At 31.1% G+C, this 72,089-nt stretch overlaps 4 protein-coding genes and 1 pseudogene across 4 annotated transcripts; all 5 read left to right on the top strand.

The window, feature by feature from the left end:
* The first annotated feature begins 17,910 nt into the window (after positions 1 to 17,910).
* On the top strand, positions 17,911 to 19,011 carry LOC109790169 (uncharacterized). Its single transcript, XM_029269612.2, has one exon. The coding sequence runs from the start codon at positions 17,983 to 17,985 to the stop codon at positions 18,727 to 18,729; it is 747 nt and encodes a 248-aa protein (XP_029125445.2). The 5' UTR covers positions 17,911 to 17,982; the 3' UTR covers positions 18,730 to 19,011.
* Positions 19,012 to 31,720: 12,709 nt separating this feature from the next.
* Positions 31,721 to 35,199, top strand: LOC145957023 (uncharacterized). Its single transcript, XM_083073260.1, has 3 exons — positions 31,721 to 32,880; positions 32,954 to 33,044; positions 33,189 to 35,199. Exons 1-3 carry the CDS (start codon positions 32,645 to 32,647, stop codon positions 33,219 to 33,221), a joined length of 360 nt encoding a protein of 119 aa, XP_082929386.1. The 5' UTR covers positions 31,721 to 32,644; the 3' UTR covers positions 33,222 to 35,199.
* A 3,345-nt stretch (positions 35,200 to 38,544) lies between these two features.
* Positions 38,545 to 38,976, top strand: LOC145957170 (uncharacterized). The gene has a single exon (XM_083073386.1). It carries the CDS (start codon positions 38,545 to 38,547, stop codon positions 38,974 to 38,976), a length of 432 nt encoding a protein of 143 aa, XP_082929512.1.
* An 84-nt stretch (positions 38,977 to 39,060) lies between these two features.
* On the top strand, positions 39,061 to 47,550 carry LOC145957169 (uncharacterized). Its single transcript, XM_083073385.1, has 4 exons — positions 39,061 to 40,257; positions 41,027 to 42,198; positions 47,274 to 47,388; positions 47,482 to 47,550. The coding sequence occupies exons 1-4, from the start codon at positions 39,061 to 39,063 to the stop codon at positions 47,548 to 47,550; spliced, it is 2,553 nt and encodes an 850-aa protein (XP_082929511.1).
* Positions 47,551 to 63,693: 16,143 nt separating this feature from the next.
* LOC145957168 (secreted RxLR effector protein 161 pseudogene) lies at positions 63,694 to 64,479 on the top strand (annotated as a pseudogene).
* The last annotated feature ends 7,610 nt before the right edge of the window (positions 64,480 to 72,089 follow it).

Genomic DNA, 72,089 nt, shown 5'->3' with positions numbered 1-72,089 from the left:
GGACTTTTCAATAAAGCTTATTTTAGATTAATAGAAGAAATCACAACCTCCTAAACTAATTGAATAATGATCAATCGATCATGCTGTAGATAGATAAGATACTGGAACAAAAACCTAAAAAAAGTATTTGTAATATATTTTTAACACATGTATTATTATTAATAAAAATTTATAAAATTACAAAATAAAAAAATATTAAATGAAAAGAATAACCCCTCAAAATTTGAACTTTTCAATATACTATAATCAATTAGAAAAAAATGTAACTTAGTTAGTAAACTGGAACGGGGCGTTCCCAGATTGGAACGGACCGTTCCAAACTACTAAAACAAGGGTGATTTAGTAACCTAGAACGGGTCGTTCCCAAACTGGAATGGGCCGTTCCAAACTACTAAATAGGCCTATGAATCTTGGACTGGAACGAGCCGTTCCAAAGTGGTCATTGTGAGTTAAATTCAACTCCAGAACGGGTCGTTCTGGTTTTAGAACGGACCGTTCTAGACGTGCCAGAACGGGCTGTTCCGATTTCAGAATGGGTCGTTCTACATGTGAATTTTACACATGATGAAGGAGCCTAGAACGGGCCGTTCTGGATTTGGAATGGGCCGTTCTGGCCAGTTCAAACTTCTATAAATAGAGGTTGTGCAGTTGAGGAGAATGAGAGGTTTTTAGAGAGAAGTTTTGGAGAGAAGGGCTCTAGACTAGGAAGCTTGCTTTGGGTGGATTGAAGTCCCGGGTTGAGCTTCGGAAAGGAAATTTCACTTCTTCTCAGTTCTTGGCTCTTCTAAGTCAATCTTCAGGTAAGGGAAGCTAGATTGTATGTTGTTTGGTTGTATGTGAGTTTAGGAACTCATATGGAGTTGTATAATTACATTGAGATGTATGATGAGTACAAAGTGAAATGAAGAGATGCAAGTTGAGTATAGTGAAGTTGTTTACAAGTTGTGTGTTGATCTATGATATTATTAAATCATGTTGAAATTAAGTTGATAAAGTTGCTATATGTTATGTGTGGACATGTTTATGTTGTGAAACATGATGAGATGATATAGTTGAAAGTTGTGAAGTGCATGATGATAATATTGTGCGTTGTGAGAAGCATGATGTGAAGTGTGAAGATGTGTGTGATTTATATAGATGTTATTAGTAGACTATGTTGTTAAGTTGTTAGAGAAGAGTTTTATGTTGCTATAAAGTTGTATGTTGTGCCATGTGTTGAAAAGATATTAGTTTATGATGATTGAGTTGATTGTGTTGTTTAAAGTTGAAACGAGATGTTGTGTTGTTAAATAATGTTGATGAGTTGTTGTGCTGATAAACTATGTTGTTCAAGTTGAATGTTGATTGAGATGATGAGTTGAAAAGTTGTATGTTGTTTAAGTTGTTAAGCTGATTAAGCTGTGATGATGAGTTGTTGATCACTAGGACTAGGGGAGATGTTTTCGAAGTTGCTCATCCCATTGTGTGGATTGAGATAGTTGTGGTGCTCTAAGAGCCCAATTTGTTGAAAAACCCTCCTTAGGAAGTTGTCCCTTGGATTGGATGTTGTGTTGTTCTCCTCTAGGACTTAGTTGATCCTGTGTGTGGACAAGGTCGAGGCACACGTGTACAAAGCGACCACGGTATAGGGGTCAGGCCGAGCTATACCGATTACAAGCGGCCAGATGTTTATTGTTGTAAAGTTGTTATGGTGTCTATTGTTGTAAAGTTGAAAAGTTGGGAATGTATGGTGAAGATATATGTCCTATGTTGATTACATAGTACTAAGAAGATAAGTTGAAAGTTTTTTTAAAGTTGAATCCCTTAGTACTGTGTGAGCGACATGGAAGTAGTCGATCCATAGTTGATCCATGTCATGGTTGAATGACCAATTTGAGTAAGGTATCTAGTTAGAGATGTAGTCTTTGACTAGGTACTGGAAGGTGCGTGGTACTTGGAGGACAGTGGGTGGGCTAACTCCATATGTGGATTGGTGATGCTAGCCAAGGCCGTGGTAGGCTCATACCCAAACCTTTCTGTCCTGACAGTAGTACAGGACCTCCGAGTCTAAGTGGCACACTTGAGCAATCGCCTATTGTTGTCTATACCTGGTTCTCTTCGGAGTTCCTAAGGTTGTTCTATACCTAAACTGGTTGAGATAGGTCAAACGCTGGATTCAGTAGGGTTTATGCCACCTAACTGCTCAACCTCAGTTGTTGGAGATCTCCGAGTTGAAATGCGTGACGATGCATAAGTTGTTGATGAGTTGATTTCTTGTTGATAATAGTTGTATTTATGTTGTTATGTTGTTAAGTTGTGATTGTGTTGTATGTTGATCCTGTTGAGGATGATGATAATGTTGTTATGTTGTAAGTTGCGTTGAGGTGTTGATACAGCGTTGATATGTGGAATCAAGTTGAAATGATGTTAAGATGTATAATATATGTGTTGTTTATCTTTTGTGTCGGATGTGAAGATGATTATATAGTTGTGTTTCATATTTGATATTTATGAGTTGTTTATTGTCTCTAGCTTATCCTTACATGTTTCCATGTGGTTTGGATTGCGATGATCATACGGTGTATGGGAGCAGGGCATGGATAAGCTAGGAGATAGCTGCTAGAGGCCATAGGAGGTGCCTGGAGATGGATTAATTTTTTTTTTGTAGGCTACCTTATAGTAGCATATTTTGTTGTATATAATTGATTGTTGATGATTGCTTGATTAACAACTTGTGTTATAATATTTTATTATACTATTTTAGTATATATATTCCAGTAGTGTGTAGTATTATTTCATAGTGTGACGGCCATGGCAAGTTGTTACAAAAAATATGTTTTAGAAAACAAAAATTGTGATGCTAATTATTAGACTTATTTTTTTTTCAATAAAGTCTCAAATTTGACTATTGTAGATAAAACATCATGATTAGAAAAGAGACTTGACTAAAAATAATTAATCAAATTTTTTAGACAAAAATTAGTTATCAATAAAATTAGTGAATACTTCTTATCAATAACATAATTATAAAATAAAAAAATGTTACTAATATTTTTTTTTTGAAAAAGTAAATCAAATACTTTAAACAAAGGAAGCATTTATCCTTATCTCAATAATAAATGAGTATGTATATAAGAAAATTTTAAAAATTAACCATTGAAATTATATAAATCAAGTGTTATTTTAGCTTTCGAGAATTTTAAATTATTTTTATGTTATTCTCTAATATAGTAAAAATAGTTGTCACTTTAACAAAGTGCACTCATACCTTACGTAGTGAAAAAAAAGTCCGTAATTAAAAAGTATTATACTTTATTATCTTTTATTTGGATTTATATATAATCAAAATATTTTATTTTAATAATTATTGTTTAAAATTTAAATTTATATGATTAAACATTTAAAATTTAATTTTTAAATTCACTTATTGCTATTAGTATAATTATGAAGAGTATTTGATTTTTAATTTTATAATCTCCAAACTTTTTGTATGTAAATTTTATTTAAATTTTAATTATGATCTTCAAACTTTTTTATGTTGATTTTTATAACTTTTAGAAGAAAAAAAATTGTTACAAATAATTAAAATATATGATTAAAAATAATAATTCACTTCCTCATTTAACAATCTATAGCATTGGATTTATCCACCGTATCTTGTCATAATACTCATATTAATACATCTTATCTCAAGGTAACTCAACATACAACATCATCAATATTTACACATCAAAATAAATCATTTTAACCAATTCCTTACACATCACTACTCATTACTCTTATTCTCTTAGTTCTTGACCTTAATTCTCATTCTCGGTTCTTCAATTATCAATTAATTCATAAAAATAACATTTGGAAAAGTGGTGTTGCGCCCGACAAGGTCAAACTTGCATTTGGGGTGGGATCACTTGTGCTCAACGTGACGAGGTTTGGGATCTCTTTATCTTAATCTCACCTACTGTGACTATCCCTCTTACCCGGCATGGTTTGGGACAAGCCCAACGTTCCACTCTCCCAAATGCCAAGCACCCAACTCCAATATGTTTGGGACATCTCTGGTAGCCTCATGCCTAGAGTGACCATTCCCAAGCCCTACACGGTCATAGAATCCACACTTTGTGGACATGCGATTTGCATAAGTCATCTTCCCCCAATATATTCATACACATCCTTTTTACTTTAATTTTCAATTCAGTCGGCCAAATACTTTGTCACTCATATATCCATTTATCATAATCAAATCATCAAAACCAAATCAAAAGCTCCAATTTATGCACAAATTACCCTAACCCACACCACTTCAATACAACATCAATATGTCAATACAACATGAATCAACACACGAATTCATACAAAATAGGAGTCAATCATCAATTCATTTATATGCCTTTACACATATTAAATTCATCAATCTAAGAGACTTTCTTTCTACCCTTATCCCTCATATATGTCCATGTATTTGACAATTTCACTCCTCCATACCTAAAGTGATGATCCCACAATTCAATGTGCTTCTCGTAACTTCGGTCGCTATTTTAAACCTTCCTTAGTGGTATCCTCTAAGTTTTCCTCTGTAAGTGCTCAATGGTTAAAGAAGATGCATAATAAGTCTAATTTCGTCTATTTTACTTCTTTTTAATCAACCTCCAAAATGGATCCTTAGGCCAGCTTAATATTCTCTAACTTACCACTCTCTTTATTTTATTTATTAATAAACTATTTCTTTTATATTGTAAGTTAATTAACCTAAAATATTTATTTATTTAATAAGAAAAATAAAATAGGATTTTACTCCTTTTAGTGTCTTTTTAAAATGGCAAAACTATGTTTTATTTTTGTCTTTCTTTTTTTAATTCTAGAAATTTAATGCTATAAAAATAGAATTGATTTTAAAATAAAATGTTTTAAATTGTAGATTACAAAATTATAAAGTAAATAATGAAATGTACAAATATTTTAGTTTTAAATTTGAATAATAACATTTTAGATTTAAATAAATTAGACTTTCTTAAGTGAATTCTTTGTTTATGATTATTTTTATATTTTTTTTTTAATTTGATTCAAAATATTTAAAATGAAACCTGCAAATTAAACACCATAAAATCTATTAAAAAAATAGATTGAAGAAGAAAAAAAAAAAGAATCACTTGGAGTTAAATAAACTCAAGTGAAAAGAATCACATTTTTTGGGCTTTATGAAATAGCCTATCTTTTCTACATAGTTTTATTATTCATATCACTTTTTTTAAAAAAAAGAATTATGTAATAAAGTATTTATTTATTTTATTAATATTATTATTTTTTATTTATGTTCCATCCTATGAAAGTGTTGCATGTACTTCGACATGCTATGAGTTTCACTCAACCCATGTCTTTAAAATGAGAGATCTAACATTATGCATTAAATTTAAAGATTTAACTATCATGGATGGTACCTTCAATTAAATGACATTTGACATATTTCAATTATCTTTTTTCGTTTTTCAAATTAGTGATCCTCTTTTGGTGAGTTTGGATATAGTGAGGCTTGAAGATTCAAGTTTGGGAGCTCAAAATCTAATTAGGTCAAGTCATCGTGCAAAGAGTTCAAAATTCTTGTCTTTTGTTAAGTCCAAAGATGATCTAGATCCTTTAAACTCAAAATTTTAATGCTAATAAACAAAGTGTTTTTATAAAGAAGAAATGTTTGCTAAAACGTCTTTGAAAAGCTTATCAAATGAAGTGTAAGACACAAATCATTCGAGAGATGTTGTAAATCATATGAAGTATACAATCTATCTCATATACATTAAATATCTATTGTTTATTGAATGACAAAGTTTGTATTGAATACTTTTTTCTTTAATAGATCAAACGAGAAAGCCATCTTGTAACTCACAAATTTGTTAAAGAGAAGAATCATGCTTTCTATTAGAAGCAAAATCCTTGAAATCACGGAGAAAAAATATAAAGTCACTACTAAGCCACTCTACATTGACATTACTTCTGCAAGTTCCGTTTGGTATGGAAAGTTGATAAATAGCCTCCTTAATCAAATAAGAGGTACTATTTGGTGAAATATATTTAATGCTTGCATTAAATGAGTTGAATGGTCACCTACCATCACAAGGAAAGACGATGAAGACAAATGAAGTAAATTTGTGAGTTGGACTCAAAGTGTTGTAATGATCACCTTCTCTGAACTACTATATAAAAGGATTAAATGCTTAAGAAAAAAATATAGAATTTACAAAAGAGCACAAATATATAGACACATTTGTACATAAACATACTCTTTGTAAATCTATTTTTTCTTGTAAACACTCATTGTTCTATGTTGGTTGTGTAATGCTTAAGTGAGATGAAAAAAAAACATTTTTGTAACCTTCATAACCATTGTTATAAGGTTGAGCCTAGAGAGGCTTGTATGAAAAAAAAAAAGAATAATTATTTTGAGCCTAGAGAGGCTTTGACTATGAAAGAATACTTGGGTTTTGAGCTTAGAGAGATTTGGTTGTGAAAGAATACTTGGTTGTTAATCCTAGAGAGACTTGTTGTTAAAAGAATATTTGGGTAGTTATTGAAGAAGCAAGTCAAAGAATACTAAGGACTGAGCCAAAAGTGACTTTCTGAAAGAATACAATTATAACTTTGTTTAAAAATAATGAAACTCAATCTGATTGGATTAAGAATTGGACGTAATCTCAGTGATTGAGATGACCAAGCAGTATAAAAATACTCAATGTTCCATCTGACTACTCTTCACACTTCATTTGACTAGCATTACTACTTCACTACACAAAATGTGCAAATTTTTGATACACACTATTCAACCCCCTCCTAGTGTTTATCTTTTTCCACATTTTTTCTTCCTTCCTCTTCTCATTTTGATGTAATTCGAGGTAAGATAAGTTTGTTGATTGATGCTATTGATTTATAATTGCTAAATTCTACTTGTAATTTTCCATTTGATGGCTAAATTGATTGAATCGTGAGATGAGAACTTTTACCTGAAATGTTTCTCTTGAAGAATGTGTCTTTGGAAAAATTTGATGATTTTGATTTTGAATGATTGCATATTGTTCCTTTTGATGAAAATGAAGCATATATGTTGAATATATCTTGAATTTGGGATTGCATGTTGCTTTGGTTTAAATTTTCATGTAAGTTGAGCCAAATCGCGATTCTGCCAAGTACAAAAATCGTCATCTTGCCAGATGCAACTTCATGACACTAGGCATGATGTAGGTCAATGGCTATTTGCCTTACTAACATTGGGTGCGAGATTGGTAGTGCCAAGCATGAGTTATTTAAGAGCTCTTTAACTTTGTCACATTTGGTATGGAATAAGAGGTATCAAGTGTGATTACTCAAGGAGCTCTCTGACTTAGTGACACTGATTGCATGTTTGGTTGGCCCAAACATGTTCAAGTCAGAGGCTCTCTATCTAAACGATGTCGTGTGTGGGTTTTGTGGCTTTGGATGTGGGTCAGGAAGAGGCTCTTTGCTTGAATAACACCAAGTGTGGTTTTTGTAATGTTGGGCGTGTTGTACACAGAGACTCTCTGTCTCACTTACATCAAGCACAAATGGAGTAACCTCATGTGTGGACGAGCCAAAGGCTCTCTACCTCACTAGTGTGGAGCGTAGGTTGAATGGCGTCAGACATGGTTTGTCGAAGGAAAACTTGTTTTTAGTTACCAGAGTGTTTTGATTACTTACATGTAGATGATGTTCTATGACTCTAATCCATTATGTATTGGTCTTTGATGATATACAATGATGTTTAAGTTGCTTAAATTGGAAGTTTCCTATTGTTGGAGGTTGATTAAGTTGTAAGTTTTATGTTGCTTAGGTTGTAAGGAATAAGTTGTTAAGTTGAATGATGATACATAAAATCTATAGGAAAGTAAAGTTGTTTTAGAAATTAAAATATCTCATTGTATGAATATAAATTGTAGTGCTTCAAGAGCCCAATATTGAAAACCCTTTAGTGAGTAATTTGCCTCTTAAATGGGGAAGTTTTTTTTAAGTTGTCTCCTCTAAGTTTAGTATGGAACAATATGGTGGCCAAGTTGTGGAGAAAAGAAAGACAATAGAAAGGGGGTTAAATAGTTTCAATAAAAAAAATTCAACACTTTTTTTGAAATAATGAAGTAGTTACGAAGTCTTATGAGTGAAAACGAGGAGTTAAGAGAAAAGAATACATAATTTTTTATACTTGTTTGTCTCAACCATCGAGACTACGTCTAATATTTTATCATCCCAATCAAGTTCCACTATCTTTTATAAAGATACTAGTATTTTTACAAATATACTTGTTTGTCTCAATGTGCTTTCTGAATTTTAAATATGTGTTTTATGAAGATGATTGTTACAAATCCTTAAGTGTCTCTCATACATTTGTTTTTTCTGTCTCCCTCTTCATTCCTTGTGGAGGGAAGTGTTCGTTGGTGTATTAAATGTGAGTACTAAATATATTTCACTAAATTGTCACTTTTAATCTGATCAAGGAAACTACTTATCACCTTTTTGATATTAAAGGAGAGAAATTGTTGCATGTGTTAATTAGAAACAACTTTTTTTTTCTAAGACTTTATGTGCTTCGAGGGATTTATTTGTCCTTTCTCTAGCACAAAACATGTTTTTATTCCTTTCTTGTAGTTTGAGTACTAAAGAAGTTTTCTATTCTTTTCTATCTATTAAGGAATAACATAAAAAAAGAAAGATGATTTAGTTATCAAACATCATAAATGAAACATATTAAATGTTTTTGTCTTACAAATGAAGTAATTCGTTTGAGAAACTTAATGACAAAATAATGAATCATTTATCATTATTCGTCTTATAGTATGATCTAAAAAAGTTTTTTCTTGAAAAACGTTTATGTTTGTTATCATTAAAACTTATAATCTAAGGGATCCAAGATCGTCTTTTTATCTAACACAAGTTGAGCCATACTTATTAAGAAGTGACCAAATTGAGTAAGGTACGAAGTTGAAAGGTATTATCCCTGATCATTAAAAATGTGTGTAGTATTTGAAGGATAGTTAGCAAACAAATTCTATATTAGGCTTAATTTTGCATACTAAGGTCGTGGTAGACTCACACACAAACTGTTTTAACCCTGATAGTAGTACTAGACTTTCCTAGTTTAAGTGAAAAACCTGAAAAAATCAAAATAAGTTGTTAAATAGATGCTCAGAGAAGCCTGAAGTTGTCTATACTTGTCCTATAAGTGATAGGTCAAACATTATGATTTGGTAAGGTTATGATGGCAAAGGAAGGAGAAGTGATAGTTGTTCCTCTCCTTAGCTTCACCAAAGACAGGATCTCTTCCTTGGAGCTTGATGACCGAATGTATGAACACTTGAAATGGAGGAAGTTTTCGGACAAAGGTGACCTAAGCTATGGATGGAAGCATCCAAGCTTAAGGAACAAAGGAAAGCTCACTTCAAAAGGTAGGAAAACCTAGCTAGGGTTCCTAAAAAGTGAAGGCTCTCTCTCAGTGACTCTTGAGGGAAATTTGGCAGAAAATGCTCTCAAATTTCATATATGTCAAGTGAATACAAGTTAGGAGAAGGTTCAATTAAGTAGGCATCCGAATTGGCACATGTTGGCGCCTAAAACAAAGCCCACATGTGGCGCCTAAAATTTGAATTCAAACTTGAAATTTGAATTCAAATTTTGGCTCCCATGTGCTTGGTCGTGAGTTTAGGTGCTAGGTGCATCTAAGTTTGATTTGAGTGCCATTTACGGTTAATTTGAGTGGCACATGTTCAGCCACTAATGGTGCTAAACATGTGACTCAAATGTAACTTAAATGACTTTCAAATTAAACCTAGTTTTAGTCTAAGTTGCCTAATTAAGTAATCCTTATACAGTCCTATTCTAATGGCCTAAATACAATGGCCAAGCAAATACAATAGAAAGGAAAAATTACAAGAATGAAAATGAGCCCAATATTGGGTACCAAAAGCCCAAAGGCCCATGAAGCCCAAAACTAGGCCCAACAAACCTAAAGCACAAAAATGCTACTATATGTGGTCCAAAATACAAGACCAAAAATATATGGAAGCTATACTAATAAAACATAAGAAAAATGATCATATCAAGATAGGCCCATGAGAAGCTTGACTTGGGCCTTCCAAGCCCATCGGGCTCATTGGGCCTTGACTGACCCAAACCTCCATGCCTAGCCCACTCCTCTTGGATCTTTTAGGTTGTCACCTCTTGCCTTCCTAAGCATGATTCCATCAGGTTAATTCACTTAGATTGCTCACCTTTGTTGTAGGAGATCTCCATAAGTTGTTATGTGTGACGACACATTAGTTGTTGAAAGTTGTTAAGTTGTGTATGAAGTTGCTTGTGTTCAGAATGTTGTAAGTTGTGATGTTTGAAATTGATGTTACCTTTTGAGCTAACTTGTTTATTTAAGTTGTTTATGTTACGTAATTTGTGATCTTATTACTTGTTAGCTATTATGTGATTTCTTTCATAACTTTACCCTTTCTTTTCTTTGTTAGATTGCAATGGTCATATTTGGTATGAGAGCAGGTATGATTAGGTTGGATGACTTACTCTGGTGGAGGATCATGCTAGAGATTACCTATTTTGAGTTGTACTATTTTGATATAGTATTAGTATAGAGACACTTTTACATATATCTCTGTACCCTTTCTTTGATATATATTGTATATATGTACAATATATATATGTAACCCCATAAGAGACTTTATATTTTCTAGTCATATATGCAAGAATAATTTTATGTTTTTTGCACCTTATATATATATATATATATATATATATATATATATATATATATATATATATATATATATATATTTGTTGCATGAATGACCATGTATTGTTGCATGAGAATCCTAGTGTAGTTAATTGTTTTATTTTTTTTATTGCATATTAATTATACTATACTGAGTGTATTGACTTGTTGAATCGTTACAAAAATAAAAGTAATTCTTAATGATAAATATTGAGTTACTATGAATTTTATATCACTATATGACAATTTCTTTTAGTGGACTAATATTACATTTAAGCCATTTTAAATTTTAATATCTATCCAACTAATATGTCTCGCCCCTCTTTCTTTTCCTTATGTATATGTTATAATTAGAGATGTCAAAAAAATTTGTACTCGCTAGTATTTGCAAATAAAATATGCAACAGGTAGAAAATAGATATTGTAAATGACTAACGAGTACAAATATTATTTATACCTGTATATTAATGAGGAGAGTATGGATATCATAGTATTTGTTCCCATGGGTACCCGTACCCGCTAATATTTAATTTATTTGAACTTATATGAATTTGATTTTATTTAAATTTGTATGAATTTGATTTTATTTTAACTTTATTTAGACTTATAATAGTTAAGTATTGTACTTCATTATCTTTTTTTATTTATTTATATGTAATCAAAATAATTTATTTTAACAATTATTGTTTGAACTTTAAACTTATATGATTAAATGTTTAAAATTCAATTTTTAAACCACTTATTACTATTAATATAATTGTGAAGAATATTTGAATTTGAATTTTATAAATATTTACAGGTATCCGTGAATACTTACTGATATTGAAAAGATATACAAGTACCTGGGCTTTTTGGCCCAAATAAATTTAAAAAAAATTTATCGTTTTAGGTGGTTTCTGCCACATGACAGAATTATTAAATGGCACGGGGGACAAGTGTTTTGTAAACGGACAAAACGTGAATGGACGATGCACGAGACCCCCTGCTCCATCTATTTTCTGACATTCTGCCTTACTTGTCACGTCCGTATAAGCTTGACGTAATGTAGGGACATTCTGCCTTACCTGTCACGTCTGTATAGGCTTGACATAATTAATGTAGGGGCCACGCAGGCCCCCCTGCACTTTGGTTGCCTTTTAGATGGTGCATGGGAGTCCCTACTTCATCTATGTAACGTCCTTTCTCTTCCTCCGCGCATCCTGTTTCCCCTTCTCCTCTATAAATTCATTTTCATCCTCCTCGCTCATTCCCAACCTCCTTCCCTTACTCTTATAAGTAAATTTTTTTGTTTATAATTTCTTGTTTATTTATTTATGTTTTGAATAATTTTTTGTGTTATTTTGCAAGTTAGATAACTAAATTTAATTGTTAAAAATTATAAATATATTTTAGATAATTGTAAATAATTGTAGATAATCTATATATATTTTAAACAATTATAACTATTATTTTAAATTAACAGATAATTATTTACATATATTTTAAATACATATATTATATTTCTTAAATTTCCAATATATAGTGAATTTTAAAAAATAAAAATTATATACTTGTAACGAATTTGCAACAACAGATGTAGAATTAAACTTAGTTATCTAACTTGCAAAATAACATAAAAATTTATTCAAAAACATAAATAAATAAACAAGAAGTTATAAGAGAAAAAAAAAATTAACTTACAAGAGTAAGGGAAGAAGGAGGTTGAGAATGAGAGTGGAGGGTGAGAATGAATTTATAAAGGAGAAGGGAGAGCAAGACACGTGGAGGAGGAGAAGAGACGACATATGGTTAGAGCATGGCAGGGGCATAGTTAGCTTAATTTTTATGAGGGGGGGCCAAGTTACATGTAAATATATTTTTAAAATTAATAAATTTAAACTAGCCAATTGATAAAAAAAAATATAAATTAAACAGAAAAAAAGTTAAAAAAAAAAAAGTAATTTACAAACATAAAAAAGTTAAAAAAAAAAAAAAAAAAGGTTTAACTAGTAGTCAATGCAAGTCTTCAACTAAGACTCTAAGAGTAACACAGAGAAGTAGCAAAACAATTCATCAAAATGAATAAATGGATCTCTTAAGTGTAGAATTATCGAATTGCAAAACTGCTGAACTACAAAACTAACAAACTGTGAAACAAGCGAATTGCTAGATTACTGAACTGCGAAACTGAAGATTCATGACTGATTGACTATCACGGACAGTGGACTCGTGGTGACTTGGTGGAAATGTCCGAATGTGGGATTCGAAAATAAACGTAATTACGACTTACGTGGACTAAACAACTGCGGAATGAAGGAGACGTGGTTAATTTCCTTGCTTTCAAGGGACTAGCACACTAGCATTTGTTTACTTAGAGTAAAGTCTAGATGCAATGCATATAATTGCAAATTGCAAAAGTATAATTGTTTGTTTGTTGCAATTCTAGTTCAGTGGAATTGGAAGAGTATATTTTTTTTGCTAATTAATTTAAAAAAATGTTTTAATTTATTAAAGAATTTTATATTAAAAATTGTAATTATAATTTTAATATATCTAGAAGCGTGTTTTCATAATTATAATTCTATTAGCATTTTTTATTATTTCATTTTTATTTTAATTAACTTAAAATATAAGAATAAAATAATAAAATATATAAAAAATTATTCACATTTTTATGGAGTAGCTATAGCCCTGCATTGTATCACAAGCATCCGTCTCTGGAGCATGGCTCCATACGCCATTTAAAAGGCAAGCAAAGTGTAGGAGTCCCTGCGTCACATTAACACAGACTTGACAAATGCGACAAAGCAGTAGAAAATAGATGGAATAAAGGGTCCTATGTGCCATCCATTCACATTTTAATGGAGCCAGTTCTACCTATACTTGCTTCATTCCATTAACATCCCTCGTTATAATTCTTTCATACCCTTGTATGATTTATGTGGTTTTATAGAATATATTGTAGTATGTTTGTTGAAAAAGAAATTAATGTATACTATATCATACTATTATATTGTAAACTTACAACATTTATAGTAATATAATTTAATATCTGTTAATTAACAAAAGCTATACACTCATATAAAATCTTAATTTATATTTTCATTATCAATAAATTCAAATTTTAAATACTTTTTAAATATAAGTTTTTTTTTATACTTTATATTGATTTAAAAATGCTTGTACATATGCACTCCTTCGATCTGAACTTACATATAAATAAAAGCTTAATTTTTGATATTAAAATATAAATATATTTTAATTAAATCAATTTCATTTAATATTCTTAATTTAAAATTATTCCTAAGATAATAATAAATAAGAGTATTATTTATTATAAATATTGTTAAATATATTTTTAAAAATGTAATGTATATTTTATATGAAATTGTAAAAATTAAGTGCATTTATTTGGCTTTTTTAACATATGTGAAATTGATTTCATTTTATTTTATTTACTAATATATAAGTTTAGATGGAGTAATTTTTTTTACTAATATAAATTATTAAACACTGGTTATTCATTTCAATACTTTCTTTCAGGAAAAAAATTCAATCATATTTTATTTAATATAATTTAGTAACTGGTACTTTTTTAAGTGACATAATTAATAAGTAAACCTATTTTATTTTTTAGAAAAAGCAAACCTTGTTAGGTATGAGACATTTGGTCAAAGCCCCACTACGAGGAGTTTCATTTATAATTTTTCGCTAATTAATAATTAGCTAGCCATTGTTTTCCTCAAGAAAGGTAAGCCTATGTTTTTTTTTTTTTTTTTTCACATGCTTCCCAACATGGCTTCGCCTCGTTTAATTTTCTTTCTATTCACTAATTTAATTGAATTAAAATTTAAAGAATATGCTTGAATGTGGTAGAATCCAAACTTTGTAAAACTATAGAAGGAAATATTAACAATTAAATATGATTATTCTTAAAAAAGTGAACTTTAATTTGCTGATAAAAAAGAAGTGAAGACTGTGGAGCTTATCATTGACTTTATGGTTCAAATTGGTTGCACATGGATGAGTAATGATATTCCTTAATACATTATTATATCAAAAGGTAATATATAAGTTAGACTTTTTTTTTTGTTACATATAATTTTTTTATAAATAAATAGTAAATAAGAAAGACACTGCATAAATTACTGGGTAGAGTCAAACTTCATACATACCATTCTAGCCAGACACCCATAACTCATCTCGGAAAATATTGGAAAATTAAAAATGTTTCAGAGTGAATTTAACAAAGTTAATTAATGTAGTAAATACTTTTGTAACTGTCTAGATGAAATTAAAAGAAGGCAAAGCAACATTTTAAAATTAAGTGTATAACTGAAATAAGTTAGCAATTTTCTAAGTTCCTGTCACTTTTTGTGTGTGTGTGTGTGTGTGTGTGTGGGTGAGCATCTAAGAGCAACTCCAATGGGAGTTGCTTGTCCCATGAAACAACTCAAGCCCCGATTTTTTACTATTGGAGGACTCTGACGTGACAACATGAGTTGCTTGAAGAAGAGAGAAAGTTGCTTTCTCAAGCAACCGTTCCTTACCAGATTTCAAGCAGATCTTATTGTTAGGAACGTTTCGGAAATAATAATGATAAAAATTAATTTCGTATAATGTTTATGTATTTACTATTGCTTTATTTTATTTTTAATATCTACTTATTGTGTATTTTTTCTCGTAATTTATTTTCTTTTATTAAAGTTCAATTATCCTTTTTAATAAAAATTTAAAATTGGTTCATAAATGATTAGAAAAAAATTCTAAAAGTTGAATTTCTTAAAGTTTCTTACCATTAGAATAAATTTGTGTTTGAATTGCTTAATACTGACATGGCATACTAGGGACCACTTTTTTCATTTTTCAATGCATAAAGCAACTCAAATGAGTTGCTTCCATTGGAGATGCCTTGCCTATGACTAATTATCTGTTAATTATGATTGGGTCTAAATGGACGTTATAATATAATAATATAAAATAATAAAACATCATAAATTAAATATATCCCCATAGTAAAAGAATATGTAAAAATGTAGATTTACAAAAACAAAAGTAAAATAAGATGTTTATATTCTTAATAATCATTTATTTCACGATTGGGTATATTAAACTTTGTTTGCGTTTTGTAAGACGAAAACGGTTTTTTACTTTCAATAACAAAGACTAACGTACTTGGTAATTGAGATTCACTTGTATGATATATATCGGATATCAACGGTAAGAAGTTTATAATGAAAGCTACTTACTTTTATATAAAATTAAGTTTTCAACCTTAACATAATAACATATATTTATACTTATTTATTTGTGTATATTTGTCATGTAATTATAATATGTTATATATTTTTTATACTTCATTTTAATTATAAAAAAAAAGTCATATAACATGCAGAATATTTCCTAATTTTTCCTTTGCATGATATAAAGAATTTTCTATACATAATTATTAGTTGATCATCGTGCTATTAATTATATATATATATATATATATATATATATATATATATTACGTATAATAAATTAGATATTTTTGATTATTGTCAACTTTGTAACACTATGTAAATGATGTTTATAAATTTTTTTTAAAAAAAAAAGGTACGAACAGAAGCTATAGAGCATGCTTCTGAAGCATGCAGCCAAATGAAGAATAGATTGGGCATAGCACACCCACATAATTACTAATGATAAATACAAGTAGTTTAATTTAAAATATCTTAGGTTATAGGCTAATCATCAAAAAGGACATGGAGCTCCTCCCACCTGTAATGATCATCAGAATGTGCAACTGATCAATTCATATGAACTTTTTTCCTTTCCTCCTTTGGGTTGATAAAAAAATAATGAGAAAGACTTGTAGATAAAAATTTATATGGATTCTATATCTTAATAGATTGTGTGGTGTGTCTATTTGTGATAAGTTCATGTACAATCCCATAATTTGATACAAAGGGTCACATGCAGCAACTTTGGACTATATGGGGTTTATTCCTATGCGTTCTGGACACAATATTATAATCTATTTTTTTTGCTAATTCTAAACAAAGCAGAACTAATTTGATTGGAGAAATAATCATGAAATGGGGTATCTAGGAGAACATGCTTATCATTAGTCATTTGGATTTCTAATTATGCCACCCACTATTAATATAATTCTCTTTTCTGACCCAAAAAAAGAGTACACAATTACATATTAATTATTATTTTTATTACATCCCCATTTTCTCCCATCATTTGAAACTCATTTCTCTCAAAATAGTTTCTTTGGCCAGCAGAGAGATCCTGCATTTTACTAATGACCATTATTAACAAAATTAATTACTTTAAATTGTATACTTTTTCATAAAAAAAAATTAACCCGAATTTTACATAAATAAATTGCAGTTTGTGAATGCTAATTAACACCCCTTTTAGGAGTCAGTGATGGATTCTGTTACCCAGTCCCCTTTCATTGCTCCTTTTTCCCTTTCTGCTAGATTAGATTACTCAATTATGAGACCACTGTATGGCAGATCATGAAAGCTAGAACTTGCATATGTAATATATGTGTGGATAAAGCAATAAAGCTTCAAGGTTAAAAGGAAAAAGCACGTGTTGAGAAGTTTACTCTCAAACACAAACGTTCATCCCATTTTATGCAAAAGAAGCGAGATAAAAATATAAATATAACCATTATACTAAAAGATACAGTACAATGTAATGAGTTAAAAAGATAAAATACATACATGCATTTGTTTTTTTTTTTTTTTTTTTTTTTATACATAAAATAGAATAACATTAACAGAAAAACACTTTCAATTAATACTACATGATAAAATGTCAAATGACATATTGAAATTACCAGCAAAAACTTAGAGAATTACCCTACAAACAAAATACATGTATGCTTATAAGATAAATACTAATATTAAAAATTAAAAATTTATAATTCTATACTAATATAAGATAAAATCATAAAACTTTGTCGCTCTCACAATAATCCTACACGTGGGAACAAAACTATCTATTATATGATATATTTGTGGTTAATAGATTAAAGAAAAAAGAAAAATTCCTCTATAATCTAATTATATTTTGCATTAATGATAGTAGAAGCAAGGGTAAAATAAGAAATAGAGAAGAAAGTGAGGGCAGAAATGAGAATTGGGGCTACCAGGGTGCATCTTATTTAAACCAGTGACTCATGCCCACAACAAAACAAGCCAAAAGAGAAAGGAAAGACTTGGTTTGGTAGAGTACTATTCGAGCACGGGACAACGATGAACCCGCGCGTGACGACGTCGTCTAAGGCGAAGAAGAAGGCGGAAGAGAGCCAAACGGCGTGGGGAGGGAGGTACCTCGGGGTGAGGCGGAGGCCTTGGGGAAGGTACGCGGCGGAGATCCGCGACCCTGCCACCAAGGAGCGCCATTGGCTCGGTACTTTCGACACTGCCGAGGAAGCCGCACTGGCTTACGATAGAGCCGCACGTGCCATGCGCGGCTCACGTGCGCGCACTAACTTTGTCTACGCTGACACCACACCCGGCTCCTCCGTCACACCTATCCTCTCGCCCGACCAACCACCGCTCATCCAACCCGACCCTCTTCTCACGGTCGACCCGTTTTCCCTCCTCGGGATTCCCTCCGGTTCTTGTTCCTACGGTTATGAACATGAACGTGCCTCTGCCAGCGTGGCTAGTTCCCAGTTTAGCCAACAAGTGTTTTTCACGGATAATAATAATATTAATGATAATGATATAAATAATAATAATAATAATAATAATAATAATAATAATAAAGAAAGTGGTAACACGATAGAGCTTCCTCCGTTGCCACCGGATATTACTAGCTCCATGGGTTACGAAACGGAACAGGGTTATGGATTTTATAATAGTGATATTAGTGGGTTTAATTATAATTACGTGGAGGATAATTACTCGCTTAGTCCAATGTTTGGTGCAATGGCAGAGAATGTGGATGCAGGGTCTCAAGTTTATGACTTCGGAAGCTCCTCCTATTTCTTTTGATGCTTCCTATGAAGCGTTTGTGTCTGTGTTCAGTGGGTTTTTTTGTTTTACGAGAATAGACATTTTTTGTTTGTTTGTTTTGTTTGGGTTGTTGAATGTGTGTCAACTCGAATGGGAAAATATTGTGTTATTTTAGAAGTGAGAAGTTTGTTTTTGTGCGTGTGTGTGTGTGTAGTGGGAACTGGGATGTGTAAAGTGTTGTATTGCGACTTGCGAGCTCTCCGTGGAGACGCGCGCAAGGGGTACGTACGGATGAATCATATCATGGTTTAATTTACGTTACTTCTCTTCACTTCTTTTCCCACTCCATTCACCTTATTATTATTTTTCTTTCTTTTTCGTCAAATTATATGAAGGAAAAATATACTTAGATATCCAACACAGAAAAACAAAACTAAAAAATAAAAATATGATAAGTGATATGTTAGGATAGGAAGATGAAATTAAAAAAAAATAGATGTGTTTAACAAATATGTTTATAAGTTGATAATTGAAATTTATAATATTTTTAGCTAAAAAGCTGAAGTATTGACATTGAAAATATTAATTAATGAAAAAAAAATTTCGTTACCAAGAAGTATTCCATGTCAAATGGGACATTTGGGAAGATAAGAATTTGAATTATCCCAAGTTGATATATTAATTAATGTCTTATTTTTGAGTAAAATGATAGATGAGAGATAATAGTAAGAATTAAGGATCCTCAAACTAAATATTGATGTTCACTTAATTATTAGCCAAAATTTAGTAATCTTTAATTTAACTTAAGATTTACTTACCGAATAGACCAACACAAGTCCATTAGAGAAATTCTAGGACCAAATCGTATAAAATTTGTGTCAACTCACAATGGTATATGAGTATTGGAGATGCCACTAATTAATGTCTAAATTATAAGTTAGGAGCTCAAAGTTATAATATTTACATTGAAAACATTAATTAATGTGTAGACATTCAAAACTTTGAAGTTACAAGTTTATAAAAATTAATTTTAATTTATGAAATAATTAATTATGATTTGAATATAAATTTCTATATTCTTTATCTATCAAAGTTACAATTACAACACCAAAATTTGAATCTACGATCATCTGCATACTATTTTAACTTATACACTTCTAAACCAATCCTAGTAGTTCGTATATCTGTATATTTAATACTAATTATGAAATTTTGAATATTAAAATGTTTTTTAAAACAATTTTTGAAAAAATCTTTGATTGGATATTTAATTAAGAAATCTTAATATATTATTTTTCTTTTTTTTTGATAGTTCAAAGTAAATTAAACCTATGTATTTTTTATAACTATGTTATTCATACGAATGATACACTTATCAAAATTACATAAATTTAATTTGTTTGGCTATAAGACCTTGGCCAGGATGTTATACACAACATTACATAACAAGATAGGCCTTAAATCCCTCATAGACTTGGGAACTTTGCATTTAGGAATGATAATGGTGTATTTTGATAATGTATTTTGTTTCAAATTGAACGGACCCAAATGAAGAATAATGTGGTTATTTAACTTTTAAGTAATTAAGAAAATTAAGTGTAATCTAAAAATTTAGTTAAATAGTATTAGTGCCTAGTCAATAATTAAATGAAGAATAATTGTTAATTTTGATATGAAATTTGCTAATTCATTATTTTGACCACCAAAGTGAATAAAATGTGTTTAATAATATATATCAGAAAAATTTATATATTTAAAAGTATTTACAAATACATATAAAATATGAAAAAATATATTTAAAAGTATTTAAAACACTACAAGAAAAAAGATTATTATCTACGGAATATTATCTACGAAATTTTTTCCGTAGATAATGCTTAGTTATCTACGGAAAATTATCTACGGAATTTTTTCCGTAGATAATTTTTAGTTATCTACGGAATATTACCTACGGAATTATTTCCGTAGGTAATATTTAGTTATCTACGGAAATTTCCGTAGATAACTTATCTACGGATTTTTCCGTAGATAATTTATCTACGAAAATTTCCGTAGAAAACTTCACCCATAAATAAAATTCGTAGGTAAAACATTTTATTTGAAATCAATTAACATATTTTATTATCGTTTCATTTTAATTTATTGTAAAATAATTAAAATATTTAATTTAGCATCATTAAAAAAATAATCATTATAAGATTTATTTTTTTAAAAAATTTAATTATTTATTATAATACTTTTAGTCACCGTATCGACCAAAAAATATATTTTTGATTAAAATATATTTTAAAATTTAGTTAATTCATTATAGTATTTTAAATAAATATTTTTAAAATTGTTATTAGATAAGTTATCTACGGAAAAATTCGTAGGTAAGTTATCTACGGAAATTTCCGTAGATAAGTTATCTACGGAAATTTCCGTAGATAACTTATCTACGGAAAAATCCGTAGATAACTTATCTACGGAAAAATCCGTAGATAACTTATCTACGGATTTTTCCGTAGCTAACTTATCTACGGATTTTTCCGTAGATAATTTAGTAAATAAATTTCGTAGATATAATATTTTATTTGAAATATCAATTAACATATTTTATTATCGTTTCATTTTAATTTATTGTAAAATAATTAAAATATTTACTTTAGCATCATTAAAAAAATAATCATTATAAGATTTAATTTTTTTTTAAATTTAATTATTTATTATAATACTTTTAGTCACCATATTGACCAAAAAATATATTTTTGATTAAAATATATTTTAAAATTTAGTTAATTCATTATAGTATTTTAAAATAAATATTTTTAAATTGTTATTAGATAAGTTATCTACGGAATTATCTACGGAAATTTCCGTAGATAAGTTATCTACGGAAATTTCCGTAGATAACTTATCTATGGAAAAATCCGTAGATAACTTATCTACGAATTTTTCCGTAGATAACTTATCTACGGATTTTTCCGTAGATAATTTAGTAAATAAATTTCGTAGATATAATATTTTATTTGAAATATCAATTAACATATTTTATTATCGTTTCATTTTAATTTATTGTAAAATAATTAAAATATTTACTTTAGCATCATTAAAAAAATAATCATTATAAGATTTAATTTTTTTTTCAATTTAATTATTTATTATAATACTTTTAGTCACCGTATCGACCAAAAAATATATTTTTCATTAAAATATATTTTAAAATTTAGTTAATTCATTATAGTATTTTAAAATAAATATTTTTAATATTGTTATTAGATAAGTTATCTACGGAAAAATCCGTAGGTAACTTATCTACGGAAATTTCCATAGATAAGTAGATTGTTAATTATACAAGTATGTATATTTATAAGTAAATATTAATTAAATATAATATAATTATTATTATTATTGGTAATATAATTATTATATATATTTTTATATTTTTATAGCGGTCAGAACATACCAAAATGAGAGAGATCCAAAAATAGTATAAGTATGAGATTGTACTTAAATGAATTAATTTGTACTACTTATACTGATAACATGCATTAGCTCTTCTGTAGCCTATCTCATAAGAACTCCACAGTTAAGCGTGCTTGACCTGGAGTAGTATAGGGATGGGTGACCTTCTGGGAAGTTTCCCAGAAAATGTGCAATAAGAACAAAACATGTTGAAAAGTGAAGTGTAATGAAATAGCATCCTTGAGAGGCCAAATATGAGAGTTATTACATTAATAAATTTATTAAAATTAAAATTCCGTAGATAATGTTCCGTAGATAACGTTATCTACGGAAAATTCCGTAGATAACGTTATCTACGACCATTTTATCTACGGATTTTTTTCCGTAGATAATCCGTAGATAATTGACATTTATCTACGGAATTTTATGTTTATCTACGGATTTTTCCGTAGATAATCTTGATTTTTCTTGTAGTGAAATTTTAGTTTATTGATAAGGCAAATATAAATTAACATATAAAATATGCATTTATGCAAAAAAAAAAAAAAATTACAAAGTCTTTTGATTACCAACATTTGAACCTAGTCCCTCATGATATTGTTTTAGAACATTTTACAACAAGATTTTATTTCGGTACAATCCATCTGACATAGAAAGTGATGTGTTGACAAATTTGTAAATATGATCACAGTTTTTATATCAAGTGTTAATTCACCCATGATAGAAAACTATTTCTATATTAAGTAATATTGGAGAAAAGATACACACTAGAAGGGTCGGGGTTAAATAGTGCATATAAAAAAACTCGCACTTTTTGAAATGTAGTGAAGTAGTAAAAACTTTGACAAACAAAGTATTGGAACGCAATAGACAAAGGAGCACAGATCTTTTATATCGGCTCATCTCAAACATAGAGACTACATCTAGTTCTCAATCCAACCAGATTGAGTTTTACTATCTTTTAAAAGATACAAGTATTCTTTAAATAAGTCATTTCTGGCTCAAACCTAAGTAGTTTTTGAAAATTCTTCACATAAATTTCCATCATAAAATTCTTGGGGACATTTCCGACGAAAATTCTGTCAAAAATTTCTGACGAAAATTGGTATTTTCGACGGATTTTTTTTCCAACAACACTTTTTCCGACGGATTTAAATCCGTCGAAAATCTGTTAAAAATACCAAATTCTGTCAAAAATTTACTTGTTTCCGTCGGAAATTGCCGTCGAAAATTGACATTTTTCTTGTAGTGGTAGAACAGTCTTTTGTAGAACCATTTTCGTGATATCCAAAATTTTGTTTTTTGCTTCTTATGAAAATCTTGTCTTTTTCTTCTTTAATAAACTTAATTTGAGAGTTCTGAAGTATCTTTCTTGTTTGATCTGTTAAGGAATAACGCATTAGATGGAATTTAATCTTAGTCTCATTTGGAAGTATTCAATTTAATGTCCTAAGACAAACTGTATACTTCGTCTGATTTTCTTCATCTTACAAATGATATATATCTTTCACATTTCGTCTAAGATGATATATCTTTGAAGAACGTTGAATTTGTTTAAAGAAAATCTTTTGGCTTTCATCATTAAAACTTAAGGGATCATCTTTTGTCTTAACACAAGATTTTTTTTATTTAACAAGTGACACGACACTTGACATAGAATGTTTTGGGGTGAGTCAACTTTATATCGACCCCAACCTTTCCAAGATAGGTGAAATGACACCCAATATCGAAAGAGTTTTCTATCACAAATGAAACTACACCTAACATAGAAAGTATTTTAAAAGTCACCAAAGATCCCACAAATGTTCATTCGTGTTCATTGTCCTCATTGCACCCACCTCCTCTGTATCTTTTGTATTTCCTCAAGTTTTCATAAAATTAAATAAAATAACAACTTATTCCTTTGAAAAAAAATATAAATGAATTTTATTAATATGAGAATAGGTTTTGAAATTAGTAATTATGTGATATGTTTTATAATTGGGTTGTATATATTTTATTAAAGGAAAAAAAATGTTTGACCTTGGGTTAGTCTCTTTAACCAAAGCATGATGGCTTGGTTAATAAGTTTTAATTAAAGGGTCAGTCTTCAATATTCATTTTACTCTTACACTTCTCAACTTTCACTCTGAATGTCAGAAACACACAGAGAAAACCTTGAGGCTGAAGGAAAAAACCACCCCCAAGGATCCCTTTTTGATGTTAGACTTTTATCTTAGTAAGAAGGAGTATTTTGTATCGCTCATGAGTATGGGGTAAATATTGGATAGCATGATTGGCCCAAATTTAGTTTGCTTATTCTTTGTTTTGAAGAAGACCTCAAGAGCCCCATTGATTCTTGCATTCTAGGAGATACTTGTCTATCTAAATTATATTATTGATGGTTACTGCTAATTGTACATTATATTGCTAAATTTAGTTGTGTAGATGTTGAATTGAATCCCTTTGAGAGCTTTTAGGGTACTATGAGAACCCCTAATTTTATATAGAAGGAGTAGAGATTAATGCTTTGCTTTTTGCATGGGGGGGAGAGGGTTAGGGAAGAATTGAAAGGAAAGTAAGAGGATATGTAAGAATTGATTTGATAGGAAATATGTAGAAAATGGAATGAAAATTATAGTTGATTGGTAAAGTGGAATTAGACGAGAAATAAGGTAAAGTTAGTATTTTAAAATTGTTTTTATGTAGTTATTTTTTTATGTAAAAATAAATTATATATGAAATTACCATTTTACCTTCTTTCTTTATTCACATTTGTTTCTATGTATATGAGCATGATGCATAACCATAATGTATTATCCATTCTACCATATTTGAATATGGTGATTTTCATGTATAATGCATTACCCATTAGCATAATGCATTACTCACAGAGGGGAACTTGTCTTTTGGTAACGCATTACCTATTACCATAATGTATTATCTACGGGAGAGATCTTTGTTTCTTCAATCATGGGCGCATATAATACAACAAAGATTATTTTTGTCTTTTCTACTCAATTTCGTGACAATCCCTTTATTTCAGAGGGCAAATTTTTTACCCATGGAACCCACCATATGCTCCACTCAAATATTCATCAATCCTCTCTCATAAGCATAGATACTTTTTGAATATACCTCTTAATCCATTCCTCTCCTTGACAATCCCTTTTAAATCCACCCTACCATGTGCATTATAAGTAATTGAATTGTTATTTGAGAAATTGGCTTGGTAATTGAATAATTAATTGAACAAAATAGGCATATTAGGCTTTAATTCGTGAATCGATCAATTGGAGAGGAATAGAAGTGAGAAAACCCTCAAGTTGTGCAATTTTTGCAATTTTTGTAAATAATACAAAATAACTATTGCATTGGGCATGGGGATCGTGGTTTTGATTGCCATGATCCATGAGAGTAGTGATGCTCTCTACCTCGATGGTCTCGAACACCAACGAGGCCATGTTTGGCGTGAAAGATTTAGAGGGCATGGATTGCTCTTTGTGGCTTAGGAACTAAGCGTATAGGTTGCCACACTAGGCATGAAAGCTTTAAGGAGCTTTCTGTGGCTATTATGCCAAGCATGAGTCTAGCCACATTAGGTGAGAAACCTCTAAAGAGAAAAAGGTTACTTTTTGTGAGGGTGACGTTGGGCGTGACTCCTTGAATGTGAATGTTGTGTAATTTTACAAGATGAGTCAAGTTAGTGGGTTTCTAATGTTGTCTTGAGTTATCTACGCTTAAGGAACTAATATATGATATTAAAAGTATTGTGATGACAATTACATTGAGATTCTTATGACATTAATGTTTTCTAAAGTATAAGTTAATGGCTTAGCCATTTAAGAAGTCTGGGCATGTCTTCCTAGCAAGTGATATAGTGAAATTATGAATATTGTGAATGTGTAACAAATGATATGTGTGTGTATCTTGCATGGAGTCATTATTTTGTGACATGCACCATGTGCATAAAATGGTTTTATTACAAAATATTGGTGTGAGTTACGCTATCATGGAAGGTCCCTTAGTGGTTTTGGAGATCCAAACCCTAGAGACAATGGGGTTCGAGAGCCTTAGTCTTGATTGTTAAGTGTATGGGGTGAAACCTGCTACGACAACATTGTCTCGATGTGCTCTAGCGTATCTTCCTCTTAGTGACTGTTGGGTGTTAGACATCTTTGATCAAATTTCTACTATCGACATGTGCTCTTAAGTTGCTTTATGAGCCTTCAAACAATACTTTTGACACTTAAAGCAAACAAAAGTATTTGTGAGAACATTGCCCCACATAGTGAGGTCCTCCACATCTAAAGAACTTGACACCTTAGTTGTTTACTTTCACTGCCATAGAGTCATATTGAGTAATTGAACCCCTCCATGATGTTGTTGAGGTCTACCATATGGCTTTTTTAGATGGTTTCATTTCTTGGATCTAAAAGATCCATCTTTATGATTCATCACAATATGGTTGCCACTCTCCAATTGCTCAATAGTCCTCAACTTCTCTACAAGGGCCAAAACCTCTCAAAAATGGCCATAAAAATGATCATTCACTTTAGCTTATACTTCAAGGCTTCTTCAAATGTTCTACATCTCCATGTTTCTAAAGTAGCCTAAGAGTGAAAACAATATTGATGTTTATTTAAGCCTCTTGGTTGAAGACTTGGGGATGTTGTGGGAGAAAGATATTGGTGTGTTTGACGAGTTTTATGGAGAGACCTTAAGATGTGTGTCATATTATTTTACACAATCAACGACTTTTCTTGCATATGTCACTAGTGCAAAAAAGGATATTTACGTCACCCAATTTACGTCGCAAACCACAAACATCGACGTTGTAAAAACGCGGTGGCAGTTTCGTAAATAAGTGGAGACTAATTTACGTCGGACCCCCCCTAGTCCGACGTAAATTATGGAATTAACGTCGCAGTAATATAGTTCGACGTAAATTTACGTTGGGCCCCCCTTAGTCCGACGTAAATTTACATCGGACCCCCCCTAGGCCGACGTAAATTTACGTTTGAGCAACATAATCCGACGTAAAAATTCCACTATATTCCCCAACTTATCATTTTCCATTCCCGCGTTCATAGTTTATACGAAATCCCCAACATATCTCTGATTTTCTCTGAATTTCTGAGTCTCCCACTACGTTTATTGCTACATTCAACGTATCCAAGTTTCTAAGTGTCTGCACGTTGGTCGTTTGAGGTTAGTTTGTTGTCCATGTAATTTTTTTGTTTTTTTTTGCTATTTGTTCCTCTGGAACGGGCCGTTCTCCTTGCAGAATGACCTATTCTCCTTAAATTGTTGGCTTTGTAAATTGTTGATCTGGAACAGCCCGTTCTGATTTCAGTACGGGATGTTCCAGATGCATTAAATATTGACTTTTTTAGGATTGACCTTTAGTTTACCATCGTATTAGTAGAAATATTTATGGATTTTATCCGAAATTATTATCGATTTTTTAGGTTTGTAGTTTAGGTTAGAAAAATTATGAATAACTGAGTCAACAGTTAATTTGTGTTAATATATAGATAATGAATCGAAGTTGGATGAATGCAAGTCGCATTAGTCAAGAGTACAAAAATGGAGTTGAAGAGTTCTTACAATTTGCAAGAGAAAATGGGAAACCCATCAAAGGGGCATATTATTGTCCATGTGTTCGATGTTTGAATCAGATACGACAAGAAGTTGGAGAAATACGTGATCACCTGTTTATATATGGTATTGTGAAGAGTTATACAGTATGGACATGGCACGGAGAAATATTAGACATTCCAACAGTGTCAACAACTGAAAATTTTGAAGGGATGGACGATAACTTAGAAGAGATGATACGTGATGTTGGTGAAGAAAATTTTGAAAGAGCACATGTGTATGATACCTTAAAGTCTGATTTTGAGCAACCATTGTACCTAGGATGCAGTATGTTTACAAGATTATCAGCAACTTTAAAATTGTTTAGTTTAAAAGCAAGAAATGGTTGGACTGATAAAAGTTTCACAAAATTGTTGGAGTTATTGAAGGAGATGCTTCCAGAAGATAACACGTTACCTAATCGCAACTATGAGGCAAAAAAGATACTATGTCCAATGGGTTTGGAGTATAAGAAGATACACGCGTGCCCTAATGATTGCATATTGTATACAAATGATTTTGCTACACTGAAAGTGTTTCCCACATGTGGATTATCGCGGTTCAAAAAGAAAACTGATGGAAGTAGTGGTGAGGAAGAAATAGAGGGTCCCCCTGCTAAGGTCTTATGGTATTTGTCAATAATACCTAGGTTTAAAAGATTGTTTGTCATTAAAAAGGATGCTAAAAACCTCACATGGCATGAAAATGGTAGAAAATGTGACAACTTTCTTCGACACCCAGCTGATTCTCCGCAATGGAAGAGGATTGATGAAACATTTCCAGAATTTGGTGTAGAGTCAAGAAACTTGAGAATTGGTTTAGCTACCGATGGCATGAATCCTTATGGGAACTTAAGTAGTAAACACAGTTCATGGCCAATTTTGTTGGTCATTTATAATTTGCCTCCTTGGCTATGCATGAAGAGAAAATATATTATGTTGTCTATGATGATATCAGGTCCCCAACAACCAGGAAATGACATTGATGTGTATCTTAGTCCATTGATTGATGACTTGAAAATGTTGTGGGACACAGGAGTGGAGGTCTTTGATGCATATCGTGAAGAAAAATTTACCATGCGTGCAATGTTATTTTGCACAATAAATGATTTTCCAGCATATGGTAACTTGAGTGGGTATAGTGTGAAGGGTCATTATGCATGTCCTATATGTGAAGAAAACACAAGTTATACCCAATTGAAACATGGGCAAAAGACTGCGTACACTAGGCATCGTAAGTTTCCTGTTCGTAGTCATCCATACCATAGATTGAAGAAAGCATTCAATGGATGTCAGGAGGATGAAATTGCCTCGACACCGCGCAATGGTGAAGAAGTATATCAACGGGTGAAGAACATTAACATTGTGTTCGGAAAGACGCAAAAGAAGTCAACTGAGAGAAATATCTGGAAGAAACGATCAATATTCTTTAATCTTTCTTACTGGTGCAAGCTAGATTTTAGACACTGTATAGATGTGATGCATGTGGAGAAAAATGTTTGTGATAGTGTAATTGGGACATTGTTAAACATCAAAGGAAAGACTAAAGATGGAGTGAAAGCATGACAAGATTTGGTGGACATGGGTATACGTTCTGAGTTACATCCTCTGTCTATTGGAAGACGCACTTACTTGCCTCCAGCTTGTCATACTCTATCAAAGAAAGAAAAAAAAGTTTTTGTGAGTGCTTAAGCAGTGTGAAAGTTTCACAAGGGTACTCCTCAAATGTTAAGAGTCTGGTGTCTATGCAAGATTTGAAGTTGATTGGTTTAGGGTTTCACGATTGTCATGTGTTAATGCAACAACTTTTTCTTGTGGCTATTCGTAACATTTTACCATCTTCTGTTAGAGTTGCTATTACTCGATTGTGTTTATTCTTCAATGCCATTTGCAACAAAGTAATTGACCCTGTAAAGTTAGATGAGTTAGAAAATGAAGGAATCACAATCTTGTGTCAATTGGAAATGTATTTTCCACCTTCATTTTTTGATATCATGGTGCATTTGATAGTTCATTTGGTTAGGGAGATTCGATTGTGTGGCCCAGTTTATCTTAGATGGATGTACCCTGTTGAGAGATACATGAAGATCTTAAAAGGATATGTCAAGAATCAATACCGCCCAGAAGCCTCTATTGTGGAGAGATACATTGCAGAAGAAGCCATTGAGTTTTGTTCAGGGTACATGTCGAAATCAGAACCAATAGGAATTCCCAAGACTCGACATGATGGGAAACAATTTGGTAAGGGTACTCAAAGTTTAAAGATTAGAACTGTGAGTCGAACAGAAGTTGACCAAGCACATTTGTACATATTGAACAACACTGATGAAGTAATTCCTTACATATCTGAACACATAGATGAAATCAAGATAGCACACCCCCGGATGAATGAGAAATGGGTATTGAATGAACATAACAAGAGTTTCTTAGCTTGGTTTAAGAAAAAGGTTTATGGTGAGGTTAATGCTTCTGATACACTTTTGAGACTCGCGCGTGGGCCTAACAACGATGTCATTACATTTGGTAGGTATGACATTAACAAATATTGTTTCTATACAAAGACAGAAGATGACAAAAGTAGAGTACAAAATAGTGGGGTTACAATTCAGGTTGAGGCTGTGCACTTTGCTAGTTCAAAAGATAAAAATCCCATTACAGCATCCATGAGTTATTTCGGAGTCATAGAAGACATATGGAAAATTGATTATGTTATGTTTAGAGTGCCTGTGTTCAAGTGTAAATGGGTTGATGGCAATACGGGTGTGCGGACAGATGATTTAGGATTTACTTTGGTTGATTTGAATAAGGTCGGCTATAAGGATGAACCTTTTATTATGGCATATCAAGCAAGACAAGTTTTTTATGTCAGGGATCCATGTAATGAGAAATGGTCAGTGGTCCTCGAAGGAAGAACCATGCATGGAACTCACGAAGATGAGTCTCTAGATATGCATGAGACACCGTCTTTCTCAAGCAGATCATTTGGTCCTACTGCGGACCATGAAGTGGACGAAATACATGCTATTCGAAGTGATCATGATGAAGGAATATGGAAAAAAATTCCAACCTAATAGGTTTCTGTTTGTGTATTATTTGTTTTTTTATTAGTTATTATGTTGCTATATTGTTATTATGTTTTTTTATTTTATTTGTCTATTCAGTTAATTCATTGTTTTAATAATGAGAGTTTAATTTTTTCAGGATTATGGAGGATTCTGGGTCTGGCAGTGGAAGGAGGGAAGATAGATCTGTCACCCGATTGTCTAGGTTGACAGCTGGGCACATTGCCAAGGAGAGGACACCGGTTGAGGTGGATCCTCGTTCTGGCAAGGCATCAGGCCCAAATGCTGCCAAGTTTAAAAGCTATTTGGGAGTCCTAGCTCGACGACATGTTTCTATTATCATTCCATCATGGGATGACGTTCAAGAGGTTGACAAGAACCTCATGTGGCAGGATATTCAGGTATATACTTTCACATCCCTTGAATATCATATAACTTAAATACATTATTTATTAATTGTTGTTATTTTCATAGAAAAATTTTGACATTCCCAATACTGAGGTCATGAGGAGGAAGATGTTATTTGCCCTGGCCACCAGGTGGAGAGACTTCAAGACTTTCTTGACACGGGAGTATGTATTTGGAGAGCGACAAAATGAGACTCCCTGTCTAAAGTACCAGATCATTGATGAGGAGTGGATGCAAATTCATGCCACTCGATTGGACCCTTCGTGGCAGGTTAGTTATTGATAACTCTTACATTGACACAAATACTTAAGGTATATTTTAATTAATCTCATTTTCTTATTTGTATTATTGCAGGCTAAAAGAATAGCTGCCCAAGAACGACAGGCCAAGAATGATGCACCCCATCTATTGTCAAGAGGGGGATATGAAAGAAAAAAAAAGGAAATGAAGAAGGCTAGGGCAGAGGCAGCAAGGGTTGAGTCTGCTGACCGTGTGGAGTCACCTCCCTGCCATGAGATGTGGATAGCAGCCCTGACAAAATCAGATGGGCAAATGACTTCTGAGTCTGCAAGGGTCGTTGCTGATAAAATAGTAAGTAAAAATATACAAACTAAGACTCTTCATTTCAACTCATTTAATTCATAAGTGTAGTTTAGGGTATACTTATTGTTAATATGTTGTAGGAGGGTTTAGTTGAGCAGAGCACCCAGGGCTCATTTGTTTCCGATGGTCGGAATGATATCCTCACAACGGCCATAGGAAGGCTAGAGCACGGAGGCCGTGTGCGTGGTGTTGGTGGTTCTTGGAGCCACCGAGATTTCTTTGGTTCCTGATCATCGAGGAGCACTATTGACTCTTGCAGTCAAGAGGTTATGCAGAGAATGGAGCAGAGATTGGAGAGTCAGTTTGAAGAGAGATTGAAGAATATTCAAAAAGAGTTTGAACAGAAGTTTGAACTTTTGGCTCGTTCTCAGCAACAGACTGCAGTTGCTCATGATGGTGTTCAAGTCAGCACTAAAGGGAGTTGTGATGCTCCAAATCCCTCACCGGATCAGACTCACTGATGTACCAAACCAGTGTGAGTTATATGTTGAGGATGACCCCCCACGGTTAGTAGCTATTGGCCGAGTATTTGAGGGTGGCTCAACCATCCATGGTGTCCCTCTACAGCCAGACTGGACACAGGTTGTGGTTGACCAAGTTCAAGATGCTGCTGCTCCAGTGCCTTTGCCCAATACAGAGGTTCAACTAGTGGGGCAAGCAACCGGCACATTCTTAGCTTGGCCAAAACGTTTGGTCATGCCGCTTTCAGCACGGACAAAGGTAATTATATTGTTGCTCTTTTATATTCTTATAATTCTATTATTGTTTAACTAATTTTGATTATTTCTTTAGTATTTTATCAATCGTGGTAAGGAGGTCATGAGAGAACCTCATGTTGATGATGCTAATATCGCAGAAGCTGAGGGTGATCCCATATCTAAGCTTCTAATCATATTACCACGATTAAAGAAGAAGCCAATTCAATTGCAGTGGGACATTAGAGTTTTTGGAGTTGATAGCTTTGATGTTCCACTATACATATCTCTGCCTGATGCATTAGAGATTGTTGGGGGAAACTCCATGTTAAATATATCTATCATACAACTGTGGGCCATGTAAGTCATATTTTCTTTTATCAGTCTAAATTTACAATAATTACATTTAACTTATAATAATTATTTGTATTAGGTACATGGACAAATTGAGTGTGGAGCAAGCACAAGCAGAAGTATATGGATTTATTGAGCCTCAATCAATCCAAAAATCAGGAAACACTCAGGTCCAGATCCAGCAATATATGCAAACATGGATGAGTGACTCAAAAAGAGATATATACATGGCTCCATACATTGACGGGTTAGTTTTTTAATTGGTTTTTTAATCATGGTAATTTTATAACTAATTTGCTTGTCATACAATGTAGGTCCCATTGGCAGTTAATGGTAATCATTCCTAAGGAATACACCGTGGTGTGGTTTTGTTCACTACATCGAAAACCAAGCCACGAAATTAAATGTCAATTACAAGGGTAACTAAATTTTTTCATTATGTTTTAAAACTATAATTATATATATTGGCTAACATTGTTTTTATTTCAATTAATTAGAATCGTGTCTAGAGCTAATATTTTAAGTGGAAGAGCCAGATCATCAAAGTCATTGCATTTCATATACCCTAAGGTTAGCAAATTAATTCATACAGTCAATAATATTTAAATTTATTGACTTTGGAAATAATAGTTATTTGTTTCTCATTTTAGTGTAATAAGCAACAAGACTCGTTTGAATGTGGCTATTACATCATGTATTGGATGAGAGCCATAGTTTCTGCGGGTATTATTGATTCTTGGGCGCAGGTAATTCATATCAAAATTTATTTAACTATATTTACCTTTAGGATAATTAACATTGCATATTAATGACACTTAAATTAATGTTTCAGGTCTTTCAAGATCCATCTCCATTGCCCGAAGATGAGTTGCTCAAGATAAGAGAACAATGGGCAACTTTTTTTTCTAAGTTTAGTTAGTTAGATATTATGTTTATAGTTTGATAGTTAGTTAGTTTAGTTAGTTAGATAGCATTGACAAACATATGTTTTATAGCTTTTTTAGGATAATAGGATTTACATTGTCATAATTTATGTTTTTTAAGATTTATATATTATTTTTTTTTGTCATTCAATTTTGAAATATAATTTGAATTTCTATTCTGGACTGCCTGATTTAGATTTGGTATTCTGGACTATATTTATATGCAGGTGTTGGGTATATCAAAAATTTATAAACGTTTTAAAAAAAAAACTCCCACAATTTACGTCGGACATGGCGTTGTTCGACGTAAATTTACGTCGGGCCATGTCCGACGTAAAATTGTGGCATGTTTTTTGTCCCTTTTTACGTCGGTCTGAGAGAATCCCCGACGTAAATTTACGTCGTCTTTCAGAGGCGACGTAAATTGACGTCTCCCGTATTAACGTCGGAACCTTTTCCGACGTAAAAGACTCAAAATACGCGACGTAAAAGACCCTTTGTGTACTAGTGTGTCAACCTTGAGTGTCTATAATGCTAAAGGACACAAAGTTTGTCCTATATGTGAAAAAGACAAATGTCACAATCAATTGCAACATGTAAGGAAAATAATTTATCTTAGGCATCAAAGATTTTTTAATCGTAATTATTTGTGGAGTAGAATGAAGAAAACATTTAATGTGTTAAGAAAATGAAGTAGTTCTAAATTCTTAATTGGTGACCAAATTTATAAATGAGTGAAGAACTTAAAGGTGGTACATATAAAAAACAACTCATGAAGAAAAACATATAAAAAAATGTCAATAAAAAAAAAATGCAAGACATTGTATAGATATTTAGGGTTTATGTAAAAATAATAATAAAAATGCAAGATATTGTATGGAAGATCCACAATTATGCATGTAGAGGTTAATGACTCTTTTCTATTGCATAAAGCTTGGTTGAGACACAGATTTTAGGTAAGTTTTGTGCTTTTATGATTCCATGCAAGTGGTGGAAATGGTGTTCATATACAACATCATTATGCTAACCAGATTCAACATATGATGTAATTAAACCGGAATATTCGAGTACAACATACGTTTCAGGAAGGAAATTTAATTTAGTGTTGATGCCTTGGCTAGGTTAGGTGCTCTTAGTAATCATACGTTGGTTGATCCAATATAAAAATATTTTCATATAAAAATATAAAAATCGTAAAATAAGAAAAGAAAAAAAAGTCTTTTTCAATTTATCAAACTTCTATTACTGATTTTGTTCACTAATTCTGTTTAATAATTTTTTTTTATTTTATAATTTGATATATTTGTCTACTACATATGTTAGTGGAGGTTCTTTTCAAGACTAATCGTTATGTACATAAATTTAAATTCAAGTAATTTATAGTAGGAGAAACTATGTTTTCAGTCTCTTTAAAAAAAATTTAATTCAATTTTAATTCCTTTAAAAAAGAATTTAAACTATTTTGATCTCTATAATTTAAAAATATATCAATTTTAGTCTTCAAGATGATTTAATGACCCAAAATAATTATAAAACTTTATCTAAATCACTTTTAGGACTAAAAGAGCTATAGTTTCATATTAGAGAGACTAAAATAATACAAATTCTTTTGAAAAACTAAAACTAAACTTAAAAAATTTTAGAGAGATAAAAAAAATATTTAATCCTCTACAGTAATTTTTAATGTAAAGTTTATAGCTATTCAAATTGTTTACAGTATTATTATTTTAATAGATATACTTTTATAGTGCATATAAATAATTGTTACCAGCATTGGAATGAATTCTTTTATTTTGTATCGTCATACTACCATTAGAAAAAGATGAATTATTATTAACGAAAATTAGAGACAAAAATAATTCCATCCCTAACATATATGGAAGTAGAGAGGCAAACATTACATATTAAAGACGAAAATCAAATTTTACAATTTATAGACAAATATTGTCTCTAAATGTATTTCTAACAAGTCAATTTAGTATAAATAAAAGTCAAATTATATATTTAGACGCATAATTGTCCTTACACGTCAAGTTAATAATTCTATTTTTAATTTTGTCTTTAAATGTTCATGTTTATATAAACCAAAATCAAAATTTTATTAGAGATGGAAAAATCCATCTCGAACTATGGAAAATAGATTTAATTACAATATATTTGTAAAATATGTTGTTTATAATGAGTTAATTTATAATAAAGATGTTTTGGATTTTATAAAAATAAGTTTTGCATTGAAGTGTAATATATTTATCGTATATTTCTCTAGTTAGAAGCTTATTCAAGAAAATCACCGTGTGTTTTTTTTATAACGTCAAAGCATGCTGAAAATTAATTTGTATGAATTTTTTAATCTTTCTGAAGTGGGAATCGATATTTATGTGGCTTTACATAACAGTTTGTGAAGTATAATGACAAAGTGGAAGAATACGAATTAGGTTGATGTTAAACACACCTCCACTCTTGTATAAATACACCCCCATTTTTAAAAAAAATATATAAAATGTCTAAATTACCCTTTTAAAAAAAATTTAAATTCCTAAATTTACACCTCTCTTCTCCGCACCCGCCTTCCCCGCACCCCCACACCCCACACCCCTCTTCTTCCCAAAGTCTCTTTCCGCTCAATGTCACTAAGAGTAATATGAATATACTTTTACAGTCATTTTGAATAGAAAAAAAGGACTAGCCCCACCATAACTAGCATAAGAAAGGCTCTTTGCCGGTGAAGGATTTGACTCTGGTAAGTACCCTTTTTCACACACTTTTTTTTTTCTCTTTTAGTTTTCACATGCTACCAAAATAGGTGTAGTGAAAGAAAGATAGGGGGGTGCATGTAAAAATTAAAAAAAAGATGAAAGTATGTGAAAAAAAGTACTAAATTAAATATTATGGATGTAAAATTTAAAATAAAAAAATTAAGAATATTTTAAAATTTATTATTTTTTTTAAAAAAAGAGGTGTACTTATAGAAAAAAGGAGGTGCATATATCACGAACCTTTTACTATTCCGGAAAGTACTTTCCGGAATGCTAAAAAACTTATTTTACATTCCGGAAAGTACTTTCCATAATATTAAAGTTACTATTACGGAAAGTTCTTTCTGAAATTATATGAACAATAATTTTACTATTCTGGAAAGTACTTTCCGGAATGCTAAAAAACTTATTTTACATTCTGGAAAGTACTTTCCATAATATTAAAGTTACTATTACGGAAAGATCTTTCCAGAATTATATGAACAATAATTTTACTATTCCGAAAAGTACTTTCCTGAATGCTAAAAAACTTATTTTACATTGTGGAAAGTACTTTCCATAATATTAAAGTTACTGTTACGGAAAGCTCTTTCCGGAATTATATGAACAATAATTTTACTATTCCGGAAAGTACTTTCCGGAATGCTAAAAAACTTATTTTATAAGCGCATGACATATTTAACTTACCAGTTTCTTTATCTCTTCATCCACCACCAGCGTCTGCGATCGAACCTGTTGTGCATAAGTAATGTTAAATAAGTTTAAAAAAAATTGTAAATATGAAATGTAATTTAATATATTAATTTTGTACCTTGTATTGAATGTAGAGGATAATGATGATTGAATGAAAAATTAAGGTTTAAGAAAGAATAGAGTGGAAAGTGAAAAATAGAATTTAAAAGATAGAAAGATAAAATATGATTATGTTGATTGTAAAAGAAGAAAAATCAAGAATGAAAAACGAAAAAGAATAAAATCATCAAAAAATGACTAGAGTGATAAAAAAGGAGAATAAGAAAAAGAAGAAGAAAGAAGAAGAAGAATGATAAAAGAAGGGGGTGAATAAAATAATTTTAAAAATAAAAATTTAATTAAAAAGATATTTTAGGATTTTTTTAAAAAAAAAAAAGAGATTGGAGGTGTATTTATAAATGATAGGAGGTGTATATATCATCAGCCTACGAATTAAAGTCTGTTACAGGAAGGCCCATTTGAACTGATGGGCTCATAGGCCCATCTAACGAAGTTGAAACGTGGGTGCTTATATTCCTATCCTATTGTATTGATATTCCCACCTCCTCTGTATGTGCTTTGTTGTTTTTCTTTATTAATTTGAATTTGGTCTGAATTCTGATTTTCTATATTTAAATTAATTTGTGAAATTCTCTTCATATTTTTCATTATTATATTCTTCACAATTAAAAATATTTTGGAGTACCAAAAGTTTTTAATTATAAATTATTTTATTCTTGTTTAACCGAATAGGTTAGTATAATAGACTTAATAGTTAAACACTAGATATTCACGCGTTAGTGAGATCATCTATATGACAGAATCTATGTTTAATTTTTACCGTATGCAAAAATTCATCGAGTTAACGACAACTACAATATCAAAAGTATTAGTGATAGAATGATTTCTTCATTATGTTTTCTTATTCAGTTAGGTTATTTTTAATTAATTAACTAAGATTTAGTTACTTTTAACAATTAGATTAGTTTGTTATTATGTTTTTCTTTTCTTGATACAATCAGTTTCTTAAGTTGTATATATAAGACTCTTAGCCTTGTATCATTTACGTCAATCAATATAATTATTGATATTTATAAATCTTTTTCTTTCTCTGTTGTTTAACACTCACATGGTATCATCGCTAGTCTTCCGCCATTGCATTCTCTAAAAGCTTGCTTCTTTTCTGCAAACTTGAAATTCTCTCCATTGTTCTTGTTGTTTCTCCTTGATTGCACTTTACAATCTTTCTTTGATTTCTCATGGCGAACAGTGAAAATACAAACCCCACAAATACAAATCTGACCAACGCAAACCCTAACAGTCTCTCAGATCACCTTGTAAATCCAGCAAATCCTTTGTTTCTTCATCCAGCAGAAAATCCTTCTCTTGTTCTCGTCACTCCTCTACTCGAAGATAACAACTATCATCAATGGAAACACGACATGTTCGTTGCTCTCGAGACAAAGAACAAAGAACAATTTGTGCTAGGTACCCTGCCTTGTCCAACTTCAACTGATCCTCTTCATGAAACTTGGAAAAGATGTAACAAAATGGTGATGTCTTGGCTCACACGCTCCATGACGCCTTTGATTAAACAATCGGTTATGTGGATGGATACCGCTTTTGACATATGGACTGATCTTCTTGAACGTTTCTCGCATGGTGACAAGTTCCGAATTGCTAATTTGTAAGAGGAACTTCAAAATTGCAAGCAAGGTGATTCTACAGTGTCACAATATTATACTCGTCTTAAGGTTTTGTGGAAAGAGCTATCAATGTATTGTACTATTCTGGTTTGTACGTGTTCTACTCCATGTAATTGTGGTTTAATCTCAAAAATTCAAAAAGAACATGATAATGATTGCGTTATCAAGTTTCTTCGTGACCTCAACGATGGTTTTTCTCAGGTTCGTTCCCAAGTCATGCTCATGGAACCCATGCCTAATCTTGTGAAAACCTTCTCCTTAGTTCTTCAACAAGAACGTGAATTCAGTGGTTCTTTCTCCAATATTTCACAAGAATCTGTTGCCAATGTGAATTTTCAAGATAATTCTCACAATAGCTATTTCCCAAATCGTGGTGGTTTTTCTAATTCTCGAGGAAGAGGTCGTATCAATAAATCTTCTGGACAAAATAACAAGTATTGTGATCATTGCCAAAGGACCAATCATACATCTGAAAATTGCTGGCTTAAACATGGACTTCCATCAGGTTATAAAAACAACAAAAATTATGCTGGTCCTTCTAAACCTTCTGCCAGCATTGCTGCTGCTGAACCTTTTGTCGTCTCTGACTCTTCTATTCTAGAGGTAAATAAGTCAGGTGCTCCTTTTGGTTTTTCCAAGGAACAATATCAAGCCATACTTGCTTTGCTACAACAGTCACAGAAAGCCTCCCTTCTAGAGCCAAGTGTTCATCAATGTACTATCAATCCATCAGGTTTTGTACCTTCCTCTTCTACTTGGATATTGGATAGTGGTGCTACTGGCCACATTTGCCCCTTTAAATCTACCTTTACCACTCTTACACCAATTTCTCCTATCTCAATTCGATTGCCTAATCAACAATTTGTTACTGCTAAATTTTCTGGCACAATTGTTTTGGGAAATCTTATTCTTCACAACACTCTCTTTGTTCCTGACTTGTCTGTTCAATTAATTTCTATTCCAAAATTAATTAATTTCAATGATTGTCTTGTCATTTTCTGTAAAAACCATTGTGTTATTGTGCATATAACTACCTTCCAAATGATTAGAGTAGCTAAAAAGTATCAAGGCCTGTTTCATCTCTTAGGAAATAACAACTTGAATGTATCTGATTCCAGTACTCTTTCTTATCAATCTTCATTACAACATACTGCTCTTGTTAATAATACAAATATTTGTACTTTGTGGCACATGAAACTGGGTCATCCCTCTAATAAAATTCTACAAGTTTTAGCTTCTCAATATTCTGCTATTTCCTTTAACCCTGTGAATGCTTGTGATGCCTGCTCTTTTGCTAAACAAAAGAAATTACCCTACTCGACTAGTACTAACAGAACCACGTCCTTTTTAAAATTAATTCATGTTGATATTTGGGGTCCCATTGCTATCACTTCTATTGAAGGTTACAAATATTTTTTAACAATAGTTGATGATTATAACAGATTCACTTGGATTCTTCTTCTTAAAAACAAAAGTGATGTCAAAACCATTCTTCCAAACTTCATTATACTAACTGAAAACCAGTTTTCATGCAAACTAAAAAAATTACATTCTGACAATGGAAAAGAGTTCTTCATAAATGATTTCTTTAATGCAAAAGGCATTTTTCACGAAACTTCTTGTGTTGAGACAAAATGGCATTGTTGAAAGGAAACATCAACACCTTCTCAATGTTTGTAGAGCCTTGTTGTTTCAAGCTAAAGTTCCTAATAATTTTTGCTCTCATGCTCTCAAACTTGTTGTTTATATTATTAACAGATTGCCTACCCCTTTTCTCAATCATAAATCTCCTTATGAACTAGTTCACTTAATTAAACCTGATTTATCCACCCTTAAAGTGTTTGGATGTCTATCATATGCTAGTTCACTCACTTCAGGCAGAACCAAACTTGCTCCTAAAAGTCTAAAATGTATTTTTCTTGGTTATAAACCTGGAACTAAAGGTTATATTTTGTATGACTTACATTCTAAGTCCATTTTTACTTCCAAAAATTTTGTATTTCATGAGAACATATTTCCTTATCATACTTCACAGTCAGATACTTCTCAACTTCCTATTGATCATACACATTCTACAACTGACATCATTCCTTTTGATTTCCCACCTACTTTGCCAATTTCACCTGCCACAACTGTTGCAATTAATGATAATGGTTCTAATGTTGTTAATGATTCTATTGTTTCTAATGATAATCAAAATACTCAAATTGTTATTCCTCCTAATAGAGTATCTCTCAGAGTTAAATACAGGCCTCGATACTTGCATCAATACTATTGTGGTGCAGCCTTTGCATCTCAATCTCATTCTACTCCTTATCCTATGCATTTATTCCTTTCTTATGATAAATGCTCACTTGATCATGTTTCTTTTTGTCACAACATTTCTGCACAAGTTGAACCTATGTCATTCAAAGAAGCAATTCAAAGTGACTGTTGGCAGCAGGCTATGGCATCTGAACTTATTGCTTTGGACAAAAAACATACTTGGACCCTGACTCATCTTCCTCCTGGCAAGAAATTAGTTGGCTACAAATGGGTTTACAGAATCAAATACAAAACAGATGGCTCAATTGAAAGATTTAAAGCCAGACTAGGGGCCAAGGGCTTCACTCAAACAGATGGGGTTGATTACTTTGAAACTTTCTCACCAGTTGTGAAACTCACTACAGTTAGAGTTCTTTTGGTTGTTGCTACTGCTAACAATTGGTTCTTACATCAATTGGATGTTGACAATGCATTTATTCATGGGGACTTGCATGAAGAAGTCTACATGAAACCACCTCCTGGTCTTTCTCTTCCTCATCCAAAGCTTGTTTGTAAACTTCAAAAGTCTCTATATGGCTTGAAGCAGGCAAGCCGTAATTGGAACCAGAAATTAACTTCCGAACTTCTCTTCTTGGGTTATAAGCAAAGCTTTGCAGACAATTCTCTTTTTGTCAAGACTCAAGGTTCAATGATCACAGTTTTATTGGTTTATGTTGATGATATTGTCCTTAGTGACAATAGTTTTTTTGAAATCCAGTCTGTGAAAAACCATCTTCATTCCAAATTTCATATTAAAGATCTTGGTCCTCTCAAATATTTCTTAGGTCTTGAAATTGCTCGATCCAAGACAGGTCTGATTTTAAATCAAAGAAAATATTGCTTGGAATTACTTTCTGAATCAGGAATGCTTGGCTGCAAGCCTTCTTCTACTCCTGCAAATCTGTTGAGATTTTCGTTGAAACACTTTTGTTATAATTGTAAATCAGTTTAATTCTATCAACGGTCTCAAACACAGCAAGTATACCGGCCGTTCAAGTAGTAAAATTATCGTATCCACAGGGATTAGAAGGTAACATAAGCATTTATTGACTATCTGTGACTAAAGAATAATTTCAATTTGTAGTTTGTCATATGAATGTGAATTGAAGAGCATGACTACTGGAATGTTAAAACTATAAAATATTGGTTTTAGTGTGGAAAAGGGTAGAAATGGTATTATGGTTTGTGTGAGATTGTGGGGTCAGATTTCACCAAACGTCAAACTAATGAATCCTTAATCTCTTGTTACATACATTGCTTAGTCAACCCATAAGTTTACTCAAACCTAATCCCTTAGAGCAAGAGCCTAGGTGTGGATATTTGAATATCAATTCCTTGAGTACCCAATATCTACACCCGCATTACGGGCTAGGATTTAAGACTACTAATGGGCCAAGCTCTATTCCTAGATACATTTCCCACTAGGCATTTGTTTCAGAGCTAGTTTCAATGGTTATTTTTCAATACCCAATGGAACCTATATCATGCAAGGAGAATCAATCCAAAACAAGCATTAAGAATAGAAACATACACAACAATGAATGAACAACATATATATATATATATATATATATATATATATATATATCATTAAAACGTAAGGATTACAATAGAGTACGTTGGTTACATCTAACCCCACAAAAAATGGGTAGAACCACTCAAAATAATGAGGGTAAATACAAAATAGAGATGAAGAGAGAAATGAAGAACCGAAGGAAAGACCCACACACGAACGACTCCAAGCTCCGGGAATCCCTTCCACAGCTCCTAAAATGCGCCCAATGTGTGAATGAGGAGAGAAACCCCCGAAAATGTCTTCAAATACGAGTTTGGGGAGTCAGATTAGGGTTACGCGCCCGATGCATAAGTCTTCGCGCCCGGCGCAAGCCTTCCAGGGAAGTTAAGCACTTCCTGCCTTAGTACATGCCCGGCGCAATTCCTTTTGCGCCCGGCGCAATGTCTTCTAGAGAGTTTCAGGTACTCTCTGTCTCGATCACGCCCGGCGCGGGTAATGTGGCACCCGGCGCAGTCACTCTTCTCTGCTCCTTAGCTTCTTAGATTTCCAATCCAAAGGATCTTCTATCCTCAATTCTCTAGCTTAATACCTGCACAAAAATGAGGTGTATTAAGGTATTGTTAGCTACATTCTGGGTTAGCTATATCTGCACAAAAAATGAATCAAAAAGAGAACAATTATCTTGCAATGGTGCAAAGGATGAGTGGAATTGTTGAATAAGTCTTGTCCAAAAAGAAGCATCATTGAGACTTAACAACTCCCCCAAACTTAGAACCTTGCTTGTCCTCAAGCAACAGGTAATTAATCTAGCAGATAACAAGTAATGCATGTGTGTCAAATTCTATATCATAGTTCACTTGTATTTTTCTTTCGCAAGCATGAACCTCAGATGAACTTCCAGTCACAATTATTGCAATGGAACATGACAAGGTGCAAACAAAGGTTTCAAAAGAGATCAAAGAGCTGAGAGAAGTTAATGACTATCTATGAATGCATCCTCACTAGGAAAGTGTTTCTCTCTATGCACACTAGTGTATCAGGGTGAGTGTTACTCTCTAGTCTACTACTCACGCCACATGATTCAACTTTGCTCTTCGTTTCCAAAAACCAGTGGTAAAACAAATGCAGGCACTCATCACAAGGTCTTTATTAGGGCAATCTGGGTCAAGCAATAGCTATTTTATGGTTTTTCAAGGATTGAAGGTGCTATAGCTTAAGAGAACAATTGAGATTTTACAATGATGTCCCTCTCCATACCCCAATACAACATTTTGGCACATGCCCTTTACCAGATCCAAGCCATTAGCCTTTATGTGATGCATATTTACACTCTTGCAACTTAATATTTTTGCTTTTGTTTTGCTTTTTTTTTAATATAATTTTGAATGGCTGACCACATACTTTCTTCTTCCCAAATTCCTCATTCTTCAACTCCCCCAAACTTGTTTGATGTCATCAATTTGCTTTCTTAACCAAAGCAGAGGTTATGGTTAATTTTTCACGGTTTGGAATAATTGGAAGGTGTGGTGTTTAGGCTTAGGAAACTATGGGTCAAGTGAAAAATGGAGATGACTTTTTGGCTTAGAAGGTTAGCAAAATAAGGAAATATGAATGCCTTGATCATATAAGTGCACAACATAAGCAAACCACCAGGGAAACTCAAGCAAAGTCTATCATCCAACTTAAGCGTAGTTCACTCATCAGTGTTTAGGCTCAAACCTCACCCGGCTATGCATCCACAAATTATCAAACTCAGCTCAGTTCTATGATCAACATTAAAACCCGTATGCAACTAATCATGGACTAAAGCTCTAACGTGACTTAAAAATTTCTAAAGTACACACACCCTAAACATCAAGCAAACCACAATCCAGAATCGACCACAAGCAAAACAAGTATCAACGAGATTAAAAATCGTGCTAAAGCAGAATATTCACAAAAAGAACCAACAGAGTAATCACCAAAAAGAAACTAGATATAAAAACAGTTAAAATACTGAAAATAAAAGACAGAAAAATAAATTGCAATAAACAGAGGTAAACTAAGGTAAGCTCCATCTGCTTCCATCTATGGAGTCTGGTCATCATCATCAGCAGCTGCTCCACCATCATTAACTCCATCAGCATCAGCAGCTCCACTCCCCCAAACTTAGGAGCCTGGTCCCCAGGCCAACTAGTATATGCCTGAAAGTCCTGGTAACCAGAAGTGGTTGCAGAGTGTAATCATGAAAGAACATGGTGAGCACAAAAATTATACACAGTGATGACCAATCAAATATAGCAAAAATGGAGAATATCCTTAGACCATACTGACAGAGTGACAATACAACAGAACCATAAAAATAGGCTAAAATAAACTAAGAAAAACACAAAACAAAAAATTGAGTTCCAGAGGTGTTCTGCGCCGGGCGTGAAACATGTACGCCTGGCGCGGAGAGAGTAAATAGCTCTCTGGAAGCAAATGCGCCGGGTGCAAAACATAATTGCGCCGGGCGCAAAGAGTAGAGAGGATTCTCTGGAACCAATTGCGCCGGGCGTAATAAGGAATTACGCCGGGCGCAAGTAAACTTTTTGAAAATTGGCCCAGAACGGGCTGTTCCAAGATCAGAACGGTCGTTCTTAAGTTCAAAACGGGCCGTTCTGGAATTGGAACGGGCCGTTCTGGAATTGGAACGGGCCGTTTCGAAGCTTTAACAGTAGGCTCGTGCCCGGCTTATTTTCAACCTGAAATTTCAAATCACATTTGTGCCATGCGTGATTCTTCGCGCCTGGCGTGACTGCACCCAGGGGTTGCATTTTGTTAAGGCATTTTAGCCCTAAACCCCAATGTGGGTTAACAGAAACCCTCAAGGAGACCCAGAAACCAAAATGAACGAAAAATAGGGTAAAAATGAAAAGAAAAAAATATTGAGTTTTGAAATCCTACTTGAGTTGAGAGTTGTTGAAGGAAGTGGACTCTAGGGTGGTGCCTTGGAAGTCCTGACGGAGGTTGTCGCGTGAGAGAATAAGGGAGTTGAGATTGGAGAGGGATTTGAGAGAGTAGAGTGAGCGAGGGAGAATGAGAGATGAGGGGTTGGAAGAAGAGAGTGGGGCGTGAGGGACGTGAGAATGAGAGGAGTGGAGGTAGAGAAACGGTGGTTTGAGGAAGAGTGGGCGTTTTGAGAGTGAGTGGGAGATGAGAGGGAGTTGAGAAGTTGAAAAAAATGAGAGTGGGAACGTGGGAGAGGAAGTTGAGAGGTTAAGGCATCTGAAGGGGCGCGCCGGGCGTGCAATACCCCACGCCGGGCGCCATATCAATAGAAGCCCAAAGGTTACCCTAATCTGGTGTGGCACCGAGCGCATTCATGAGCGCGCCGGGCTTGCCAACCCCTGGAGCCTCTAGCTGTTAATGCGCCCAGCTCCCCAATAAATGCGCCGGGCTTGGTCGTTCCAGGGGCTCTTTTGAATGATGAGCCAGGTGCAATAGAAATTGCGCCCGGCGTGGGTCTTGTCAGAGGCCAATTGGCTCTAGGCGCGCTGGGCGTGGCTATGTCGTGCCCGGCGTGGTCAAGTCTATGAAGATTCAACCTAGATCACAAAAAATGGGTAGAACCACTCAAAATAATGAGGGTAAATACAAAATAGAGATGAAGAGAGAAATGAAGAACCGAAGGAAAGACCCACACACGAACGACTCCAAGCTCCTGGAATCCCTTCCACAACTCCTAAAACGCGCCCAATGTGTGAATTAATGAGGAGAGAAACCCCCGAAAATGTCTTCAAATACGAGCTTGGGGAGTCAGATTAGGGTTACGCGCCCGGCGTAGGCCTTCCAGGGAAGTTAAGCACTTCCTGCCTCAGTACATGCCCGGCGCAATTCCTTTTGCGCCCGACGCAATTCCTTTTGCGCCCGGCGCAATGTCTTCGAGAGAGTTTCAGGTACTCTCTGTCTCGATCACGCCCGACGCGGGTAATGTGGCGCCCGGTGCAGTCACTCTTCTCTGCTCCTTAGTTTCTTAGATTTCCAATCCAAAGGATCTTCTATCCTCAATTCTCTAGCTCAATACCTACACAAAAATGAGGTGTATTAAGGTATTGTTAGCTACATTCTGGGTTAGCTATATCTGCACAAAAAATGATTAAAAAAGAGAACAATTATCTTGCAATGGTGCAAAGGATGAGTGGAATTGTTGAATAAGTCTTGTCCAAAAAGAAGCATAATTGAGACTTAACAAAATCCTTGTGTCAAGCTTCTTGTTGATCAAGGTACTATAATTTCATATCCTTCTCCATTCAGAAGAGTTATTGGCAGAGTACTATATCTGACCAATACTAGGCCTGACATTGGCTTTGCTGTTCAATAGCTCAGTCAATTTGTTTCCTGCCCAAGAGAACCGCATATGCAGCAAGCTATGAGAATTCTTAAGTACTTGAAGAATGCACCTAGTTCTGGTCTCTTTTATCCATCCAATATTCCTATTAAGATATAGGCTTTCTCAAATTCTGATTGGGCAACTTGTGCCACAACCAGAAGATCCGTTAATTGTGTCTCTTTTGGGAAAATCATCAGTTACTTGGAAGTCAAAGAAACAGTCTACCGTTTCTAGGTCTTCTTCTAAGGCTGAGTATAGGGCCCTGGCTTCACTGACTTGTGAACTACAATGGCTCTAATACTTGTTTAATGATCTGCAGATTTCTGTTCCAGTTCCTTATTTTGCATTCTATGATAGTCAATCAGCAATTCAAATTGCCAAAAACTAACATTTCATGAAAGAATCAAGCATATAGAGGCTGATTGTTACCTCATTAGACAACAAATTCAAGAAGGCCTTGTTACATTGCTTCACGTTCCTTTTACAAATCAATTGGCTGATGTGTTCACAAAATCTCTTATTATCCTAATTCCTTCAAGTTTTCTGTTTCCAAGTTGGGTCTGCATAATATACATGCCCATCTTGAGAGGGGGTATTAGAGATAGAATGATTTCTTCATTCTGTTTTCTTATTCAGTTAGGTTATTTTTAATTAATTAGATAAGATTTAGTTACTTTCGACAATTAGATTAGTTTGTTATTTTATTTTTCATTTTTTGATACAATCAGTTTCTTGAGTTGTATATATAAGACTCTTAGCCTTGTATCATTCACGTCAATCAATATAATCATTGATATTCATAAATCTTTTTCTCTCTCTGTTCTTTAACACTCACAAAAAGTGAGATTAGTCTTTAACTTAATAGATTGAGAAAAATTCGTGACAGGATAAAATAAAAATTACCCCTTTTTTTATTATATGAGGTCACTTGATTAACATATATTTAATTTCTTAAAAAAAACACGTTTTAATTAGTAGTACCAATAGTTTTTCATTAATAATTTGAATTTGATCATAATTCTAATTTTCTATATTCAAATAAATTTAAGAAATTCTCTTCATCTCTTTCTCCATTATATTCTTCACGATTAAAGGGATTAATTTTAGAGTGAGAAATTTTTTAATAACTCAATTCACCTTTCCTAGAGTTATCGAGACCAATTGATCAATTCACGCTTAGGGATTAGGGTTTATCGATTGTTATTGATTATTTGAAAAGTATTGTTCCTAATTATTTGTTGTTCCTTCACTTTCATTATAGCTCAAAAGTCAAAAGCGTGGGAGATTATATACAATTTGCATACAATTAAGACACAATTTTAATGTTTTCTTACGTGAATGTGCCTATCCAAAAATTCCTTCATTTCCTTTTTGCGGATATCTTGTACAGTAATTCTTTATGAGAAGAGCATTTGTAATAAGTATGGCTTGTACACTTTTCTGTTAAATCGTTAGATAATTTAATGTAAGAAAAGAATCCAATAACAGTGCTTGTTTTCAAAGCTTATCCAAACACTTCTTGAATAAATGACATCAATTTTGGACAGTGATAGAATTGAAGTATTAATGGGTTTCTTATCATACAAATTGACGTATTGTAGCCAACGCATCGTTATTGTATAACGGAATAATGGGAGAAGGAAGCAAATATGCATGTATTGGGTCATTTTGAGTATAACACTATTTGTTCTGATTGTGATCTCTCCGACCTAGCTTATAACTAGTTCATAATGAGCAGGATTATTATTACTCCTATTGATTTTTATCATAAAATATTTATAACAATTAAATATATCATTTTTTTTTCACATCAAATATATCAATATAAATTTAAGGTTTATGATTTTAGTATTTTTTTTAAAATAAAAGTTCGGTGTGCAAAGTATCATTATAAGAGAGATATATCAACAATGTTGACACCTTAAAGTCTACCAATCATATGTAACATGCACATTATATATATATATATATATATATATATATATATATATATATATATATATATATATATATATATATAGAGAGAGAGAGAGAGAGAGAGAGAGAGATAGATAGATAGATAGAGAGAGAGAGAGAGGGATAGGAGAGATTCATTTACCTTGGTATGTTTGGATGAGGAATTTTACAAATTCAAGGAATTTTAAATTCTTGGTATTTGAATTACTTTGATTTCAATTTCTATCATTCTTAAAATATTTTGTTTGGATAAGTCAATTCAAATTTCTCAAATTTTAAATTGTTGGGTTGGATATGATAATTTGATTCCACCATGGTAAAATTGATTTTAAAAATATATTTATATGTTGATATTTTTAAATTAAATTTTATAAAAATAAATATTAGCTAATTTTTAAATATTTATAATAATTTTTAAAATTAATATTAGATAATATTTAATAATTTTAAAAATATTTTTGAATATTCAATAATTAAAAACTTGAAGAAATAAGAGATAAGATAAAATATATAAGTGAAATAAGAAAGAAAATATGAGGAATTTCAAATTCTTACTTTTTTGGGAGAATTTGAAATTCTATTATTTCAAGGAATTTTACAAATGCTTGAATTTCAAATTCCTTATAAATTCTCCATCCAAACAAGGTATTTCACCTCAAAGAATTTGAAATTATTCAAATAAATGAATTACTCCATTTAAATTCTCCATCCAAACACACTAAATAGTGTGTTTGGATGAGGAATTTTACAAATTTAAGGAATTTTAAATTCTTGGTATTTGAATTACTTTGATTTCAATTTCTATCATTCTTAAAATATTTTGTTTGGATGAGTCAATTCAAATTTCTTAAATTTTAAATTGTTAGGTTGAATATGATAATTTGATTCCATCATAGTAAAATTGATTTTAAAAATATATATATATATGTTGAGATTTTTAAATTAAATTTTATAAAAATAAATATTAATCCATTTTTAAATATTTAAAAATTTTAAAAATTAATATTAGATAATATTTAATAATTTTAAAAATTAATATAAGATAATATTTAATAATTTTAAAAATATTTTTAAATATCAAATAATCAAAAGAATGAAGAGATAAGATAAAATATATAGGTGAAATAAGAAAAATAAATATGAGAAATTTCAAATTCTCCCATTTTTGGGAGAATTTGAAATTATACTATTTTAAGGAATTTTACAAATACTTGAATTTCAAATTCTTTGTAAATTCCTCATCCAAACAAAGCATTTCACCTCAAAAAATTTGAAATTCTTCAAATAAATGAATTACCCTATATAAATTCCTCATCCAAACACACCATAAAAGTAAGTTTACATAGACTTATTCCATTTAATAACTCATGTTCTATATCAAACTTTAACAAGTCAAATGTTGAATTAAAAATTTTTAATGCATAAATTAAGTCTGTAAATTTTTTAAAATTTAAAAATTATTTGATATTTCGTTTCATTAATTCAAATCAACGTATAAAATGATTTTCTAATTATCTGCCCATTTGAATTAATGAAATAAAGCATCAAATGATTATCAAATATTTTTAAAAATTATAAACTTGATCAATGCATTAAAAACTTTAAATTCAACGGTTTGATTATTAAAATTTAATATATATATATATATATATATATATATATATATATATATATATATATATATATATATATATGCAATATCAACAAAAACAAAATGATGGTAACCCACATCGCTTATGAAAAAAAAATCCTCTAATAAAATTAGGATGTACATCCCACCAAACTAATGCCTCCTTATGTTCTATACCATAACCTATAAGCTTGTTAGCACAATTATTTCATTCCTTATATATAGATGTGTGAAGAAAAAATTGCATGTGTGAACAAAGTTTCAAATAGTGCTTCCGTCTTCTATATTTGTTCTAAGGAACGGTCTGGACATCCACTATAGCCGTCAAAGCTAGTTTTGAATCACATTCAAACCAAAGATTATGTCATCCTATATCATATGCATATTCTACGTACTACCGTCACAATTATCGTCAACTCTGCAAAGAGAGCATCTATGACACCAAGAAAAGATGAAAAACCACCAAGAAAGGCACCACTATGATCCCATAAAATACCACCACCAATAGTTAAACCCGATAATCCCCTAGCTCCACCATTTTTATTACATTTTACAAAATCACAAGTTAGAGTATACCAATCAACCTATTTTATAATCAAGTGTTTTGTTTATTGAATGTTGACGAGAAAATTTTTCATGATACAAATATCACTCTACAAGTGAGATACAACATGTGGTAAGTGAGATAGAAAGTAAGGGTGTAAGTGGGGTACAGGTAACATGCAAACTCGAATTGACTCAAATCAAACCAACGAGTTCGGATCGGATTTTTTCAGTGTTCGGATCCGATCCAACCCAACTTAGTCAAAATCCGATACTATATAGGTTGGGTAACGGATTTTATGTTTTCAACCCGTTATCAACTCGACCCAACTCGGTCATATATAATAATAATAATAATAATAATAATAATAATAATAATAATAATAATAATAATAATAATAATAATAATAATAATAATAATGTTTGAATAGTCATTTGTCCAAGATAATACTCACTAACACTCTTACTTAGTAACAAGTTTTATATTTTAGATTGATAGTATTGTAACAATATAATATATTTATTTTAAATTTTATTTTAATTAATGTTGGGTTTTTGAGTTAATAATAATGTAACAAATTAATAAATTTATTTTATAATTTAATTTATATCATTATTTGTTTTATAGGTTGATAATATTGAATTTGCAACAATATATCAAATGATTTACATTTATTTTGAAATATTTAAATTTTTACAAAATAAATAAATACATATAATTATGTTGACCCGATTAATCCAACCCAACCAAATCTATTCGTAATTGAGTTGAGTTGGATTAGATTTTTAAAATAAATTAGACAGATCTAATGTAATTCAACCTGTAAAATTTTAATTAGATCGAGTAATAGGTTTATCCAAACCCGATCTACTCAACCCGTTTATACCTCTAATAGAAAGACCTACTATTGAGATAATTAGTTACTAGGATTTCTAAAACTAAAATCATTGTTTTTAAAACGTACATATTTGCATCTAAACTAAATGAACCAAATAACATGCACTCAAGCAGAAACCACAACTCCCTAACTTGAGTGCTCTAGCTATGATCCAGGAAGCTCAGCAAGCTATTCAGGGTAGTCAAGTCAATCGATTTTTGAGTAATAACTATTGGGAAAAAAACTAAAGTCCCACATCGACTAGAGATTAGGCAATTAAATAGTATACAAGTGGAATGCAACCCTCACCTTACAAGCCGGTTTTGTAAGGTTGAGTTAGGCTAAAATTCACTATTCTAAGATGGTATCAAAGCTATCCTAGATTCTTAAAAATGGGTCACCCACCATTCATTGATACATGCATGAGGGGGTGTATTCAAATCCCGTCAATCCTAGATCATTAAAAAAAAAGGTCACCTGCCATATATCCATGTACCAAGCCCAATAGTGTTGGACGTGAGGGAGTGTATTGGGAAAAAAAATCCAAGTCCTACATCGACTAGAGATTAGGCAATTAAATAGTATATAAGTGGAATACAACTCTCACCTTACAAGCCGATTTTGTAGGGTTGAGTTAGGTTAAAATCCATTATTCTAAGAATAACCCATAACCAAGAGGTCCAAGACCATAAGGATGTCACAAATGAGCATATCGAAGAAACAGATGATCAGAAGATTCATCTGACCTGCCACACAGGTTGCACATTGAAACCAAAATCACTCCACGAAATCTCAGGTTTTCATCAGCAGGTAATCCATTACAAAGTAGCCTCCAAATAATGCAAGACCAGGATGGTGGTATAAACTTGGTCCAGATAGTTTTGGCCTAGGTACATTAAGGCAATGGTGTTTTAACATGAAGAAGAGCGTCTTTAAAAGAAAGGGAACCTCTGCTTGAATAGATCTCCAAACTGGCTAATCAGTACCCCATCCATCTGGAGTGCTAATTAACACTAATTAAAGTTGTTCACAATTCAAGAAGTTTTTGCTGCAACTAATTCGGAATAATCCAAGATCCATTTTCCATGAAACAACTGATATTAGTAGGGTTTCTCTGAATTGTTTGAGAGCCCAAGAGCATGTGCAATTGAAATATCAAAGCACCAAGAATCTTTCCAGAAATTAATAGTACATCCATCCTCAATAATCCAACCAGTGTTCATTTTAACTTCATGCCAATAATAAAAGATAGATGGCCATATAGATGAAGATTTATAGTTGACCAAAGGCACATTATTACGTAAAAATTAGGCTCTCATAAACAACGCTTGTTGCTCATTTGAATATAGAAAATTCCACACCAATTTCAAAGTAGCAGCCTCATTAAGTGTAGAGATTGACACTAAGCCAAGACCTCTTTCTCTCAAAGGTCTACACAATTTCTTCCATGCAACTCTTACAACCTTGGAAGTATTAGAATCTCTTAATCAAACAAAGTTTCTAATCAATAGATTCACTTGCTTGATTTTATTGATTTGTTTTTAAAAAAATATTATGATGTTCCAATTTTATTCTTATTATTTATCATTAAATTATTACGAGAGATGAAATAAGACAATTACACACTAGTACAAATAGCATGTCATTAGTATAAGATACTTAGAATTACAAAATCAATATATGTAATTTTTTTAGGGAAACTAAATAGTTATTTTAGATGATTTTATTGTATTTTAAAAATATTTGGATGTACCAATTTTACCCACATACATATATATACCAATGTTAATAATATAATTGACTTTATTGTTTTCTTGAAAGGAAAAAAGAAATGTTTTTATGGGTAAGGTGCGAGAGAAAATGTTTATTTGTCATGTTCTCTTCTCATTATTCAAATAACAAGAAATATAGATAGTAACAATCTTTAATAAAGACAAATAATAAAAATAAATACATTATAAACATTATAAAATATTGTATAAAGAAATCATGAATCCTTTTTAAACTATATCTTACAATAAAGAACGAATAAAGAATTGTGTACAATGCCACAATTTGAAGTTTGTGGCTTCTAGAACCGTGACTTACATACCTTCAAGCTAGAACTAGCTAAAAACATGTAAAGGTTTGTAGTCTTGAAAATCCTAGTAAATCAAATTACAATATTTTTGTAATCTTTTTACTTCTTGCTTATGCTTTTCCCCCAAAAAGTGATAACCAGTTGCATAATAAAGTATGAGACAACGGAAAATGAGAATTATTTTCGAAACGGGTATTGTTACAGATATAGAATTACACAGCTAGCTTCCACCTACCTTTATACAATTGATATATATGGAAGATGCAATGCAATATATTCATGTTGCTTAAAATATATTCGGATTATATTCTTCAGTCCTCTATTCAAAAAAAAAAAAAAAAACACTAACTAACAGTAAACTTTTGTTCACATTATATTCTGTAACAATTGCATTTCCACTATTTGAAGCAGTATGGTATTCATTTGATAATTCGTTGTGATGGATTTGTATAGGTTAGAGAAGATATTGAAGAGAATTCAGGCCTATGCCCAATCCGTAACAAAAGCTTATGAAAGAACAATTAATAGAATTTAGAAACTAAAATAATATACATAATATATAATACTAAATTTTCGCAGAAAATAGAGATCAAATATTACGATGCAATATCTTTTAATATAACAATTTACTGTTTGAATATGTTATGCAAGCATATACGTATGTTAATTTTTACGAATTTGAGAAGAGCAGGTATTAAAAGGCCTTTTTATTCGACTTTTAGTAACGAATGTAGTAAACGGGAAAACCGGCATGCATTTTTTTAAAGGATGTTTTAAGATTTTGGGTTTAGAATTTAAATATTAGTTGAAAGCTTGATGATTCAATGATAGTTAAGTTATAGTTAAATAAGTATAAATAGAATAATAATAATAATAATAATAATAATAATAATAATAATAATAATAATAATAATAATATAAAAATTAATATTAAATAAATATAATATTATAATTTTATAATATTAAAAATTAAAATAAAACGTTATTCTTAGAGTTTCATTATTTATTGTGTATGAAAAGTTTAAATTTAATATAATATAATATTTAAGTTAAAATTTTAATAAAATATAATAATGTTCATTAAAAATAACAAATTTGCATCTAGAATAAAAAAATATGAAATTAATATAATATAAATTATAAAGAAATGTTAAAAATTACAATTAAGATAAATAATTAAATTATATTTTTATAAGAAAAGTATTAAAAATAATTTATTTCAATTTATATTTTCTTTTATCAAATATACGTTTTATTTCTATTAAATTATTTTAAATTGAATTTCAAAATATATATATATATATATATATATATATATATATATATATATATATATGACCAATTCAAACTGATTTTTTAACATCAATTTCAGGCTATTTCAACCAATTTTTGACCGATTCTCATTGGTTTGGATAATATTTCATTTTTTTTATTAACTTTCAGACTAATTGAACAGGCCGATCTAATCTAATTTTCAAAATGATGATTATTAATTAAGGACCTATTATCAAGCATATCATATTCTTATAATTCATTTTCACTGTATTTTTTCTTTTTTCTTTTTTTATTCTATCATATATTATATTTGCCAATTTTTCTCTCTGTCTTTCTTTTCTGTCCATCCCAATTTATCTTAAATGGAGTGAAAATTTATAATTTTTCTTCTTAATTACCATTAGTGTTGCACCCATTCCATAGTTGAGAAGACATTCTCCATCTAGTATGTACACTATAGTGTGTGATTGGATTATAATTAAAAACTTAAGTTGAATCGAACTTCACTTTCTAATCTAATGTTAAAGGAAAAGCAACAAGTATTTTGCTCTTGATTCATCGGAAATTTTCTTGTAATTCACACTTAGCATAACAAGGAAAAAGCAGCCAAATATGTAGCTGTCGCGTTCAAGGATTAGTTAACTGTGATTATAAGATTAGTGCGTGGATGAATTGAATGAATTTTTTTATTTTAAAAATATCAAATAAATTGAATTATCCTCGTTTCATACCCTTAAAATCAAGGAACGTTTCAAAATAAATACAGCACTAATTAGTGGTAGTATCGATCACTAAAGAAATTATCAAACAACATGTGTAATAAGGGGATGTTTAATTTGCTATGGCGAATGAATAAATTATAATTCTACAGTTCTTCATATTTGGGTGATTTAACCAATAAATTTCAACGTGTATAAGTAATATTTATTATTGAATTGATCATATGGTTCAATCGCAGACAAATAGAACCGTGTCTTTGAAATGTCAGATGTGGTTGCATGACTTACGTAATTGTTCTCCCCCTTAACCCCCCACCACACCAAGTATACAGACGAATCCCTAAAAATAAGAATGAAAATGAAAACTCATGGAGGTGTAGAGCTCCACAAACTTGCCAACAAAAGCACCGCCAAAATTGCCATGGAGAAAGACATGATGAATAGAGATATTTCTGGTCTACTATTCCTGATGCAAATAACTATATAAATGTCCACAAATGATAATTGTTAAATATATTAATATTTTTTATTTAATTTAAGTAGTAATTAAATATATCTTATTCTTTAAAGTCTTGTTGTTGTAATATGAAAATTTAGTTTTGCTTATTATTTTATTCTTTCAATTTTAAGTATATTTGATGTTTTTGTTAGTGTCCTAAATAATAAAAGAAAATAAGGAAGAAGATGATATTAGTTAAAGATCCATAGAAAAGAAAGTGCACCTATCAATTTTCACATAAGTGGACCATTTTTTGTTACTTGAACAAGCCAAGAACAAAAATAGTTAAGAAGCTTTTGAACATTTTACTTGAAGCGAGAATGAAATATCATCTAGAGCGAGAATGAAACATCACCAAAAGCGACTACTTACTCACTTAAGTGAATCACTTAAGTCAATTAACACCACAAACACTTATCAAGTCTATCAACAAGCTTATTTAAGCAAATCATTTGAGTCACTTAAGCGAGGTTCTGCAAAAGAAAAGTCATTTGGACTACTTAAGCAATATTACCTGAAAGAAATCTCATTTAAAACATATACAGTTAGGATTTGAGAAAAAGGAAATTGACTCTACATATTGTATATTTAATAGAGATTTGAGAAAATAAAGGGTATATATTATTGGAGATTGACGTAGTTGAATCATGTAATTTTTCATATTTTTATTTAATAAAAGTTTTTATTTAGTTAATTATTTTTTATTTCTGCTTTTAATGTGTATTTTGTCTTGATCATCCATTGCATGATTTCAAAGATTTAATTGAGGTTGCAAAACCCTTTTAAAACTATAATATGGAGAACAACACTAATAATGTCTATTAATAGGAATTCCGTATTAGTCAAATTTCAAGCCTTTTGATCTTAATACATGTTGTTTAACAAACACTTCAAAGAATTTAGATTTTTCTTAAAGAACCTAAAATTTCTCATATGAGAGATTAGGATTAAAATATTTTTGTTAACTATTAAATTAATTTAATAATTACTAAAATTGAATAATAATTGTGAAAGATACATAAGAAAGGATAGTTAAATCAATCTCTAGTATCTTTTATTATAAATTTTGAATTATCTTTTGAATCTATTTTTTTTTTATTTTAAATTTCTAAAAACACGTTTGTTACCTTTATCATGTTTTTAAATAAATATTTCTTTTTAATTTTTTAATTAATACTAAATTAGATTAATTAATCATAACACAAATCTATATGAATTTGATACTTAAATTTGTGTCCATTTTATTACTTATGATAATTAATATACTTACTTAAAAATCTAATAAGTTGATGGACAACTGCAATTTCAGCATAATATCAAGATTTTTGGATTTAATTTGCAACTTGCAAGCATACCCACAACTCCACGTGCTTATTTATAATTTCATGTAAATGCTACTCTTAAAATATGAGTTTTGATCCAACTCAAACTTATAAAAACTAGATTATAAAAAAAATATTAAAAAAAAACTTGTTTATATTTATATATTTTATTTTGGCTTAGAGTTGAGTTTTGGTCGATAATCAATGCGACCACAAATTAAAAACATTTGATAAGAAGTATTCAAAAGAAAGGGCATGCACATGTAGGCATGAGTAGTCACTCACTTTTTGATGTTCCATTATGTCGAGGGCTTCTTAGCCTCCAAAGAGCCCTATGCATATGACATATCTGAGACCAATTGTCTTAGCACAACTCAATTCTAGGATTAATGGCATGGACAAAAGCCAGCATGTAGATTGTTTGTGCTCCCCAACAAAAGCGGAGAAACCACTAACCTAACCCTTCACTACCCACACTCGTGAAAGCTTCCAAGGGATTTTGCCGCAAAAAGCGACGAGTCTCACTCCAAGAAAGACGCTAGTGATTGGCCTAATGCTTTACATGATTTCCTAATTTGATCATAGGCCAATATCAACCGGGCCCACTAATGACAGTAATATAAAACAAGTTTTTTTCATGTATTACAACATAATATTTATGGATCATACCTAATAATAATGTTATTATTATTAAATAGTTAAAATTAGGAATTTTAGAAAGGGTATATATATGGCAACGGGGCGGGACGGGGGCGGGTTTTACGTTCTCCGCCCCCGCCCCCGCAAATTTAAACCGCCCCCACCCCGCCCCCGATATCTGTCGAGGATAAAATCTAGGTCCCCATCCTCGCTCCCCGGCGGGGTTCGGGTTTTCCCGCCCGCCCCCGCCCCCGCTCCTATTTTTTTTTTTATAAATAAATATGAATAATTTTTAAAAAAATAAAATAAAAGAAAAGTAAAATAATATAAATTTTTACATGTAAATATTTATAATTTTGGTTTATATACAAATAATTTTTTAATTATATTATTAAGCGGGGCGGGGACGGGACAGGTATGGGGGCGGGGGCGTGGTGGGTATTAACATCCCCGCCCCCCGCCCCCGATCTTATCAATCGGGGAAAACCCGAACCCGAACCCGATAAACACGGGTTTTTCCCATCCAAATCGGGACAGGTTCGGGCGGGTACCCACGGGGGCGGGTTAGATTGTCATGCCTAGTATATATCAAAAGTATTTTTATTTTCAATAATTAGGAATTATTATTTTTTATTAGTATGAAGATTACAAATATGACAATAAAATTCAAATTTAAAACTTTATACATATTACTTCAATTTTTCATTATTTGATCGTTTCTAACAATTTTAATAGTTAGTTACAAACAAGTTTTTGAAATGGAAAAAAAATTATGTTTATTACTTTATAATATTTTCATATGTTTATGTTATTACTTTATAAAATTATATAAAATATGTATTAGAATGTGTTTGAAAATTACTAAAATATGTAGTTTTTCACGTCAAATGAGAAGCAGCGTGTAATAGCTTCTACATTTTTAAACTTTGGACGTTGAAAGTACAAATGTGTTTTGAGGTAGTTTCAAATTGAAACTTAATCTCTGCATAACAAGTATCCATTAACACCGACGAAAATGTTGATATTAAGGTATACCAAATAAACAGTAACAATAAAACCAATGTCATTTTGATTCTTAAATAGTTAAATGAACATTTCTTAATTTCTTTCCAAAATCATGGATGCTGTTTTAGTCTCTTAATGAACTTTTCTCTCTTCCCAAACCACTGACTACCTTTTCCTTCGCTATAAATTTCTTGTCTGAAACTATATATATCTCCGCCACAAATAACAAAATACCTACTTTTCCCATAGAAATATATCATTGAAAAAAAGATAAAAATCTTAAAATGATAAGGATTAATAGTTGCTAGGTTTAGAGTCATAATGTAAGGGTGTGGGCATACAAGTCTAGTAGCACGAGTGCACAACAATTGTTGCAGTGTGGAAAGAAACGCTTATTATGGCAATATGGCATGACTACTTATGATTAGGTGTGCATGCTTGATGCAAGTTTAGGGAAGTTGTGGTTCAAAGTTATTTTCCTGTGGTAAGTGTGTTATATTTATATATTTATTTATATAATTATTCTCTATTTTATTATTATTATTATTATTATAGATTAACATTAATTAATAAATTATATTTATATGTTAATATCAATTATATTGCACATTATTATTAATTTATGGGTAATGCATATTGGACTTCTGATGAATGGTCCATGATGGGTTGGACTGTTTAGTAACCCGTTGAGAGGTCCCTGGTCTCTACTAGGGATGGCAATGAGGCTCCGTGGGGGCGGGTAATAGTAAACCCGCCCTCGCCCTGCCAGATGAAAATTGGCCCCATACCCACCCCATATCCGTGCGGGTATCCATTAAGCGGGTATCCATGAATTTCTTAAATACCCACGAATATCCATGGATATCCATGGATAATTATAAATCTTTTAATAAATTAAAAAAATATTATAAATAATTTTAAGTTTATATTTAATGTTATTAAAATATTAAAAAATAAAAATTCATTGTTAATTTAGAACTTGTATTTAACGTTAATTTTGTTGAAATAATAATAAAAATGCAAGATAATTAATAACTTAATATACATTAATCTCACAAGTAAGTTAAAATCTCATCACAAAGCTACAATAATTCAATCTCATAATTTCAAATGAAAGTAAATAACTTACAATACATAAATTTTATTGGTCCAATCAAAGCTAGAAAATCAATCAAATTACATCCAATATAATTCTATAACATGCTTAACACATGTTGGTAACTTCATCAACATCACTTTTGTAAGAAAATAAGATGAGAGAGTATAGTTTTAGGGTTATGTGGTACAAGGATAATTAGAATATTTAAGAAATATTATTAAATGGATACCCGTGGGTATGGATATCATCATACCCACCCCGCCCCGTTTATAAACAGGTAAAAAATTATCCGTCCCCATTATCTGCGGGTACCCAATTAGCCTATCCATTTATTATCCGTAACGGGTTTTACCCGCAGATACCCGCGAGTGCGGGTATTTTTGCCATCCCTAGTCTCTACTGGTAAGGATATAGAACTGATACCTCATTAGTCAGTTTATATGATGAAATACATTTTGTCTTCTACCTTTTCGTCTCTTACCAGGAATAGAACAGTCTTGATCTCTCACGTTGTTCAAGACCGACAAGAATGGATCTTTTATTGATTCCGGGTACGCAATTATTTCTAAACCTTACTCAGACATACTATAATATTGTATCTTATATTGTTCATTATTTGAGTTATCACTATGAATTTCTTTCAATTGGTATCAGGGCTATTAGGATACAGATTATGGTTGTTCTGAGTTATAGAATCAGTATCCTAAGTATGAATTATTCACAAATTATATATGAAAAAAATTAGGAATTTTTATTGTAGGATATTTATCCTAATGTGTAAATATTGTACGGGTATTGCAAATGTCATTTATCAGGTTCGATTCTAATTTCAAATAACAGAAACTATTTTCTTCTTCGTTCGAAAATGGAAACTCAGATTATATTATTTAATTGAACAAATTGTCATAGGGGTTTTCTTTCTGCATGTATTTCGAACCTTGTGCAAATTTTTTTCTGAACTTTCTATTCGGTGAGCAATTTAGATTCTTTTTTCCTCATTTCTCAATGATTATTCATTGCAATTGATTGGGGACTTTTGTTTACCTCTGGACTTTGAATAAATATGCACATTTTGAGAAAGAATTGATTGAAAAGTTTGACGAATTTTTTGTCTCTTTTCGTCGCGAGTATCTTCAGAACCCCAATTTCTTATATTTGAAATTGTCTTCATTTGAATCGATTATTCCCGAAATTGATAGGGATTTTGGATTGTCATGAAGGGGTAGTTATTTGGTCAAAAAAAATTGCATCGTGTTTTTGTCATTGGTCGAACGACTTGTTTCCATTTTTTGAGTGAAGGAGAAGATGAACAAAAACACACATGCCTACCCACTTGCAGGGCCAAGCACCTGGAGGCACATGAGACCCCTATTTTGGCAAGAAAATATTTATTTTTTATTTTAAATAATTTAAATAATTAATTTTCTGATTATTTGATATAGTTTTTTGTAATTTTTTTAGATACCTATAAGTATTTGATTTTAATTATTCCAAGAATAAACTTAATTTTATCTTAATTTTAAATATTGTACTCTTGGGATTTGGGTCTGAATTTTTTTTATATATATGTTTCTTGTTATCTCAGTGACATGTTAGTATGTTGTATTCTCCCTGGTATATATATATATATATATATATATATATATATATATATATATATATACTTGAGTTTTAAAAAAAATTGACCCTTAATTGTATTAATAGTTGTTTGTTTTGTATTTATTTCATATGTTGTTCATGCATAATATAATTATATATTTTATTAAGCATGAGTAATATAATTTTATATGATTGTGAGCTCATCTATCGTGGGTACAATTATATGAAATTTATGTGAATGTAATAATTTAATTATTTCTCTAATTAATTTTATATTACATTAACAATAATTGTGCCTTATCGGTATTTTGTTGTTAATGTATTTTGGTATTATGATACAATATTTTTTTTTAATTTTATCTTATGTCAATTATTTGTCAAGTACCCTATCGGTATTAGTTTTTTTTTCTGACATAAGTTATGCATTGTATTTTGTATTTCTTATTCTATATTTCTTATTTATTATGGTTCAGGACCCTTAGGCGGGATCATAATGAATGAGAAATTTTATATTATAGGCATGTTTGGTTGTGTATTTAGAAATATTTAATTTTTTTTATTGCACAATAATTGTGCATATTAAATGTTTCTTTGTTGTTTTGATACTAGCTTCTTTGCCTATGCAATTAACTTCAGTAAAAACTTTGAATGGGACAAATTTTGAGGACCGAAAATAATCTCTAGATTCATATCTGGCAATTACTAATATATGGACCTTTCTTTGAGAGAGGAAGAGCCTCCAGCTCTTACTCCTGAGTCCACTATTGTCCAGAGAACTTCTCATGAGAAATGGGAACACTCAAACAGGGTGTGTCTGATGGTGATGAAATACACCATGGAGAAGTCTATTCGACAGAGCATTCTAGAAAATGATAAGGCTAAGGATTTTTTGAGGTTAGTTGGCGAGAAATTTAAGACTTTTGACAAAATTCAAAAGGGTTAGTATTTGTCTCTTCATGAGAAGACCAAATATAATGGTATTTGAAATTTGATCAGGTGTTCACTTCTTTTGGCTTTAAGGAAAATGCCTCAGATCAGTGCATTTACTTGAAGACTAGTGGGAGTCATTTCATCCTTCTTGTCTTATAAGTTGATGATATTCTTCTTGCTAGTAGCAGTGTTAAACTTTTGACTAAAGCAAAATTTATGTTAAATAGCCACTTTTATATGAAGGACCTTGGTGATGCCTCTGTTGTTATAGGCATTTAGATTTTTCATGATAGGTCATGTGGCATTCTTGGATTGTCTCAGAGAGGGTATATCGATAAAGTCCTCAAATAGTTTAACATGCAATTTTTCTCCCCATGTGCTGCACTTGTTCAAAAAGGTGACAAAATTTCTAAATCTCAATGTCCTCAAAATGATAATGATAGAGTTGAAATGGAAAAGATCTCATATGCTTTCGCTGTTGGTAGTTTGATGTATGCTCAAGTTTGTACTTGTCCCGATATTGCTTTTTCTGTTAATGCTTTAGGGAGATACTTGAGCAACCCAGGTTTGGGTCATTGGAAATTTGTTAAAAAGGTCTTTAGATATTTACAGGGAACCAAGGATCATATGTTGACCTATAAGAAGTCTGATCAACTTCAAGTCATTAGTTATTCTGATTTTGTTGATTGTCCTGACGACCGAAAATCTACTTCCGATTTTGTTTTTATGATGGCAGGAGGAGCTATTTCTTGGAAGAGTGTTAAACAAACTCTTACAGCTTCTTCTACCATAGAGGCAGAGTATGTCTCTTGTTATGAGGCTACTTGTCAAGTTGTGTGGCTTAAAAATTTGATTTCTGGCTTTCATATTGTTGAAAGTATTTCTAGGCCACTTGTGATATATTGCGAAAATACTGTTGCTATGCATTTCTCTCAAAACAACAGAAGTTCTACTCGCTCAAAGCATTTTGATATAAAATTTCTGTTTGTTAGAGAGAAGGTTTTGGATTTTCATACTCGAATTGAGCATATTGCTACAGAAAATATGTTAGCAGATCCACTGACTAAAGACTTAGCTATTGGAGTTTTTCAAAAACATGTAACTCATATGGGTGTGGTTAAGTTTTTTGATGTGTTGGGTTAGTGGGAGTCTGAAATTTACATTTTTATTATTATGGTTTTCATGAGATGTAAATTTATCAATGACGTCGTTTTCATTACATCTCTTTTAGCATATAAAATTGTTTGAACCATTTTTGGGATCACATATTTATTATATTTTTCATTAACCATTATTTATGAAATATAAACATAAGGTATGTATCCCTATCAGATACTATATTTGTGGTTCATGTTTATATTTCTTATATTGTTAATTGATATATGTACTTGTGTTATAATTTATATATTTAATTTATTGATTAATGTTATCCAAGTGGGAGAATATTATATTTATATATTTATTTATATAATTATTCTCTATTTTATTATTATTATTATGGATTAACATTAATTAATAAACTATATTTATATGTTAATATCAATTATATTGCACATTATTATTAATTTATGGATAATGCATATTGGGCTTCTGATGAATGGTCCATGATGGGTTGGACTGTTTAGTAGCCCATTGAGAGGTCCCTGATCTTTACTAGTAAGGATATAGAACTGATACCCCATTAGTCAGTAAACCCACCCCTACTATTGAGTCCAAACCCTTAATGTTTTAATTATGACAAACCTTATGAACAAATGTCATAAGTATTTAGAATACTTATGTTACTAATGAGTTTAGTTAGTGTATTTAGAATATTAATTAAAGTAAACTCAAGATTGCTTCATAATGATTATATAAAGATGTCTTAGAATCAATATGTCATAAAGATCATAATGAGACTTTAGAAGCAAGAACTCAAAATGTCTCAAAGGAAAGACTATGAAGATTATCTGTATAATATCCAGACTTCTATGAATTCATTTGAGGAGATCTTGGAGGCTATGAAAAGCCTCAATAAGCATATACATTCTTCAAGAAGAAGCCAAGAACTTATATGGAGTAGATCATGTACAAAATTAAAAAAAAAATAGTTGTAGATATTGTTGGGCTTGACTATAGAATACAACTAATGTATTTTGCACATATATTAAGTTGTAAATATGATATTGAGACAAACTTTGTGGCTATGAAAAGCTAGAACATTTATCTACAACCTTTATGAAGAAGTTGTCATTAAAAAAGCCTACATCATGGACAAATATGGCAATCAAGATGAAAATGTCATCTTAAGTTGCAGCACAAACACAATGTAGTATGTTGAGCATATCTAGAGCTATAGACATGTGTTTTAGCCAAACTTGGTGGCTATGAAAGATAAAAGAATTGTGTACAACTTTGATGCAGAAATTGTGGGCAAAAAAGATCTCTATCATGGACAAATTATCTCTGCAAGATGGAAATGTTTATCTTTCCACAACAACATGGTGTTGCTATAATATTTTGGGAATAATGATCAATGACATATTTATCTTCAATTCCTAATGATCAATGACATTTATCTACAAGTTTCATGAAGACATCCTTGTGACAACTTAAAATAAGATTCAATATTAGTCAAGGTTTGTTATTAGCCCAAGAGACAATGTTTATCCTAAGCTAGAAGATAAGCATCTTGTGTTGATGATTCAAGGGAGTTCAAGATGTACATATTCACTTAGGGAAGAAGCCTTGAAGACCTTGTACAAAAGTCACTCTAATGGAACCTTTACATCAGAAAGCTTCGGTTTAAACTCAGTTTCTTAGAAGAGTGGTACTAAATACCTTTCTTAGAAGGTTGCACAAAAATAGACTAAGAAGCATACTTAGAAGATTAGAAAACTTTAGTTCAAGCTTAACTTCTCAAAAGACTAGCATTATAGACCCTACTCAAAAGGAAGCTTTAGAAGCAGATTGCTTCTAAAAGATATGTTGACTACACTAAAGTGAAAGTACAAGTTGATGTCAACACTACTTAAAATTTAAGCTAGCTCCAATGGACATATTTTAAAATGCTATAAAAAGAATACATTAGGTTCATTTTCAAGTGGGAAAAACTAAAGAGAAAAACTAGTTATCAAAGTTGTAAACCTTGCTCCATACTTTGATATATTCAAAGATGTCCACTTCAAAATTTGTATCAGTTCTATAATAGAAAAATGAAGTGTGAAACTTTCCTAGTGGAAGCTCCTAGTCTAAGAGAGATTGTTGTAACCTTAGTAGTTGCTAGGATACACAAATCCATTACTTGTAAAAACCCTTCCCTACCCATATCTGATGTGTAGAGGTATAGGAAGGAGAGAAAAAAGGCCATCTAGTTGGTTAAGCAAGCTCATAGAAGGTAGCTATGAGGGTTGAAATCTCAATACGTGTTGAGGAAGAAACTTAACAGGTGGCTAAAGTGTAGAACACAAACAATAGGTGATTGTGTTGTAAAAGGAAATCTGGAAAGTGGCTAGTAATGTAATCTCAACTAGTGTTGAGGGAGTAACTTGTTAGAAAAGATGCCCTAACCAAGGGGGGTGAATTGGTAGCAAAAAAATTATTTCTTATGCAACTATCTTGGTTTTGAAAAACTTTTCTAATTCTTTCCGAAGAAGTGTATTGATCTAAAGTTGTATATAAGATACTAAGTTCATATTCAATGCAAGTCTAAAATCACTCAATTCTACATGCAACGTTTATGCCTCACAACACATAACATCAAGAATAGAAATTGAATTGCAAGAATGTAAAATCAAGTATAATGCAAGAGAAAAATGCACAATCAATTTATACTGGTTTACCCACATCCACTTATAACCTACGATCAGTCCCCAATCAACTCGATTGAGATTTTTCACTAATCTTTAATATCAGAAGTTTTACAATCACAATACTACATGCAATACATTTCTACACTATTAAAGAAATCACTTCTTACACCCTAAACATTCACTTGTAGCACCCTACTACAAGATTCTCCCTTTTTAAGAAACCTTCTTAAGAAAAATAATTAATGCAGAAGAAGTTAAGGAACAAATTCACCTGATGTACATAACATATCATAGTAGGTGAATCAACCAATAGTAACTTATCCTTTCACTCCATGAATATGATGATCAATTCAATTCTTGAAAGCTTTCTTGAGGTTACCACAAAGGTTAGAGAACATCTTCTTGCAAAGAAAAATGTTTCTTAAAGAGTATTTTTGAAAAAGATATCACAAAGATTCAAGTCTCTCTGTTCTAAGTGTGAAAAATGATATATATATATATATATATATATATATATATATATATATAAGTTTTCTTATTGAAATAATCGATTATTTATATGGATAATCGATTATTTTGTTCTTAAAAGATCTAGAAATCAATTAATAATAGTTTAATTGATTATTTTATGTAATAATTGATTATTCCATAATATGTTTATGAAATAATCGATTATTTTGTTGAATAATCGATTATTATAGTAACTACTCCTTAGGTTTTTGAAAAACAGAGCAAATAATCGACTATTACTTAAGATAATCAATTATTTTAAGTGAAAACTTAATATCTCGATTTTTATACAATTTCTCTTTACAAATCAATTCTTACACTTATCTTAATCATCAATCATCATCTAGATAGAGATAAAAGGCTAAATTACTTACCAAGCACAAAGCACAAAAGCAACAAAGCTTTAAACACACAAAACAAGATACAACTTGCACTCTTTTCTTTCAAGAGGCTTAAAACACAAAATAAAATACAAGTTGCACGCTTATCTTTTAATAGGCTTATTTGTAATCATCAAAATCAACTAAGACCATGTCTTCATTCTAAGCTTGATTAACATAACTTAGTAGGTGGCTAAGAGTTCTATACAAACAGTAGGTGGCTGGTTTGTGTAGGATAAATCTAGCATGCGACTGGTTTGTGTAGGGTAAATCTAGCATGCGACTAGTTTGTGTAGGGTAAATCCAGTAGGTGGGGAGGAATGTAATCAGAACAATTGTTGATAATTTAGTGGAAAATCCCACAAGGTTGTGTGGGGACTGAATGTAACTCGAGGTGGGGTGAACTAGTATAAAGCTCATTATGCAATTTCTCTAACTTTATCTCTTTTACTTGTTGCAGTTATTTTAATGCCTTATATATATTTGTTGCATAATTTGTCATTGTTTTTAACTGATTAGAAGAAAGAATCATGAGAAAACTAAGTTTTTGAACACCTAGAAACAGTAGCTTCTAAGCAAGATATTTTTATAAAGAACAATTTTTTTTCCAATAAAACATGTTTATTTAATGCTACTACATTCATTGTCATCCTATTACATAATTAGTTTTACAAATAACTAAATTTAGAAATCATTTTAGAAAAATTTAAACTCTAAAATTCAAAAGTATCAACTTCTAAAGTTATCTTTAAAAGATATAATCAACACCAACACTCAAAAATAATAACTTCTGAGCAACAAAATTTTATAAAGCAATTGATTTTTAAAGGACATAACAATTTAACTCATTTCTTGTATGCTACGACTCACTTCACTTGCATCATAAAATACAAAAAGTTTCAATTATACACTCATACTTATCAAATCAACCATATGCAATCTAACCATCTCATTCAAAATCAATCATAATTTTCCTTATTAGAACTAAAATTTGTCCACCACTACAAAAATGCTAATTGTACGGATAGTGTTACACGTTTCAATCAGTATCATATATCTTTTAAAACATTTTAAAGATATAGTTTTTTTAATCGTATGATTAAAAGAGCATTTATGAAAATCATTTAATTGTTTTACAAGTCCGACAAAGTATAGTGTTTCAAAAAGATTTTAAAGCACAGTTCAACTTCATTCTTATATTTTTCTTATTTAATAGAATTAAAAAACATTATTACTAATACACATCAGATAATATATTTATATAATTAAAAATATTAAACAAATCAAATAAGATTTGATAAAAAAATGATTAAGTTGATTAATTTATAGAGTAAAACATATTATATTCAAATACAATCACGTATATACTAAATTATTTTGATTTTAATATTTAAAAAAAATAATTCAGCTTTCCAAAAAATTTAATCACTTTATCGTCATAAAATTTAAAACCAATTTAAATTAACTACGAAAAAGTTAATATATATTATTGAAAATGATTTGTGTTTAATAAATTTTTTTATGTTCATAATAAAACATTTATTATCAAATGTTTTGTGTAAAAATATAACATTATTCAATAATTCTATCAAATACGATATACATCAGTTACATAAACTGATTTTTTTATATATTAATTAATAAATAGTATATAATCAAATTTTTATATTATTATAAAATAAAAATAGTAATAATTTTTAAGATATAAATAAAAAGAATGAAATAATTCTGTGCATGCACGGCTAACATACTAATATATTTCAAACTTGAAAACTAGTATAAATATTAATTAAGCTTAAGAGAAACGCAAAGTGACAAAAGATATAAAATATAAATAGTGAACTAATTAATATATATATATATATATATAATTAAAGATAAAAAATAATTCATAGTAATTTACTTAAAACTATGGTTAAGAGTAAAAATTAAAAAATAAATTATTATACATATTTAAAAATTCTTTGAATATATATATTTTATCAATATATATTTAAATTTTTCTATTTTTAAATATATTTTATAAACTTTTTATTAATTAATATTAAGAATAATATTTTTAATATATAATTTTATTCAATAATTTTTAGCATCCAAAATTGTTTAAATAATTAAAAAAATATTAAATTTTTATTTAATTTGCTAACATTTCTAAATAGGTATTGAATAATTGACTATTTTATTTTCTAAATTTTTATAATAATTATGGACGAATTTTTCAAATTTTCAACGGAAATTGTTTTCCATTGATAATCCGTTGTCAAAAATTTTACGGACAGATAGTTGAATACAATTTTAGAATTTTATTTTTGCTCAAAGAACTTTTTAAATTAAGTATTCATATCATCAAATTAAACACACAACGTTACATTCATTCTTTCTTATCATGGATGCATGATGAGAAGTATGGAAAAACGTGAAAAATTAAAAATAGTGGATATACGTATTGTGATACATGATTAAGCGCACTACAAAGGGTCCTTTACACGGATTTTCGATCACCCAATCATTCCAACACTGTTGCATTGCACCAATACAACCCAGATCTCAATCTCAATCTAGCTTCTTTAATTTTTCAATCTTCGACTCATATGGTAACTGAAAAAAGAAAAAGATGAACATTAACATAGCACATAGCACATAGCACATAGCACATAGCACCCTTTGTTTTAGTGTTTGAAAAGATAGAAAGGTGTTCAAGTTCAATCCATGGATTTGATGAGTTATTATTTTTCCTTTTTGTTTGTATTATTTTTGTCTGGTTGCAGCTTGTGTCATCATCTACTCATTATGTTATTTGGGTAACATTGAGTGGTCTGAAATGCAGAGTAATCCACGCGCTCGTGTGTTAGGGCACTGTGGTGTGGGGTACCCAACAAAGTCAGCACTTACTCCCCGCAATCGCGACAACCATGTCGAAGTCTCTTCATTTATTCTATGCATCAATAATGTTCCCATATGTTCGTCATCAAGAGAATTTGTTTTCAATAAATTTAATTTCAATGTATTAAATTAATAAATGATTGGAGTTATAATGTTAGCCTCTTATTTTATTTTGGTTTAAATATTGTTTTAATTTTTATAATTTCAATCACCTTAATTTTTAGTCTTTATAATTTAAAATATATTTTTTAATTTTAGTCATTATATTTATCATTTTTAATCCTTATAGTTTAAGGTTAACATTTTTAGTCCTTATACTTACAGCAGTTTTTAATTTTTATTAGTTCATGTCATTAAATTTTTTGTGTAACGTTGTATTCTTTTTTATATTAGTGTGATAAATGTATTAATTAAATTTTGTGTATGATGTTAAATTTATTTTGTTAAAATTATTTTAAATTAGGTCTCTTGACTCTATGTAGCTCTTTTGTATCCTCACTTACGACATTAATTGTTGAGACCTTTTTTTTATCCTCACAAAATTGAATACCTCTACCACATGAACACAAATTAGACAACGTTGTAACATTGTAAATTTTTATTTATTAATGTTGATATTATTGATTTATGTATTATCGTGATTTGTTTAAAAAGAACTTGGGAATTAAGGAATTTCTAATGATTTTTAGTCGTTTAGTAGTTTCTATAGGCAAAGGTCTAGTTTGACTAGTACGTAAGGTAAGGTATATAAAGTTTCATTTAAGATTTGAGTTTTATACGTTCATTTCTTAAAGAAACTTAGAGAGAAGTTAGAGTAAAGAACCCTAATATTCTAAAATCCTTCTTCATTCTTTCTATCCCCCTCTCGCCCCTCCCTGAGAGTGTAGAAGATCATAGTTGAGCAACTGAGTGGAGATTCAAGGCTTTTGGACTAAGAATCGAGTTGTGTAGTTTCCATGTAGAGATAGCTCAATGCTCATTTCTTCCTTCTTCACTTCTATTTTTGTGGATCTTCGAGGTAAGGGAATCTAGAATTTTGATTCTTGGTGAATTTGTGAGTTATGTGTGGGTTGATTTCACTCAATATGTGGTTGGATTGATGAATCGTCAAATGAATTATATGTATTGTGGTTTTTGGTGTTTTCTTTCCATGTTAAGAGAAATTGATGAATTAGAGTCTTTTTTTTGT

This window comes from Cajanus cajan, chromosome 4 (assembly GCF_000230855.2).
Source record: "Cajanus cajan strain Asha chromosome 4, NIPB_CcT2T_4, whole genome shotgun sequence".
NCBI classification, from domain to species: domain Eukaryota; kingdom Viridiplantae; phylum Streptophyta; class Magnoliopsida; order Fabales; family Fabaceae; genus Cajanus; species Cajanus cajan.
This window is presented reverse-complemented; position numbering and strand designations above follow the sequence as displayed.

Excerpts from the sequence above, each read along its gene's own strand:
- LOC109790169 (XM_029269612.2), top strand. The coding sequence starts at position 17,983 with ATGAACCCGCGCGTGACGACGTCGTCTAAGGCGAAGAAGAAGGCGGAA.
- LOC145957170 (XM_083073386.1), top strand. The coding sequence starts at position 38,545 with ATGGCGAACAGTGAAAATACAAACCCCACAAATACAAATCTGACCAAC.
- LOC145957169 (XM_083073385.1), top strand. The coding sequence starts at position 39,061 with ATGTATTGTACTATTCTGGTTTGTACGTGTTCTACTCCATGTAATTGT. Across the intron at positions 40,258-41,026 it reads CTGCTATTTCCTTTAACCCT|TCAGATACTTCTCAACTTCC; the intron begins GTGAATGCTTGT and ends CATACTTCACAG. Across the intron at positions 47,389-47,481 it reads AGTCAAAGAAACAGTCTACC|ATTTCTGTTCCAGTTCCTTA; the intron begins GTTTCTAGGTCT and ends AATGATCTGCAG.
- LOC145957023 (XM_083073260.1), top strand. The coding sequence starts at position 32,645 with ATGAGAGAACCTCATGTTGATGATGCTAATATCGCAGAAGCTGAGGGT. Across the intron at positions 32,881-32,953 it reads ATCATACAACTGTGGGCCAT|GTACATGGACAAATTGAGTG; the intron begins GTAAGTCATATT and ends TATTTGTATTAG. Across the intron at positions 33,045-33,188 it reads AAAAATCAGGAAACACTCAG|GTCCCATTGGCAGTTAATGG; the intron begins GTCCAGATCCAG and ends CATACAATGTAG.